The sequence below is a fragment of the Podarcis raffonei genome, chromosome 10, assembly GCF_027172205.1.
Source record: "Podarcis raffonei isolate rPodRaf1 chromosome 10, rPodRaf1.pri, whole genome shotgun sequence".
In the NCBI taxonomy this organism is placed as follows: Eukaryota; Metazoa; Chordata; class Lepidosauria; order Squamata; family Lacertidae; genus Podarcis; species Podarcis raffonei.
In genome coordinates this window covers 40,198,845-40,270,933 of record NC_070611.1, presented here as the reverse complement: position 1 = coordinate 40,270,933, position 72,089 = coordinate 40,198,845, and the positions used below count along the sequence as shown (strand labels likewise).

At 42.1% G+C, this 72,089-nt stretch overlaps 4 long non-coding RNA genes across 4 annotated transcripts in view; 1 reads left to right on the top strand and 3 right to left on the bottom strand.

Annotated features, from left to right (window-relative positions):
- Positions 1–2,642, bottom strand: part of LOC128422634 (uncharacterized) — an 8,792-nt gene extending 6,150 nt beyond the window's left edge. Inside the window, exons 1-2 of the long non-coding RNA XR_008332544.1 lie at positions 1,985–2,642; positions 388–530 (exon numbers count right to left, since the gene is read on the bottom strand). This is a non-coding gene — a long non-coding RNA (uncharacterized LOC128422634). The remainder of the gene's footprint in view (positions 1–387; positions 531–1,984) is intronic.
- A 21,552-nt stretch (positions 2,643–24,194) lies between these two features.
- Positions 24,195–25,522, bottom strand: LOC128422635 (uncharacterized). The gene is made up of 2 exons (XR_008332545.1): positions 24,755–25,522; positions 24,195–24,341 (listed from the first exon to the last, which is right to left on the bottom strand). It is a non-coding gene; the product is annotated as an uncharacterized LOC128422635 (long non-coding RNA).
- Positions 25,523–29,213: 3,691 nt separating this feature from the next.
- Positions 29,214–68,585, bottom strand: LOC128422637 (uncharacterized). Its single transcript, XR_008332547.1, has 3 exons — positions 68,361–68,585; positions 68,204–68,262; positions 29,214–29,351 (listed from the first exon to the last, which is right to left on the bottom strand). It is a non-coding gene; the product is annotated as an uncharacterized LOC128422637 (long non-coding RNA).
- LOC128422638 (uncharacterized) lies at positions 34,070–35,291 on the top strand. Its single transcript, XR_008332548.1, has 3 exons — positions 34,070–34,545; positions 34,903–35,024; positions 35,124–35,291. It is a non-coding gene; the product is annotated as an uncharacterized LOC128422638 (long non-coding RNA).
- Positions 68,586–72,089: the final 3,504 nt, after the last annotated feature.

Below are 72,089 nucleotides of genomic sequence, written 5' to 3'. Positions count from 1 at the left end.
GTTGGGATTGAGTGTTCATTTTCGTTTAGTAACTGGTTGGTTGCCATAATTTTTGTGTTAGCATTCCATATTAAATCCTGCCTTTTTTCAGTTTGGGGGGTTGGGTAGAGTTGTTAGCCATTTATTGTAATATTGGGTTGTTGCTGTTTCACTCTAAATATAAATGTTGCATTGATCTGATAAGAAAGATTATCAGCTTTGGGGAAGCAGTTTCCACTTTTAAGTTTTCCAAGTGAAGCAATACCTTGTCTGTTCCAAGTAGGAAACAGTATATCAGACCAAAAGCTTAATTAACTTTTTTTAAAAAGTGAGTTACTCAGCAACAGAGCCCTGTTATCCTTTAAAGACTTTAAGATGCTTCTTTAGTCAATCAGGGAAAGCACTTACTTGCAAACATAACACACACAAATTCCCATTGAGCTGTAAGCGTGCCCTTTTTATAATTTAAGCAGTTAAGCATAATAAATATGTCTTGCTTTTAGTACTTCTCACAGACGAGGTTGACTTTGCCGCTCCCTGTACTGGCAGTCCTAGAATGATTAATTAGGCATAAATGGAGGATGCAAAAACACGTGCTCGTATAGTTTATTATAATAGATATAATTGAGAAATATATTTTAATTGAAATTCCAATCAGCAGCAGCACACAAGACAGGAGAGGACACTAGCTAAGAGAGATGCATTTGAAGTTTCTTTTAATAAAACCCATTACAGAAGAATGAATAGAGCATGGAGCGTATGGGCTAGAGAAAAGTGCGACCCTAGGTTTTCAGCAGGACTTTAGACAGCCTATTCCACTAGTATTGTCAAGGTGACTTGTGATGGAACACCACTCCAACAGTCTACCTTTTATCAGCCTGAGGTTACAGCCAGATGGATGTGCATTCAAGTGCCACTTGGACCATTTCAACCCTTTGGACTCCTTCAGGCCAGTTACACATTCTCACATAACATCCCATATGAATTTAAAGTTCAAGAACGGGGCATCCGTAAGCTATTAGGTCTAGACAAATGGTTTTCTGCACTTGCTATGGGGCTTTCCCAGACAGTAATTGCCCACATGGACTGCAACTCCATTGGCCATGCTGGCTGGCACTGATGAGAGGTGGGATCCTCATAACAGAGGGTCCTGGTTGCGCACGGGACCCAAGAGATCACCTGATAGGGTTAAAAGGGGGGGGGGAGCAAGAAGTCCTGGCCATTCCCCTGAGATCACACCAGGCAATTTTAGCCAATAGCCAGTGGTGGCGTGATCCCAGGGGCTTTAAAAACAGCAGTGTGATGCAAGGAGGGGCACTTGCTTCACACTGTTGAACACCCACCCACCCTCCATAGTTTAGTTAGAGTCGCTTGGCCTTGCTTTGGTTTGGGTCGCCTGTTTTGGAACAGGGGCTGGGTAGGAATTTTTCCATTTGGCAGATTGGCTTTAGCCATTTGGTTTTTGCCTACCCTTTAGCAAATCGTCACAACTTGTAAGGTGGCGGTTAGGCATTGGCTCAGTTGGATTGTGGGGAGGGGAGGTGCGGCCATCACCTGCCTCTCCAGGAACTGGGTATTCCGTTAAAGGAATCTGGGGGTCCTGGATCTCGTCCGAAGTCCACCTGAGGGGCTAGGGCCATGCCAGGCCCACAGGAACCCCGGGGTGAGCTTCGGTTGGTCCTCATTGACCTAGCTCCCTCGTCTGGTTTACCCCATTTGACCCTGAGAGTGGAGCCAGTTATAGTGGGGAGTCAATGCCTAAGCCAATACCGCTCACGTGATTGTATTTCAATAAAGTTTTGCCCCAAAACTTAATCTAATATAAGTGTCCGTGTGTATTTATTTTGGGGGTGGGTCTTGGGGCCTCGAGATGCAATTGTGGTCCACAGCATCTAGAGACCACCACGTTGGCTACCCTTGTCCTCGGAATTATGTGCATTCATCCTTCCTTTGGGGCACATCTTATATGGATGCATGGAAGGCTGTTACCTTTCCAATTACCTACCTCAGCAATTTGTCCCTAGAGGCCAGCCACATCTCCTAGAACAGGCTTTCCTAAACTGTGCTTGCTTGGGCTGATGGGAGCTGCAGTCCAAAACATCTGGAGGGCATCAGGTTGGCAAAGACTTCCCCAGGAAGTTTGCCAGCAGGCTTGTCTTCCCCTATGGAATCAACACCCTCCAGTTTATTATAAATGAAAACGAAGATTGCATTTCTAACGATTATGACTAGAAGGCAGTGATGAAAATGGATTATATCTTTTGCCAGTTTTATCATAAAGCTATAGCATAACTCTGACCTTAGAGACAAAAAGAGATAAAAAACTACATTGGCACCAGTACTTGTGTGTTCTTCTCCCAGTTGATCTATCCTTCATTAACACAACTAATCCTTTAAAAAAGCTATTACCATGTTTATTTGTGGCCATCATGACATCCTCGCTCATTGAGTTCCATATGTTCTTTTCCAAAACAGTCTCTCAGTTCTCACTTGATGACCTTGAGTTCTTGTATTTGTGCATGTGTGGGAGAGAGAAGAAAGCATATTTCTGCAGTCACACTTCCCATACCATCTTACATTACATTCTCCCTTCACTAACCTTATTTGCAAAGCAACCATTCTCAACAGTTTGACGCAGGAGTGGGGAATCTGTGGCCCTCCAGATGCTGGAGCACACATCCTAATTCTTTCTTAGGCTGCAGAGCTCTGCATAAGGGGACTTACTTTTGGGTAGACAAGAATAGAATGGCATTGTTAGTTAAGAACTGATAGATTCCCTTGGATCATTTATGTTACCTTCTTTATTTCCAATATATCCTTTTGGAAACGGGCTATCAGAAATGTACAGACTGTTCCAAATTCAGATACACCCTCTCTTTGTGCAATTATCATGATACTTTTTAATCCTTTTTCTAAGAATTCTTAACAAGCCTTTCCCATTTTTTACTGTCACGGCATATTGAGCACATATTATTTACTGTGATTGTTCTCTTCCACTGCAAGACTGATTTCTGTGTCAGTAAAGCCACATCAGAACCTATCAAAGCACATATGGAGGTAGGATTATTTGACATATGGTGCTTTGCATGTATTAAGCTCTCTCTCACACACACACTCAATTCTTTGTCAAGTTTGAGATTTCTCAGACTTTTTGTGGGTTTTACTATACTACTTTTCCCTCACCTGCATAGTATGCCAGCTCACCTTTCATTATTGTTTTAAATAAAATTTATTACATTTTTTTCTGGCATAAGATTTTGCTAGTGTCTAACCCTGCTGTTGAAAGAATTGCACTGGCTGGTCATTAGGTGCAGGGCTAAGTTCAAGCTGGTTTTGGTATATGAATTCCTGTACAGCTTAGGACCAGATACCTGAAAGATCATCTCACTCCTTATATGCCCATTTCATCATTGTGCTCTGCAGGTGAGAGCCTTCTGCAGATAACATCAGAAGATCTGCTCTGTACAATGTTGGAGTCTGGCCTTTAGTGACCTGCCCCTTGGAATCAGCTCCCCTTGAATATTAGACAGATACTATTGCTATTGTCTTTGCAGCACCTACAGAACACCTTCCTATCTCAACAAGCCTTTTAAGCCAGGGGTGTCAAAACGTTATTCAAAGAGGGCCAGATTTGATGAAGTGAACAGGTGTGAGGGCTGACCAAAGTTGTTGAGATTTTTTTAAGGATTTAACCCTGAAGTTGTGGAGCTTTTTTTAGGATTGAAGTTGTTGTGCTTTTGGGGGGATTTCCCCCCAAAGTTTGTATTTGATATCCCGCTTTATCACTACCCTAAGGAGTCTCAAAGTGGCAAACAATCTCCTTTCCCTTCCTCCCCCACAACAAACACTCTGTGAGGTGAGTGGGGCTGAGAGATTTCAGAGAAATGTGACTGGCCCAAGGTCACCCAGCAGCTGCGTGTGGAGGAGCGGGGAAACGAACCCAGTTCACCAGATTATGAGTCTACAGCTCTTAACCACTACACCACACTGTTCAGCTTTTTTTTGGGACTGAAGTTGTTCAGCTTTTTTCAAAATTTTACATCAGGAAATAAACTGCCACAGGGGACGGATTAAATTGACCAGCGGGCTGGATTAGGCCCCTGTGCCGGACTTTGAACATGCCTGCTTTTAAGATGAGATCTTTCCCAGACTAGAAATTGTTTTTAATTTTTTATTATTATTGCTTTATCACTTGTTGCTTTCTGCCCTGGGCTCCTCATGGAGGATATAAATTGAATAGCTAACTAAATAATACATAAAAAAGAAAGAGGCAGATGAGTGTGATAAAAAAAGATCAAAGTACTAAACAAACTGCATTTTTATGGGTTGCTCCACCCCTTTGTTTTAACCTACCACTATTTAAAGTCATGTAATTAAATATTTACTAAGTTGCCTTAGACAGGTAAAACAATATTTCAAGTTTCACTTTTTCTCAGCCTCCTCCTAAAAAAACCCCCACAACTGACTTTATTTACAAAGCAGAAATAAAGAATTATAATCACTCTAACGTCCAAAGCCGTTCTCATTAACTTCAAAAAAGCATTTCAGACTCAGGCAGGCAGGACGTTTTAATTCTATGCATGCATTTTCCTCAGCTCTTTCATAAACATTCTGCTTATCTGCATAATAACCATAACAGGGTGCTAAGGCTGAACTAAATGCTGTGGTGCTGATTCCTGTCTTAGAACACACGCTGTTGCCAAGCAGGTGCAAAGTGGAGGTTGCTGGGAAGCCAGACTCAAATAAGCTGAAGGAATCCACCCGCTTTGTAATCTTGGAAGAGCCAAAGATCACAGGCACACCACACATCTAAAGCATATTTGTACCACTTTAACAGCCATGGCTCCTTCCACTCAAAATAATACTGGAAACTGTAGTTTTTACCCTCAAAGAGCTACAGTTCCCAGCACCCTTAACAAACTCCCAGGATTCTTGGGATAGGGGAGTCATGTGCTTCAAATGCATGCTGTAGATCTGCTCCAAGTTAATTTCCCAACCATGATGGTCAGATAAATTCCTTTAATAGGAACAGGCCGGTCCTACTGTTAGGCCGAGTGAGACAGCTGCCTCAGGTGGCGAATGCTGGGTGAGCAGCACGGTAGCAGTGTGGTGTTGGAAGGCAGAACTGTGTGTGGCAAAGCTGCATCCCCTAAGCTAGCCTGCTAGCCTGCCCACTTCTGAATTGCCACTGGTCAATTGGCCAGTACGCTGCAAAAAGTCTGGCATCCTGATCCAGAGCACTTTGCGCTGTCAACATTTTATTGCAAGTCCCATTTGTTTACTAGTGTATGCTCAAGACAAGTAAGTTGAACTGAACCCTTCTAATAAGCACACCCAACATGTAATAATAGATATTAGACACATAATGGTCACATATAAAGGCTTAAAATGTGAAGGGGGATCGGGGTGTGTCTTCAGTACCTTCTGGACAATATTTTAATCTAAATGATACATAAACCGAGTAATTTGAGCATTTGTGAAACTGAAGCCTGGCCGTAATTATTCTAAGCCATCTGAAGCTCATCTTGAATGTTGCTTTCTGGCTAAGAAGGATGAACTGTTAAGCTTCCCCCCTTCCCTTATATATTTTTTTCATTTAGGAAATTGAGATTTAAAATCCTCCCACATGACTGAATAGGGTGATCTGGCTGATTAATTGAGGAAAGAAGCAATATATGCTAGACCTCGAGAGGAAGGGAGGAAGAGAAAGAACATGACTGGCTAGAAAAGACCAGATTTCTGAACAGAAATAAGTAAAGGGCTGCATTTGCACGTCAGTTTATTTCATTTCTCTAACTGTTAATTTCCACATTATAGTTGAACTTTAACATGACCCCAAGAGCCACTTCCAGAAATCTAGCAGCATATAGTGGAGGTTTAGCACTTATTGGTGTGTTAATTACTTCCAGGAAGAAGAAAAAAAATCTGTTTGCAACCCTGTTAACCCAGAAAATTGTGGGAGTAAAGTGATGAAATTTGGGGCAGAGTGCCAGAATATTGTTCTTTCCTGCCATTTTTCATGTGTGAATACTGGGGGAATAGAAGCATGTATGTGTGGAAAGGCTGAGGAGTAGCGATGTTGTCTGGTGGCATTCATTTCTGTGTCACACCACACTACTGGTGTGGTTTATATTTAGCATGAGAGATCGGTATATCAGTGGAAAAGCCATCGTTCCACAGTGCAAACAGCACTGCAGTGTGAAAGGAACATTAGGAAATAGAACAGAAGCACTAGCATAATAACTGGGAAAACTAACACAATATTCCTCATGTCTGAATGATCCAAGGTACACTGAAAACTGCCCCTTTATTCTGAGGGTCCTTTGTTCCCCCCACAAAGATGGGAACCCCTTTTCATCTCCTTCTGAGTGAAATGGGTGAATGTAAAGAAAAATGGCAAGGTTTGGAGATGAAGGTTTGGTGTATACCTTACTCAATAGCTGTATAAGACTACAAGTGTTTTTCATTGTTTCTGTTGCTTGAGGAACAGTCATGACTCAGTGCTCTGCGTGTTGAAGTTTCGCAGGTTCAATCCTTGGCATACCCAGGTAAGGACTGGGAATGTCTCCTGCTATAAACCCTGGAGAGATAACATCTGTCAGCACAGGCAATACTGAGCTATATGGATCAATGGTCTGACTCGCCATACGGCAGTATCCTACACTGCTGTTTTCCTTCCTTTGAGCTTCTCAGACTGCTTGCCAGCAGCTCAAGGGACTGCAGCTGCCCAGCCTGGCAGCAGCACTTTCAGAAATGTCCCTGAGAAGATGTTACATCACAAAGCCTTCCCATGAGAACAGCCAGAGGGATAGGCTCCAGGCTTAACAACAACAAAAAAGTTTCAAGGCAGGAGTGTCTTTTTCCATTTACAAAACCTTGTCCCAGACCTTGTCATGGTCTTTCGTCTTGTAATTACTTCCAGATTAATCTCCTGTAATGTGTGTTCTACATAGGGCTGCCCTTGAAAAGGGTCCAGAAACGTCCACTGACACAAATGCTGTGTGTTGACCACAGTGAAGCATTTTGACCATATTATTATTGTTTGATCTATAGACAGCTTGTTTTCTGATTCCATTCAAGGTGCTAATCTTCACCTTTGAAGCTTTAAATAGGTAGGGTCCTGGGTATCTTAATGACCACTTTCCTCCACAAGTCCTCCGCTGTCATTGTCTAAGGTACGGCAGTGGTACCTTGGTTCTCAAACAAAATCCGTTCCGGAATTCTGTTCCAAAACCAAAGCATTCCCAAACCAAGGTGCACTTTCCCATAGAAATACCAGGGATTAATCCGTTCCAGACTTTTAAAAATAACCCCTAAAACAGAAATTTAACATCAATTTTACTATCTAACGAGAACATTGATCCATAGAATGAAAGCAATAATCACTGTACTGTACTATAAGATAAATAAGACAGTATTGTAGATGAGAAAAATAAAAATTATTATTTTTTCTTACCTGTACTGATGATAGTCATTGTTTGGATGGGGGGCTTTTATCCATTTCTTTAGCCACACAAATCAATCAATCAATCAGTAGCCAAACTGAGTTCCACACATTCACAAAAACAAATTAACTGGAAAAGCCTCAAAAACACAAAATAAATAGCAAAAACAAAAGCGCCAAACTTAATCAGTTCCGGAAGTCCGTTTGACTTTCGAAATGTTCAAAAACTAAGGCGCAGCTTCTGATTGGTGCAGGCACCCTGGAAACAATAGCTGACAGCCACATTGGACGTTCGGCTTCCGAAAAACGTTCAAAAACCAGAACACTTCCGTGTTTTTTGAGTTTGGGAACCAAGGCGTTTGAGAACCAAGGTACCACTGTGCTCCAGATTCTTTAACCACTTGAAGCTAGGCAGCTAAAGGCTAGGGGGCTTTTTCTGTTCTGGCTCCACCCATTCCAGTCCAAGGTCTTTCCTGCTGAGATCACACACACCATTGTTTTAGGTGGCAAACAAAAACTTGCCCTTTGAAAAAAAGGCTTTTCTGTTTCGACTACTATTCCCAGAGAGTGGGTTGTAGCCGACTAAGTTTTGCTCAAAGTAGAGCTGTTGAAATTAATAGTCCTAAATTAATTGTGTTCATTAATTTCAGTGGGTCTACTGAGTATGAGTAATGCTGGATACAACTCACAGTCATTGTTTTTGGTTTTTAATAGCAAAATTAGGATTTTATGTTGGCACATAAATGTGGATGATGTTTATTTGTTTTGTCTGCTGCCTTGAGAAATAAGCAGGAGATACCTTTAAAATATTTTTTTTTTAAATGAAAAACTTTGCAATTAAGGGGAAATAAGCTAAATAGCACCTAGGATTGATAGATCTATATGAATCTCATATTTTTATATGTGGTGCTTTTCCTAAGCATTTCCTAAACAATGTCTTAACAAAAGCCCCAGTACAAAAATACAAACCGCAAAAGCGTTATTAGTCTCTTATTGCAAAAGGGAGTGGCAGTGGCAGATGAGTTTCAATGCCTGCTGAATTTTAATTAATTATTATTATTTGCTGTAAGAACAGAAGAAGTCATACATTCCCCTGGACTTCTCAACATTACTTTTACCTTTATTCACGTTGCCCAACATTTATTCTTCATTGGAGATCATTTATGAAAAGCTAACAAAGGATGGAAATGGGAAGAAATGTTAGATCCAGCTGCGTAGTTGTAGTTCTAGCTGATCATAAATACAGCACACACATACAGACATGATTTACAGGAATGTAACATGTCAGTTCTTGAATGCTTGCAATTATTCAAACCAGGCCAAACCATTGAATTTGCAGAGATGAAACCATCGTTTGATTTCACTTTCCCAATATTTCATGGATTTCCACAATCCTGTGATGTCTAAAGTTCTTCAACCTTGAAATTAAGTAAGGTATTGATTTTGCTTATTTGTTTTGAGCTATAGTGAATCTGCAATTTATCAAATTGAGACTTGTTGTGGGGAGGGCATGGTTTTAATATTCAAGGGATCTGCATGCTTCTAAAGACCAGTATGAGATCCCAGTATTGCATGGCTGGTTTCACATTTATATTGACTTTGAGAAGAATGTTATTAGCTAGTGTTGGGGCAGTCATGCTGCTATTTCCCCCCCCTTTTCCCCCTATTGCCCCCCATGGCAGAAAAAAAGACACATGGAAGAATATGATTAATGTCCGGCACTTCCATCTCTACACACTGTCCTCCAAACTCTGATGTAGTTCTCTAAAGACTTATCAGTCAGGTGTGGTCTAATTCAGAGAGCATACTGTGATACATTTACATGCCTTCCTGATTGGTGCTGCTGGTGGGGAGATCAATGGCTGAGTTGAAATAATTGAATGTGTTTTGTGAAATTGTGTCATGGTCAAAAAGCACCTCCTATTTGGGAGTATTCCCAGCGATTATCTTCTCTCTCAGTTGCTTTTGTTTATTTGCAATGATGTCATACGGCAGAAAAAAATGGCTACATACGGTAGCATTGTGGCTTTGTGCTATTCACTACATAATCCCTGATTGGCTGGGACCATCCATGTAATTGTATCTACAAAGGTTTGTCAGCATCAATACTTCCCACAGAACCTTCAGTGAAGGCTGCTATGAGCCAGAGAGCAGAGAAATCAAATAGCCCTAGCAGTAGGCTACAGCAGTCTCCAAAACTCCAGATCTATGTACTGGGATAATGATGGCTGCATTCTCATGCCCACAAAAGACAGGGACTGTGGAATAAGCTATTTATGCCACATTCCCAATTATAGACTGGGTGGAGCACACCATAGCAAGCTCTTTCAATGCTGGTGGACTACAACTACTGGCCATTAACTAGGCTGGCTGAAGCTGATGGGAGTTGGACTCTTAATAACACCTGGGTGGCAATGCATTGAGTGTCCCTGTCTTAAAAGCTTCAAGGGTGGGGCCAGGTTAGGGAATTTAAGGATGAGTGGGATCTGATAGAAACTGGAAATTGGTATTTTTGTTATCTATCAAAATTTACATGGCACTTGATGGTAGTAAAGCCTGTGAGCAGTTTATAACAAGTATTAAAATGATCAATAAAAACAGTTTAAAACAACTAAAATATTTAAAAATAATTAAAATGAATAGTGAAAGAGATTAAAACACGCCAACTTCTGCATGCCTGGATAGACATGCCTAAACAATCATTTAATTCAAAGCCCCTGACGTTTTTCATTTTTCTTTTTTACACTGATAACAAGGATCTCTGAACCACACAGCAGTGAGGCATATTTACCCTAAGTTTGCTGAGTTCCTGGAGGCCACACACCTATTCCTAGGGGAATCTATGTCGTATTAGGTAATAAAAAAAGCCACTTTGTTATTACTTAGCCTGTGTTTAGAGTTCAGCTGTGTCACCCCCCCTCTCTCTGTGTGTGTTTTAAAAATTGTGTAATGCAGAGCCAAAGCAAAATGACCCCTAAATCATGCCTCTGTTAAAAAAAGAGAGAAAGAATTACATACAACAAATTTTCATTCCTCCCTGTTCTGATGTTTGTAGAGAATTTAGTTTTGTACTCCTGGCGAAATATGGCAGAATAAGGGGCAATTGACCAGGAGAGTAAGAGTGTCCCTGGGGCTGCATTAATTTCTTCCTACTTGACCCACGACATCAAAAGAAGCAGGGAGCCCTGTAATCAGTCCAAGCCCCTCTCACTTCCTAAGTGTGACAAAGCAGTAGTAGCAAATACACGCTCTCTGCACCCTGGGGAGGTGAGGGTGGGAGTGCAGCTGATTGCATATTTATATGGAAGGGAGTCAGGAGGGATGGGGAGAATGCAGAGAGAGGCGAGCTTTCCCAAATGCTTTCTATTGAGACACAGCCCTTATCTGTTTACTGATGCCCACAGCCTTGTTTCCATAGATAGCCCTGTTTTGTGATCGCAAAGCATCAACGATGGCAGGAAAAGATTGGACCTGATGCCATATGTGGAAACTAATTTAGTAAGAAATTGCACAGCGACAAGGCAATGATGCTTTATTTTAAATGGCAGATGCCTCATTAGTGATGATTTATTTAGATGACCTTCTCAGAGTGATGCCAATTCTCTCCCTTCTTCCCAAGCCCCCTCCCCTCTCCCGGCTCACTGCGAAATATTCCTTAGGAAGCAGAAGGAAGCACCTCTCATCTAAAGCTCAAACTGGCTTAACCTTTCTGCTCCAAAACATTTCAGCAACACAGTAATTTGTAAGGTTTTGCATGGGGTTTAGACTCTGCAACTAAAATTTACAATGTGTATGAAACCCTGAACAGGAGCAATGTTTTCCTGCATGTCTCATTTGTGAAACATCCCTTTTCTTGGTGTTGCTTTAATCTTAAGACTGGGACTAGCTGAGTAAAAGGGTTGCTAGAGGCGTGCAACACAGTCAGAAAAGCTTGTGTCATAAGGTGTGTTTTGGACATAACCCAATGACCACACAAAATGTCATCATTTGATTTTGGAGTAGAAGTTGAACATTAGCAAAAGGCATTTGGTACGGCAGAGAAATTTTGCAGTAAAAGTCAGCATGTCCTACTGGTTTCCTGAAATGTTGGAATTATCAGGAAATGCCAACATTCACAGAGTTTCTGACATTTACCAAAATGTATTTTGATGGTGTTTTTTGTTCTGTTTTGTTCTAGAATGTGGCAGGCCTTGGAGGGGAAGGGACATACGCAACCAGTTTGGGCTCAGAGACAGAAGGTCCATGTGTCCTTTTGTGGGCTGGAGTCCCTAAAGGACAGCACTGCAGTCAACCACTAGCAGGTAGGATACTCCTGACATTTGTTTATAAGGGTGTCTAATTGCCATATTTATATTAAACATGACTGAAGGAAAGTAGTAAGGGAGCAAAGGTTGCCCATCGCAGGATTTCAAAGCTATCCAATATTTTTCTCTTAATTAAAAATTTCCCCTGAAGGGAGTCATGTCTTTTGACATGTTACTCATAAGTTTTGATAGGTATTATCTTCCTTAGTAATGGTAACAGAACATGCTGTCAATATTACTGGGTAATGTTGCTATCCCTACGGGGGACCCGATCCCTGGTGTCATTATCATATCTTGTTTTATTCAGAAACACCTTCAACAGAAGCACAACAAACTGTTATATAAAGGCAATAATTAGCACTGGATCAACTGTTTGCATTTTCACATCAGTGATTTCTCTCTCCCTCTGGAGCAAATGTTTGTTGCTATGTTCTTATTTTTTAATTTACACTGCAATACCCAACTTGAAGTTAGACTCCATGTGGCATTTCAACTTGGCAGATAAATATATGAATATACACAAACACATCAGGTGTATTAATTTAAGAAACAACATCATGCTTGATTGGCTATATTGGGCATGAGGAACTGGATCCAACCAGTGAATTGGAGTCTGATCTTCCTTAAACCCTGTGGGCCAAGTTTGATGGGTGGATGGAGTTGCCCGCCAGTCACCTGACTTCACAATGATGTTGGGGCTAGCAAAGCACTGTGCAGTGTGCTATGCAAGCTTGTAAAATGTGGTCCATTGAGCTTTGACCGGTTTGGATGCGGAGCTTCTGGGATCCTGCAGCAGGTGCTGCACTTATGAAGTCCAACGGAAGGAGAGAGGCAAAGGGGACACCAGATTTTGGCATCGTAGTGTGCTACTGAAATTTGAGGTACCAAAGTCTACCACTGATGGTTGGGGCTTCTGTACACAGTGCTAAGCAAAAATGGGCCACCTAAGATCATTCTGGCATCAGGTTATTGCTCTAGAAAGTCATGGCTCTGTGTAGCTCTGTGTGGCCAAGCTGTAGGGATCCTGCGACCCATGTGCGCCATTTGGCGAGCAAGACTGTTTTTGCCAAGAAAAACTTCCCATATTTTCTCTGCCACTACATAATACTACATAATGTACTACCTTACTGCATTATTGGAACAATTTCTTGTGCTGCACATTGGGATAGCTGTCTTTGTGCTAATTCTACCTACTTTTCTGTGTTATTTGGATGTATGGTTTCAGCATCTCAGTATGAATTAGCCTAGTCTGGCACTGAAGTCAATCTGTTTGCATTCCAGCATCTCATATTGTGCAATAACCCAATGATCTGTATAGACAAACAGAGCAACGTACCCTATCAGCATATTGTTCATATTATTGACACTCTTGGAAAATAACTTACAAAGGTTGACTAAGTCTGTTGTTTTGAGATGCTCGCCTGGGTTGTGCATCACTCAGTGTTTTGATATTAGGTGGCCACATTCTGCCTCGAGATGGGGAACCTTTTAAGTTGCATAACCTTCTCGTGAGGCTACAACTGCTAATTTGGTGTTTAATTATCTATATTTCACACTGTTTATTTGACAACGCTTAGATTAATTTCTCTTTCCAAGCAAATCACATTTAGGGATGTATTTGCATATCTTGATTGCGGTTTAATGCCCTGGCTATCACAGTGGGTTTTTTTCTTTTCCGAGAAGAGTACTATTTTTTTTTTAAAAAAAAGGAAACAGGGAATGGTTTCACATTACTGCATCGCAGATTGCTGGATGGACATACTTTTATTTGAACGAAGAATGAACTTGACCATAATAAGGATAATATTTTGACAACCTGCAACCTTCTTGGCTTTATTTGATTAAATATTCCAGTAAATGTTGCTGCCCTTGGCTTCATTGGGAGGAAGAGAAAGATATAAATTTAATAAAATATTCAATAAATAAGTGAAAATAAGGCTATATATGCATGTGTGTGTGCATGCAGATGCATATACCACAATCATGCATTTCAAAATGGAAGGCAGAGCAATATTACTAGATCAGAGGGAACTATACCCAAGCACTGCCATTCTGTCATTAGCAGGGTAGAAGATGAAAGGAGAGTGGATTTTCATCTTTTCTTTCCCTGCTTTTGGCCTCTCCCTGCATTCGCTTTTAAGGAGGTTTTCTCCAGGACAATACCAATACTAATACCAATAATAATTTTATTATTATCCCACCCATCTAACTGGGTTTCCCCAGTCACTCTAGGAGGCACTTTCTGTTCTACACCAGGGGATTGGTCCAGAGTTTGGGGAGCACCAGGACCAGTAATTTCAATGCTGGCTAAAAGGGTATGCTTCTAAGGATGGATCTCCTCCTCTGAGAGTAGCCTTCCTACTCTGCTCAGGGCACCTCCACACTCCTGCTTGCCCCATCACCTTCCCCCGGAAAACCTGCTGCTTACTGCTGGATCAGAGCAAACGCCAGTCGGGTTTTCTGAGGATTTTCTCCGGTCCAATGCTAAAGAGTTTTCTGGGGGAAAGCAGTGGGGCAAAGACAAAACTGCTCAGACTTATGCCTAGAAAGCATGGGGCAAGTGGAAAATTGCTCAGACATGGAAGCAGCAGAAGTGTGGAGAAGCCCTCAGAGGGAGAAATATTCTGAATACCACAGGATGCCTTTGCAGGGACCTTTGGGGGATTGTGCCCTGAACCTTTGGAATGGAATTGTTCCCTTTGATAGCATTTGGGTCCAAAAGCCAGACCATCAATATAAGAAACCCAGATCCACGCATGTTATATAATTATATGCATTTGCAAACATTCAACACAAATTAATCCGTTGAATCTGAACTCTTACAGTTAATGATTGCTATAGAGCACCCATGAATCTGTTTTTCAGTTTCACGCAGCCACAGTTCAGAGCTCAAGACAGTTCAGAGCTAAAGAAGATGGAGTTTTTCCAGTATCCTGTGTCCATTTTGCATACTACTTTTATGCCCACATGGGCTGATTGTCCTTTTTCTGCCTCAGTAAAAAACAACAACAAACCATGTTGCTCTTCAGCGCCACCCACTCTTTAGGGCTCTTCTGATTTATGCACATTTCCAGAAGATACACATGCTCTTGAATGTGGGAGAGTCAAACTCCTGGGAACACTCTGCAGTAGTCTTTATGATAACAAGACCCAATATTTCCCATTCAGATGGAGACAGCTCTAAACACTATAAATTGCACAGCACCACAGAATACAACATGCACAACTGAATATATTTGAGGCAGAAATTTTCCCCGCTATGATTTTCTTTCATGATATGAAAACATTCCCCCTGTAAACATTTTTGGTTTGAAGCCAAAATAGGATGGAGATCACATAGTGCAGAGTTAATACAGACACTGCATAGACACATGTACATACCCCATTTAATCAATGCTCTGCAGCTGCTCCCCCATAAGAGGAAAAGGACAACTAAGATCCAACTATAAAATATGATCCTTGAGAATTTCTGTGCACAACCTTTTAAAATAAATATTAATGTTTGAATTATCATCCTAAACTTGCATGAATATACACAACAAGAGAAACATGACAGTTTATGAGAAGCTGCTATGAGAGTATTAGACTGTTTACCAATGTTTTTAATGGGCAATCGCCACAGTTTCACAATACTTCATATAGAGCAAACGCTAAAAGACCTGATGTAGGCACATGTTTTTCAATTCCAAATTATAAAGTGCTTTAAAGTTTGTGGGAATCAAAACTTTAAAATTCAATCAATCAGTTGTCTGGAATATATTGTATACTTCTTTTATACCTGATCATGATTAGCAATATGTATGCATATGTCCTGTTTTGAACTCCTTAAATTAAGCAAAATGAATCACTTTGTTGCTTGAATCATCTTGTTGCATGGAGCAAATAAACTAAGCCGCATGTGTCTGAACATGCAAACAACAAACGCACTGGGGAGGAGGAATCATATCTGCAAGCTTGGTGGCTGCCTGCACGTTTGCTCATCTTATAGATCTCCATTGGGATCATGTCTTCTCCTGGAGCTTTATTAGCTAGTTGGCTTGCGATTAGCCTCTTAATCTGATTGGGCATGACGTCTGGCCATTCTGGCAGTTCTAATAACTGAGTATAGTAAACTTGCAGGGGTGAGTCAGGACAGGGGCCATATATTCCTGTAAAATATGTCACCCAATCCTTTCCTTGGACAGATGCTTCTAATGAGTAGCCCAGCCCATTTGTGTCTTGGGCAACCAGATGCCAAAATTTCCGTGAGTCCTTTTGAAGTGCTGCATTGTTTGCTCATCTGCACTGCCTCTCGGTGTGCATGAACTACATGTGTAGGTTTGAATGTGTGGCTGAGGCCCATGCTTGCGAGGACTCTGGTATCGTGTATGAGCCTTTACATGTCCCCTTTGCAGAAGCAGCACACGACAAGGCTTAACTCCATATTTTTACACCCTTCTGTGTATATTCCAACGTCTGAACCAGGTTCTTGTCACTCACTCTGCTTGCAAGGGATGGCTGTTTCCACCTGTCTGGCTCCCACCCACCAGTTCTGAGAGCTTTCCTAGGGCAGCTGTTTCCAGGAGAACGCTCTAGGCAGAGGCATGAAACCTTGGGGAGAGAGCATCTGATTGTTGAGAAGTCAAAGTGCTGTGCAGAACTCCATTGTTGCACACTGTGGTTTGAAGAGCTGGCAATTAGCTGATCATTGACACTTCCAAGTGACATCCTGAGCTCTTTGCAAGAGGCTCACAAATAAACCTGCACTGTTCTTTGAGGTCCCACAGATCAACCAGCTTCAGCAGTTCAGAAGTCAGGTGTGCAAAACTTCTGAAAGCCGAAGTGTAGAGCCTCTTGAATATCAGACAATTGTCGGTTCTTCAGAAGCCCCTTTGGACTCAGCCCGGCTGCCCTTTTACCTGCCCACGCCTGATGATGTCAGGTGACGAGCAGGTGCATGTGGCTTGGCCAAAGTAGTCAGGTGACCTATTTAGGTCCACAGGCTGGAGGCTCCTCACCCCGATCTATACATCCAGCGGGGGGAGGGAATTGTACTATGCCCTCAATAGCAGCAATCACCTCACATTCATCCCAGTTGGGTGGACACCATGAGCAGAATGAAGGGGCCATTGTTGGGTGAGAATTATAAAGCCCATCTGTCTCTGCCCATGTGTGGTTGGTGTGGCAATGCAGGGTATAGCACAAGATCAGTTCATCCATAGTTGGTGGTGGACACAGTGTCTTCCTCCACTGATGAAGCAAGCACAGGAGAAAGGGAGGAGAGCCTTTGTTTTTGTTGTTTGTGAGAAGAAACAGAAGGAATCCAGTGAGATTGCCCCTAGTATCTTAATTGTTTTCCAGTGTTATATGACCATGTGATATAATGATAATGATAAATTATTTATACCCCACCCATCTGGCTGGGTTTCCCCAGTCACTCTGTGGCTTCCATAGTTCATGTACTGCTGAGTTCCATTTCAAAGCATGAATGTTCATTCCTAAAACTGTTGCTCTTCTGCGTAATGCGTCTACCCACCTCCATCTTTCCTGTCTTCAGCATTCTCTTTCAAAAGCAAGGGAATTAAAAGGATGATGAGCAAAATGGGTTTTGTTGTTGTGCTCGCCCAATTTTGGCTGCTTTAGTTTTCAGTTTAATGCTTGCAGAGGAAGGCTGAATGGATTTAATTAATGTGTCTAAAATTATGTATTTCAATAGCTATAAACAAATGTACTTGCATTTATTAATATAAAAAGCTATGCAAATGGCTGCTCTTTTGATTGTAGCAGTATCAGAAAATTAAAGTAATGATACACTGTGATTAATTGATTCAGGATGGGTTTTGTTGAGTAATTTTGTGCTTAATGAGGTTCCATCTATTCAATTTCGTTTTCCATTTCCATTTGTTTCACTCCTGGTCTTCCAAAAACCATGAATTTTTAGAAAAAAGCAATGAATAACGTTATAAAAGATATATTGCTGACCACAGAGGCTTGTGTTTTAAAAAAATAACTCACCTTTTGAGTGTGAAGCTGAAGCATGTTAAATGTTTAAGTCAGTGCTTTTTTTCTTATAAACATGTTTAGGAGTACTCTCATTTTCCTACTCATATTGAAATATTGCCCCTTAATGAGGCCAAACTTAGTTTCACAAAATGTTTAGGGGTATGCGTACCCCCTGCGTCCCCCCAGAAAAAAAGCACTGGCTTTAGTTATTCGGAATGAGTTTTCTTAAAACCTTAAGAGCATCAGATAGTCAATTAATAGGGAATGGATACATGCTGAAGGGAGGGGGGGTGGAGCGGAGTATACATTGAAGATATGTTAACACTGCAAAAAAATTGCAAATTTTTGCCATCTTGCATCAAAATGGCATCCACTTCTATCCAAACATAGATGGAAACCTGTGCCTTAATCGAAGGCACCATAATGAAAAAATTGGTTATGATATCTTAAGTAGTGTCTAAATACAAAGCAAACAAAAAACTTTCCAAAGCACACAGTAAATGTTCAACTCTTTATTGTTCAGTCAGAAAGTAGGAACAGGAGCAAGAGTCACATACTCCTGCGACCCTCAGGTTTTTTTAAATGAAAAGCTAATCAAAGTTTCTATTGGGTTCAGTCCGTCTTTTGGAACTTGGCTTCCTCTGTTCCCCCACATTGGATTTTGTGCAACCAAAAAGGAAAGTCACCTTGGCTTTCTGATAGCAGGGAGAAATTTGCTCTCCCTTTTTATCCTGACAGAAAATCACTGCACTCTCCATTGCCCTGGCTATCACATGCACCGTGGCTTCAAAACCATCCAGCAGGAGATTGATTTCTGCAAATGGAATCAGGCTTATGGCAGATGGAAGTCATATCTTCCTGGCCGAATCTCACTCCTCTGTGTAAGCGATCCTTCTCACATGCGAAAACACATTAGCTTGGTGAGGACAGTGGGGAATTGAATCATGACATAATCCAGGGATATCTTCTGGAAGCAGAGGAAGTTACTTGGGCTAATGGATTGATTGATGAAGGCAAAGAAACCACAAATGAATATAAGAGATGTTCAAATTAAAAGAAAATTCAATTCACAGACTGAAGCAGCATTTAGATCACAGTCATGATCTCACGGAAAACAGGCAAAAGTCAGGAAGTCCTTCAGGCAAGAAAATGACCTGTTTCGACTCTAGGATTTCTCTGACTTGGCTTGGTCTATGCCAGAAGTATTAATGCTGCTGAAATGCAATTAGATATGCTCAGTATTAAATTGTTCACTATTCCAGAACATTTAGGCAAAGAGCTCAAGCACAATAACTTGAAAGAGAGTTTATGATGAAATCAAACAAGCTGAGCTACATGCCTAGAATTGTTGGAATGGCACAGCTATTCTGATTTTAAGCAAACAGTGCCTAAAGCAAGATTGTATTTTACATATATGGAATACTGTTCATACTGTATATAGCAAATCACAGAGAAGCCTGTGCTATATTTTTCTCTCTGCTATGGTTTCCACAGACTTGCTTTTAACATACAACATTCTACTAGTCAGTTCCCCACTTGCTTTCTGAAATGGTGGTGTTCAGCGTAGTGGTTTTTGCATTGGACTGGAACCTGAAAGAACAAGGTTCAATCCTTTGTTCGGCCATCACTGGGTGACCTTGGACCAGTCACCATCTCTTATCCTAACATACCTCACAGGGTTGTTGTGAGGATACACTGGGGAAGAAGAGAACCATATATGCCACCATGAGCTCCCTGGAGGATAGATGGGATATAAATGTGGTAGGTAGGTAGGTGGACCACATGGTGTTTCTGAACACAGAATTTGGCTCCAATACTGTGAGCTGAACAGGATTTCAAGTTGTGAGAAATTAACTTTCCAAAAGTAATAGGTAGGGGTGTGTGTGTGTGTGTGTGTGTGTGTGCTTCTTGCTGTCTCAAATCTGGCAGTGACCCTGGAGCCACCATGCTGTCTCAAATATGGGTGACCCTGGAGCCACCATGGATTATTATGATGCCCCCCCCATTCTCACACCCCCTCAAACATCAAGACAGGTGCAGGAAGCAAGGGAGGGCCTATGATGCCATGGCTGTCAATAAGAGACTGCATACTCTCTCTTTGTTTAGGAATACAAAATGGTCATGTGATCCAAACAAGGATTCCATTCTCCATCTTCAAATTCTCATTGATCATGGCAAAGCACTAACATCAGAAGCATAAAAAGGGCTTTCGTTATCTCATGCTCCAGTGCTTCTAACATCCCACGCAGTTGTTTATGTGTCAGATTCAGCCGTGAAACTATCTGAAGGTCTTATCTAAACTGAAGAGCCAGCATGACCAAGGATGGCAGGAACAACTTGCAGATTGTCCTGGGGAGATAAAGGCAATCAAGGCTGCAGGGAACGAGGAAGGACTGGGTATTAATAAATCTAAAGCCTGACACCCAAGGAGAAGAAAGAAGTGCTGTTGGTGAGAAATGGGCATGTGTCACCAAGTAACCAAGCAACCATAAGTGCAGGCAAACTCACTCACATCAGTTCCTCAAATACCCTTCTTAATGTTTTCTGTTATGAAGCTTCTACTTTAGCTTGCACGAGGAAGCTAACATTTTGGGGTGAAAACCATTTCCCTTTCCTCAGCAGTGAGCAGGTTCTGAACCATGTGCCTAATTGGGTCTAGCCAGCCCAAGCCGTGCCCACTCATCCCACACCTGATACCATATATGCCATCAGGTGTCAGACAGGTGAAGATGGAACAGGTAGGAGCCTTAGGGTGCATTCCTGATCGTTCTTTGGCAAACTGTGGTTTTATCCAGTGCCTTTAAATTTGGCACCAAATGCAAGCCTGGCAAAGATTGGTTCCACTCAGGAACTAATCCCTGCCAAAAGTGTGGGGCATGTGTATGACAATTGCTCTGATCAGTTGGTCCCTGCTGGGATCAGCTATACACCGAAGTATCAGGAATGCAGTGTGACTTGAATTCAGATCACACTGCAAATGGGAAATGGCTCGCCTGACCCCATGTCACCACCAGGTGATTGACAGGGGGTGTGCACCAATAAAAGTCAACCCTATCTAGTAGGATCAGTGGTCAGGGATGATGGGAGTTGTAGTCCAACGACAGCTGGAGACCCAAGTTTGGGAAACTGCTTTAACTGTACTTTGATGCCTCCTGGGGACATTGGCTCTTCCTTTTTATCCTTACAGGAGAGCACATGCCTTTCTCAAGACGCAGACGACAGGCTTTCATTAAGGAGAAGAGCACATCAGGGGCAGCTTATTTGCTTCATGCAGAGTGATCTATGCCCTTCAATTACAGAACTTTCTCATCTGCCCTTGCTGCCCGCAGTCCTAAATAACTACCTTGTAATAGCAGGCTGTTATTTATGAGTGGCAAAAGGCACTAGTAAGTTTTGAAATGCTGTGTTCCACTGACATTTGCTCACTAAAAAAATATTAAGACAGAGAATGACTCAGAGGTTTTGAAAGCACACATGCACGCACACACACGCGCGCACACACACACACACACACACACACACGCACAAACACTCCTGATCAGTCTCCTGCCCTGAAGTCTGCTTCTTCTCTAGCACCCTCAGATACTTTTAATTATCACTTCACCATTTCAATCTTTCCACATTGTTCCAATGCTCATTCATTAGCTGCGAATGACCATGTCCCTTTATAAAACATCACAAAGCCTTAACCAAAAGCCCACTTGATGGCTCTGAATATTAGCAACGAAGAAGAAAATGACTGGCATGGATCATTCATCATTATTTCAGTGACTAAAGCCATTCTGCAGTAGACAGCTATTTAATGAATTCAATTTGATGGATGGATGAAAAAATATGTTAAGTGGGGAGCGACGAAGGTTCCGATCCTATGCACAATTACTGGGTGCTAAACACTATTAGACACAGTGAGGTGTAATTATGAGCAAAATTGCATAGGATTGGAGACAGAATTTGGAGACTAGATTCTTGAATTTTCTGCTTAATCAACCATTCTTTGTTCTGTGATTGTACATCAGTTGGTCACTGTGTGGTTAAGCAAAGCAAAAGAGATTAACATAGCACACAGCACATTCATGTGCAACAAAGAACATGTGTGATTTCTAATTATAGCCTGAACCGGTCATCAATTTGAATGGATGAGACAGTTTCATGTTATGAAATACCCTGCACAATTACTATTTTGACAGTGGCTCATTATTTCTTTAGCTTTGTATGGTTTAGAGTTGAATCAATTATTTTCATCTCTATATTCCTTTGCTTATACCATTTCCCCTGCAAAAAACAGTTGATTGATTGCACACTGAATATTGTCTTACCTGTTTCTGGTAAGTAGGCATTGTTCCTGTAAGAAACAATGCTAGATCAACACTCCCCTTTGGGGAGTGTTGATCTAGCATAAAAAAACAGTGGTGTGTCCGTTCTCCAAATTACAACCCTGATCACCTTCCAAAGGCTTGGAAGTGGATTACTTTTCTGTCCGGTCCAGTCCTAGGATTCTGTGCTGCTTCATGGAGAGGGAAAGTGTATAAACACTGAGGCATTAACCCAATAGTTTTGGTATCCTTGGTTCTCTTGTGACTTTCATAGTATAAAATGTGTACAATTAACAATTCTGGACAGTAGAATGTTGCAGCGTATGAGTACAGACAAGGGCTTGTTAGCCAGTTCTTGTTCTTTTGTGGGATTAGCAAATTGAGAGATTTCCCTTTGAAAGCATATTGAATGTTTTCAGGCCTAGTAGTTAATTGATTTCAAAAGCCATTTCCTGCACTATATTTTCCTCGGGACCATATGATGGCCAGATTTCAGAAAAGTACAGAAAAGCAGATGAGAACCAGAACTTAGTTTTGAAAGGAAGAAGGATCTGTTTGAATCAACTTTTGTGTGGGCGTGTATATTCCCTGGCAAAGCCTTCCTGGTATTTCCTTATGGATAATGGCTTCTGCATCATGCAGGGACACAAACGTGGCTTCTTTGGCTCAGGCCTCAGCAACTATTGCTACCTCCGTGGATTGCAAGTGTGAAGTCTAGTGAGAACACCAGTCATGAGCTAAGAGGTAGAATCCCAAGGCACTTAAGGGAATGAGTGGGAAATAGCTGTGTAATCTGACCCGGCCCTATTATTCAGCAGGGATGAAGCGTCCTCCTCAGGTGTTGGGGTACAAAGCTTTGTGGGCCACATGGCCTGTTCTGCACGGCTAATCTGCTTCCCTCTGGTGTGGTGGGGGATACAGGCCTGTGGCACCAGAACATTATTATTACTACTACTGCTGCTGCTGCAAAATTTTCCAAGGGGTTCAAAGTGATGTATATGGTTCTTCCACACTCCCCATTTTATCCTCACTACCTACCCTGTGAGGTAGGTTCAGCCGAGAGGCAGCAACTAGCCCAAGATCACTCAGTGAGCTTTATGGTTGACTGGGGATTTGAACCCTGAACTCCTAGTTCAGGGTTTCCCAAACTTGGGTCTCCAGCTGTTGTTGGACTACAACTCCCATCATCCTTAGCTAACAGGACCAGTGGTCATGGATGATGGAAATTGTAGTCCAAAAACAGCCGGAGACCCAAGTTTGGGATACCCTGTCTTAGTCTAACACTCTGACCATGCTGGGTATGATGCAACTGGCAGGCTAGTGGGCTTCTGTATGGAATGAGAGCCATCTTATCATTTGCTCAGGCAGAAAAATGCAATAGGCTGACCCTGAAAGGCATAACAGGAGTTTCACAAGGATCCCAAAGTGCTACAGCTGACTGGGAATCACATCCCAAGCCCAAAATGTGAATTGACACACAGAAGCTTCAGAGCAATGGAGGAGAGGCTGACAGGAAGGAGATCTTCAATGATTGTTTTGAATTTGGGTGGTGGGAGCTATTTTATTTTTATTTTGAAATAAAATAAATTCAAGGCAAACATTTGCCATCTTCTGGGAAGTTTTATTTTTTTGCTGCCTGAAGAGGAACTGAAATATGTATTTTATCTAGGATCCCCACCCCACCCCCATCTTCTGCCAAACATATGCTGAAATCTTATTCATTATGGGGCTAGCAAGGTCTTTCATCCCTACCAACAACATTCATAAGATAAAAAGGGAGCTATTGCTCCTTGCTCTTTAAAAAAAGATATTGGCAGAATTCTCTCTGTCTTCCTTCCCTGTCTCATCAGAATGATTCTCCTTCGCCCCCCCCCCCCAGACCTCCCATCTCGCCACACAGGGTTCATAAAGCACAATTTGGAGATAATGAAAGAAATACAGGACACAACATGTTTCTGGCTGATAGTATTGATTCCAGGTTTTCTCACAGAGAATTAATTCACCCATATGCTCCTGCTGCAATGCTACTTAACTGCTTCTATGACTGCCTGTTGAAACTGTTTCGCATATGCAACAGACCTCAAATCACAGATCAAAACTAATTACCAAAAAGTCACCCTAATTGCTCAGCAGAGGACATATCTGAGATAAATGCAGGTTCACATTGGCACCTGATTTTCATTATCCATTTAATGGAGAGGCTAATAAAGAGGATACAATACAAATAACGAGTGACACATTTGGTGCAAATGATGGACTAGCCTTGGTACAAGAAAGCTGCATTGGTTTGTTTTTCCTCTTTTCAATTTTCCATGTTCCCTCCTGTCAGGGAACTGCCATCTGAGGCGCAGGAGGTGAAAGGGCTCACGGAGGGTGAGAGAGACCATTCAGCTGAGGAGGGAACCAGCAGGGGGAGAAGTGGAGTTCCAAGGGAAAGTGAGTCGGAGGGAGGGCTCAGAGATACTTCAAGCGAGAACAGTGGGGAGGCTTCAGGACCTCCTATAGGGACACCCACTCCTCGCCGGAAACTGTCACGCCGAGAGTCCAGAAGACGCGTTTCCGTTAAGGAGCTTTTATGCTGGAAGAAGTTCCGTAAACGCCCACTGTCCGATTCAACGAGCGACTGATGGAGCCATGCTTAAGGAGCTCCGTCACAGACAGAGGTTTGTGGACTTAGCCAAACTCTGAGGGACTAGGATTTTACGCACAAGCAGCTCACCATCCCATCACACCTCCCTTAATTCATTTGTATGGCATTATCTTTGTCATAATGGAAACATCCTACAACTTACAAAGCTACTCTGTGGGTTGGTCCAGATAGAACGTTAAACCATTATGTGCAATGTTATGTGAACTAGGCTACCCACTGCCCCTGGCTCATGTCCCCCTCATAAGCTGGCACACTTCCATTAAAAACAACAAAACAAAACAAAAACTGGAACTTGCCATGTTGTCTGAAACCAGAGAAACTACTATAGTTAGTGAAAACCAGCCAACTTCAAACCATAGTTTATAAACTGGCTTGTTTTCATTAGCCACACTTAACCACGGTTTATGATATGCACAACACACTAAGCTTCTGAACTCCTCACAGTCACCCTGGAGAAGGGACAGGATGCATGTACATGTATGTGGAAGCTAGGCTTGTTCTCAAAATACTAGGCCATGGCTTAGTGCTATGTCTGAAGGGAGCTTTTGACAGCTGGTATAATTGCCAATTGCCACTGTCTTACAAGGATTTTTCTCGCTGTATCGGTCATAGAATTTTTGTAGTGGGCAGAAGGGGAAATGGGGAGGTTATTTTGAGAGGATTCTCTTTTTTTGGAGTTTATTTCTCCTCCAAAGCTGAGTCAGAAAACTGCAGCAGCTCTAGACAAGTTGTATCCAGTAATTTTTATCATACTGATAGCATCACCTTTCTCAAAACACACACTGCTGGAATAAAAACAATTTATTCCTTGTGAGCACCAGCTGCGGTAAAAAGAGCATGGCCAGAGATTTAGGATAATAATAATAATAATAATAATAATAATAATAATAATAATAATTATTATTATTATTTATTTATACCCCGCCCATCTGGCTGGGCCTCTCCAGCCACTCTGGGCGGCTTCCATAGAAACCAAAAATACAGTAAAATATCACACGTTAAAAACTTCCCTGAACAGGGCTGCCTTAAGATGTCTTCTGAATGTCAGGTAGTTGTTTATCGCTTTGACATCTGCTGGAAGGGCGTTCCACAGGGCGGGCGCCACGACCGAGAAGGCCCTCTGCCTGGTTCCCTGTAGCTTTGCTTCTCGCAATGAGGGAACCGCCAGAAAGCCCTCGGCGCTGGACCTCAGCGTCCAGGCAGAATGATGGGGGTGGAGACGCTCCTTCAGGTATACTGGACTGAGGCCGTTTAGGGCTTTAAAGGTCAGCACCAACACTTTGAATTGTGCTCAGAAACGTACTGGGAGCCAATGTAGGTCTTTCAAGACCGGTGTTATATGGTCTCGGCGGCCGCCCCCAGTCACCAGTCTAGCTGCTGCATTTTGGATTAGTTGTAGTTTCCGAGTCACCTTCAAAGGTAGCCCCACGTAGAGTGCATTGCAGTAGTCCAAGCAGGAGATAACCAGAGCATGCCCCACTCTGGCGAGACAGTCCGCAGGCAGATAGGGTCTCAGGATTGATTTGTTAGTGCATTTCTCTGATGGTACAATCTTCTTATCACATAGCTCTGCCTCACTGTTTTAAGTATTAAGAAGTCCCTGAATGATTTATGTGCATTTGTAAATGCCTTTTTCTTCTTCTCTTGCTGTGGCCACTCTTTCTGGGCTGCTAGCCATGAAGACTAAAGCACCTTCCTGTGGGGCAGAAGGGATGGGGGCTTCCTAAATGCAGGAGAGTCCCACTGAACTGCCTCCTCATCAGCAACTGATGCACGGATTATCATTTCCATTAGAGAGCTTGACAACCACTGTGATCTCTGGCAGAAAATGAAGTCCTCAAAGCTGTGCATTAATTGCAGCCAAAGTGTGGTCCTTTGAGGTCTCCCTTGTGCTGTGGAGATCCCTGCATTGCATGGGGGTTACACTAGAGGATCCTTGGGATTCTTTCCAACTCTATGATGCTGTGGTTCTAACACACGCTATGCCCTATCCCCCGCGCTATGTTTTTGGCGTTGGGAAGGGAAAATATTAAGGAGTGGCAAGGAGCACAGAGGTGAGCCTTCAGAGAGGGTGGCTGTTTTCACTTCTAAGTGGACCCTCTAAGCAAACTTTTTCAGCAGGGGGCTGGTCCACTGTCCCTCAGACCTTGTGGGGGGCTGGACTATTTTTTTTGGGGGGGCGAATGAAGGAATTCCTATGCCCCACAAATAACCCAGAAATGCATTTTAAATAAAAGCACACATTCTACTCATGTAAAAACACCAGGCAGGCCCCACAAATAACCCAGAGATGCATTTTAAATAAACAGACACATTCTAGAAGGTGATTGGGCCGGATCTGGCCCCCAGGCTTTAGTTTGCCTACCCATGCTCTAATGCAAGCAGTGCTTTACTTTGAATAATCACCCCATTCTAAATAATCTTCAAAGGCACCTCCTTGGGAGTAGAGGGCATGAATGATTCATAGATCCCTTGGGATTCTTACTTCTCCTTACCTGGCTATGATGTTGAGATGCTGGCAAATCAGTTCATATATTTGCTTTCATATATTTAGAGATTTCCAAACAATGCTTTGCTGTTATTATTTCTAGTTAAATTTATCCCACTGGCATTGATGTTGCAAGTAAAGTCTGGAAATTATCTCTCCTGCTCTTTCTCTCTCCTTGCTTTCCGAAGTGTTTATTCACCAGAGTCCTTTAATTTTGAGCCCTGTAGACAAGAGCTGCTCCTTTGGCTTCATAACTCAGGTAGCTACAAGGCTGCAGAAATAAAAATGAGAAACAGTTATGTAATTGAGAGACAATGAAAATCTCTATCAGCCCTGACAAACAATTGTTTTCCTCACTGCCTCCAAAATGTAATTATACGGGCCTCTCTTGCTTTCATGTATCTAATTACTGAATTACTATAGATCATATTGTCTGTGCCGTATCCAAACTGCAGCTTCTATTGCCTTCCAAAGGGTTTATTGTTACGTATCAATTTAGGATTCTCTTTTCCCACACTTCTCTTTCATGCTTCCCTTTATGTAACCCTTACAAAATATCAATAACATGCCCTGAAGAGGTTTAGACCTTGTTTCAATTTTCCATGACTGTCATGGTGTCCTTTCATCTCTGGCTATGAGCTATTATTTTCATAGATCTTGTGTACATATTACCCCCACATTTGCTTACAAATGCTGAATGGCATCCTTAGGCAGTGGCACTTAATAAATGTATAGGTTAATGATAGCTTTAGTTAGGAGGACTACATGCAAACAAATGTCTTTCTGCACAAATTATACCCATGCCATCTTTCTTTTTAGTTTTTAGTTTTTTTAAATTCCTCATTGTACAGCTTTTACTAGCACTTTGGATGATGAGAGCTCATTGAACATTATTCTCAACTCACTTTCCAAATTAAAATGCCTGAGCCAAAACCTCATGATGCTGCACATCTTTTCCGCTCCTGCCATTTGTTGCAAATTAGTGTTTTGAAAATGAAAATAATGGTCCTGGGAGGAGAAAATGCTTGTTTCACACTTAGGTGCCATGTGACGTGCCCTAGATAATTTAAAGACGCGCTGAAGCATGTGAGCTGAGTGCGAAAACAGAGTCATGACAGGCCTTGTAAAAGATGCGTGATTCTCAGTGATGTCTGCATAAATGCAGTCCCGTTTCATCTAACATATTCATAACCATGTTAATTATGTGAGTTTTCATGAGGAAAATACATTGTGTTCTTCATATAAAGGATATATTCTAAATTCTCCGTAGCTTAGCTGATTTCAGTTTATGAAACAGCAATGTCTTCAGCCTGGGAGAAAAGGCATTCGTTCCCTGTGTTGTGTTATTTGGTAAAACTTGGACATTACTGGCAACCTGCAAGAATTTCTAACTGTAAAAGGAGATGCTACAGTCTAGTGGCCCCTTAGAAGGTGTCACAGGGACCATATGACCTACCCTCCAACATTTTTCTGATGGAAATTGGGTCGTCTTGAGGAAAAGTTCTTAAGGAACTTCTTTCCCAGAGAAATTGGCCTGGTGCCTTCATTATACACCTTTAGGCACCAGACAAAAAAGTTCCTTTTTAACCAGGCCTTTGGTTGACCAGATTGACATCCTACATCCAACATATTATACCCTTTTAAAATGTTGCTCTTTTTGGGGGGGGGTGTTATTGGGTCATTGTTCTTATTTTGACCTTATAAATTGTAATATTTTCTGTGAACTGCCCTGAGACCTCCGGGTATAGGGCAGTATATAAATTCAATAAATAAAATAAAATATAAATAAAAATGGGATATCCTGGGATCAAATCAGAAACCAAGATGGCTTCTGTAAATCTGTGACTGTCCCTAGAGGATAAGAACTAGGGACACTTGGGAGGGGGTATCTGATAGGGTGGATCAGAGGTTCTTCTCTGACATCAGAGAAGGACATCCAATGTTGGATCCCCTGTTCCTGCCATTGCAGCAACTTACATATCCCTGGCCAAACTGACTCCAGAGTTTTGGCATCACTAGGACTCCAAAGGGGGTATGCCTGGGGTGGCTCAAAGTATTCCAGCTTTGATGCCTCTACCAACATCTTTGTTCTAGATTAATAAGACGTCTTGCAGCCACTGACAAATGAGAAAGCATTCTGGGGAAAAGAATGTATCATCATGTTGAGACTTTAGCTGAGGTCTCAAGCCACCTGGAAAGGAAGAAATTACCAAATCCATCATTAGAATCAGCTTTGTGGTGACAGCAAAGGCTGGGGAAGAGAAGGGATCCAATGATATCACGTGCCATTCTAGAGAAAGTCAAGGAAGTTAATGGATCTGTTAGTTTGATTATTGCTGCAACTATGGCCCTATCACACCGCTTTACACAATCATGCCTTCACCCAAAGAGTTTGGGGAGCTGTCATTTGTTATAGGTGCTGAGCTACAATTCTCAGGGCATGCAAACACAGTAGTTTAAACCTCAAATGAGTGTGCCTATAATAGGCTTCCAAACATTCTTGAAATTACTACAACAACCAAAAGCCACAATCTGCAAGAGAACTTCAGTGAGTTCAAATGTAATAGATTTTCAGCATTTTCATGCTGGGTGAGGAAGGCAGACCAGCCACACTTAATTTATTGAAGTATAATTGTCGTGTTCAAATGCAAGAATAACACCATATGGAACATTATGCTAATGTGTTATCACACTAATTACTTCTTATATTACTCACCCTTGGAGCTAACAAAAACCTGCATGTCTGCCTAGAAAAAGTACTTGAAAAGTTTTCATGCTGTTGTTCTGCTTGGACATCTATATCTATCCATCCTTTCTCTCTTCTAAAAAAAATAATTGGACCAAAATGTACACAGAAAAAAGAGCCTTTGAAATCATATAGGTGTTTATTTGCTAATGCTAGAAGCCTGAAAACCCAGATAGGTGGATTGTTGTCAGAGTGCCTCAGCCTAAATGTTCCATTGAACACCTATGGGATACAGTTATCTATGGATATTAGAACTGGGTGCCTTCTAGTTGGGGACGCGGGTGGCGCTGTGGGTTAAACCGCAGAGCCTAGGACTTGCCGATCAGAAGGTCAGTGGTTCAAATCTCCGTGCCGGGGTGAGCTCCCATTGCTTGGTCCCTGCTCCTGCCAACCTAGCAGTTCAAAAGCACGTCAAAGTGCAAGTAGATAAATAGGTACCACTCTGGCAGGAAGGTGATCAGTGTTTCCGTGCGTTGCTCTGGTTCGCCTGAAGTGGCTTAGTCATGCTGGCCACATGACCCGGAAGCTGTACGCCGGCTCCCTCGGCCAGTAAAGCGAGATGATCGCCGCAACCCCAGAGTTGGCCACGACTGGACCTAATGGTCAGGGGTCCCTTTACCTTTACCTTACCTTCCAGTTGAATATTTCAGTGCAAATTTGTGTGTTTAGTGGTAGAGAAAGGGCAGCAGCAGCTAAAAAATGGATGCAGCACATGGTCGCAGGAGCATCAGACTAGTCCCACTGCCATGCACTGCTCAACCCTGAGCTTCCTGCACCTCACCCCTTCTCTTCTTGGTAAGTGGCAGCGACCTACAATGTTGGGAAGCTAGGAGATCTAGGACACCCTACTCACACCACCACACTGGCCACAATTCCTCTTAGCAGACTATGTGGAAAATAACTGGTACTATGGCACTGGTCCTGCCTCTGACACAGAATACTTGTGATGCACATACATCACAAAGAAATCTGAGCTTGGCTGGGATTTATTTAGTTTAACCCCATAGCTGCCCCCATGGCAGAGAACTTCTCTGAGTGGCTCAGACAACAAATACAACAATTAAAATACAATGCTGAAAACAATAAAAACTATTAACAACTAAAAAACAACAACACAATAGATCCATAGACATAGAGGTATTAAAAAAGCCTGGGGGAGCTAAAAGGTTTTCAGCTGGTGCTGAAATGACCCAGTGGGTCTCTGGGGGGTGGGGTGGGGGCTGCTGGGTAAAGCAGTGGCTCTCAGCTGGACTCCAGCTGCCTGCATTGCTGCTGCATACTGGGTCTGAAGGAGGAAGCAGAAGGTGGTGGTGAGGAGTGCACGAGCATTGCACCGGCTCTGCTGGTGTGTTTGCACCGCCTTGACGTTGCCGCAGCAGCTGCCCGCTTTTACATGCATCCTCCAGTCTCCTGCCAGCCCCAGAGCTTTCATTCTAGTTGTCTACATTTTTGGATACAATATTTTTCGTCCAGATTGGAGAGAAAGTGTTTAAAATGTGTTTAGAGGGTGCTCCCCATTTATGCGATTTTTGCTTATGCTCGTGGGGGCCTGGAATGTAACCCCCACGTAAGAGGGGGGGGTGCCCATACTGCACATCTATGTCAAACTGAGTTTTTATTATTATCATTCAGGCCATGCCTTTTCTCCCCTGTTTAAATGACAGTGAAGTTAAAGACAGGAGATCTCTTCTACCTGGTTACATTTCTCGATGCATATTGTTTTACCCTAACTTTCTGACACTTGATTATGTTTTTGTCATTTTTCTACATGTACATGAAATTGTATTAACAAATGAATTCGATTGACATTCCATTTTAACTGGGCTGCCCTCATAAATCATGTATTTCACCAAGTTTCACAAAGGCCTATACCACTCATCACTGTCATGCTAACTCAGAAGGGTTTAATGGCACAATATGGGTGCAGGCTCCTTTTTGTTTTGGATGGCCACTGATATGTTTGGTTTTATAAGCACACCTTGAATACTCAGTCGCTGTACTCGGGGCCAGTGAGGAATTTTTCCTGCAGACAATTTGGGCCTGCTGGAAGGTTTTCACCTGCCTCTTAGCAATCACCACAACTTATTGGCAGATAAGGCATTGGGTTGGAACCTTAGACTATGAGGTACTCTACTAAAGGGGTCCAGGAAGTTGTTTCTGTCTGGAAGCCGACATGGGGGCTGATGGGCCATAGCACCCATCCAAACAGCAGTCATGATAGGATCACCCTGATTTGATGTTGGTCGACCCAGCCTCCTGGTGGATTCCAGATACATATCCAATGCCTTTGCCATAGCTTACTTACATCTGTGATGAATAAATTTTGTGGACTATTTTAACCGAATACCAATTTCTTCCTTGGCCCTGTCCTGTGCTGCTTCCTCCACCTGGCCCTGGAATATAAGAGCAGGCAAGGCACTGGCCAGGGGGAGTCACTCTCTCTCCACCCTGCCTCTGCCATGCATCTGGAAAGACACTCCATCATGAAATACGTTCATTCAAAATGTGGGGTGATGGAAGGATATGGTGACTGCAGACTTGCTATTTCTGCTGCATGAAACAGCTGAGACTATTACAGTTAAATAAGGGAAGAGAGAGAGAAAGATGCTGCTGGTGCCTCTACTTTGATGGTGAAACCTCCTTCCTCTTTTCTTTTTTAAGGTTCATTGGCCCCTGAATGTCATAAAAAAAATAGGTACTGCTCGACTGTAAAAACAAACAAAACAAAACCTCAGAGCAGATTACAAAAAGAATAAATATCTGTATCTAGCCAACCTCAGCTTGAAAAGTCTGTGTTGGGGGCTCCTTGCTGATATGTGTTTTCAAGATGCGTAGAGGGAATGCTGTCATGTCCTGTCACTCCTGGGGGACTTCTGCCACGCACACTGAAACTGTGCACTGGAGCACCATGTGTCATGCTAGCAGCTCAGGATACACAGTTTTAAAGCAACCCATTTGGGGCAGGGGAACAGAGATGGCACAGAACCCCTTAGAGCACCACGTAAGTTGACCACTTAGAGCAAATGTTTATTCTAAATGTGTTTCTGGGCAGATTTCTAAGGATTTCCCTGTAAATATCCACCTGGAAATGGAACAGGATGGATTTAGTTCCAATCTTCCTGAAAATGGGGGTGGGCTGGACTTTAATGGGCCCATCCATCTCTAATTTGAACTCTGGAAAGTACTCAACAGTGTATGCAAAATGACCCACATTAGCCAAACCCATTCCACATCGTGCCTGGGGAACCTAATCCATCACTATTTTGGAATCTCTGAAATATCTTTAATAAAGAATTCTTGGGTCTGTCCATTTTAAATGTCCTCCTTGGTAATTCCCATTAAATGTGTTCTGGTTTACTTCTGAGTAAACATTTGCTGGAGCATGCTGTTGAGATCCTCCTGGGAGCCAAGTGAAAGCAAACCAGGTAGCTTTCATGCACTTCAGTGAAATTAAGGTCAGATCCCCACCATACATTTAAGCACATCCAATTCACATTTCAAAGCACATGGCTACCCTCAAAGAATCTGGATGTAGGGACTTGGACCTCTGTGTAGGGAAAATAGGGTTCCTATTATTCTTTAGGAGACGTCGTGTGCTTCAAATGCACATTGGATGTGCTTTCAATGTATGCACAGAGAATACGACGATGGAGCTAGAAAGAGGACAACTCTGCCCACATCCTGTGGTTTGCAAAAACTGTTTTGCAAGAGGCGAGAGTTCTTGTTTACTTTACCCACAGAGACTTCCTCAACCCCTGAATAAAAGTCTGCTGTTGTTTTGGGGGTGGGTGGTGTTTTTTTTTTTGTACAAACAGCTTAATACACAGAACCCACACCCAGGTTCATTGAAGTAAATGGCAAGACTGCTATTGACGTCACTTGTCTTTTGATCGAGTCCAGAAGCAAGGCTTCGCTAAACCCTTAATTCTTCAAGGCCAGGTGACTCATACTTTTGAAAGAAGACAAATTACCTTGCTGAATCATGGCTTAAATCTCTCAGATTGGCCATAAGAGCCTATCTTGTTCTAGAAAAAAATAAAGACGGGGCTGGTTTGCATGGTTGGAAATATTAAAATGCTGCATGTACAAAGTGGAATGGATTTATGGACACCCTTCCACTGTGCCTCTGATGGCACATAGCTGAACCTTGCCTTAGCTTTAGCAGCTCCAAACTACCGTATTTTTCGCACGATTGGACGCACCGGACCATAGGACGCACCTAGTTTTTTGGGGGGGAAATAAAGAGAAAAAATTTCCCCTTTATTTCCCCCCCAAAAGCAGGTCAGGGAAACCGAACCAGGTCGAGGAACAGCGGGATAGTGGCGCTGCGCCTCCCTGCTGTCCCCCGAGCTTGTGGGGCTGGCTGATGTCTGCCTGGCGCATGGGGCGCTCTGCTTCAGCGGGCCCCACCCGCCAGGCAGCAGGCTGCTATCCGCAGTGTCAGGAGCCCTGTGGGGAACTCCTGCAGGGCTCCCCGCGCTGCGGATGTCTGCCTGGCACGAGGGGCGCTCTGCTTCAGGGCGTCCCTCGTGCCGGGCGGCAGGCTGCTATCCGCAGCGTGGGGAGCCCTGCGGGGAACTCCTGCAGGGCTCCCCACGCTGCGGATGTCTGCCTGGCGCAAGGGGCGCTCTGCTTCAGGGTGCCCCTCGTGCCGGGCGGCAGGCTGCTATCCGCAGCGTGGGGAGCCCTGCGGGGAACTCCTGCAAGGCTCCCCATGCTGCGGATGTGTTCCCGAAGCGCCGGGCGCTCTGCTTTCAGGGCGCCCGACGCTCCGGGAAGCAGGCTGCTATCCGCAGCGTGGGGAGCCCTGCGGGGAACTCCTGCAGGGCTCCGCACGCTACGGATGTCTGCCCGGCGTGAGGGGCGCTCTGCTTCAGGGCACCCCACCCGCCGGGCGGCAGGCTGCTATCCGCAGCCTAGACATCCCTGCGGGACCTCCCGCAGGACTGCCTAGGCTGCGGATGTGTTCCCGAAGCACCGGGCACTCTGCTTTCAGGGCGCCCGACACTCCGGGAAGCAGGCTGCTATCCGCAGCCTAGACACGGCTAGCGGAGCACTAATCCCGAAGCTTGGGGCGTGCAGAGCTCAGCGCGCCCCAAGCTTCTGGGTGCCGGCAAGGTCTAGACGGCTAGCGGAGACCTTGCCGGCACCCAGAAGCTTGGGGCGCGCTGAGCTCCGCACGCCCCAAGCTTCGGGATTAATGCAGCGCTCCGCTAGCCGTGGGAGAGCTGGGTCTCCCACGGCTAGCGGATAGCTTCCTGAAGCCTGGAGAGCGAGAGGGGTCGGTGCGCACCGACCCCTCTCACTCTCCAGGCTTCAGCGAAAGCCTGCATTCGCTCCATAGGACGCACACACATTTTCCCTTGTTTTTTAGGAGGGAAAAAGTGCGTCCTATGGTGCGAAAAATACGGTACCTTGTTCTGGCCACAGATCATCATTACTGGACTTTCTTTACTGCCATTCTTAACCTAAGAGCATAAGAAGGGAGCCTGTTGGATTAGGCTGGTGGCCCATCTAGTCCCAGAAACCTCTTCTGAGTCACCAACCAGATGTCCATAGGAAACCCAAAAGCAGGAACTGAGTGCTGAGGTTGTCGCGGAAGAATTCAGAGTGGACCTGGCCTCTCCAAACTGCCCAAGCTTTTTTGCAAGGATTCTCTGAACTAGCTTGGAACTAATAAGAGATGGGGGACTTTGCCAACCTTACATTACAAACAGTTTCAACATGGATTTAACAATGTTCTTCTTTTGAAAGTGCATGCTTTCGCTTAGCACTCAGAAGAGACCATGTTTTGCTAAGCACCCAAACTGAATATCTGTGATTGACAATACGATTTTATGTTGTGTAGGACTCTAAATTATCTGCTGGAATTGACTACATAATTAAGGCCTAGCAGGCAGCAGTAAGAAGGCATGTAGCTCTGTATTATACTCGTAAACAATGTCAAGCGTCTTCACTGATATGCATACAAATGGGACTTGTCCATTTATTAATATTTACTGATGTCATCCCCCCTCCTCACCACTGCAAACAGTTTAAGATGCCTCTGAGATGAACTGTCCTGCTGTGAAGTTTGCCAACATTCCCCCCCGCCCCCGAATATAATGACGAGGTGATGGAAATGGAATCTTCCCACTGAGTTTTAAAAATCTAGAAATGAGTTGAAATTAGTGAACCTGAGCAGAGGGAAGGGGGAAACCCCAATTTGCAGGATTAAGTACACAAAAGCATTGTGCAAGTATAGGAGAGATCACACTTAATATACACTGACTGTAGCCCAGGGTGTGTCCTGCTGATGGCTTTCTGCAGATGAAAGCTACCACAAGGTTCATGTTGCGGGCTTTGTCCCTGAGAAAAATGGAAAACCAATTCACATGACCCATATTTGCCCTGGGCACATAATTACTTCAATGTGCATCTATGAAAGAGCACTTGGCACACAAGTGCTCTTTATGAGGTGGTGAGTGAAAAAGATGGATCATGGCAAATGTTCCATTTTAAACTCAGTTACAAAGTTTCTTTTGGGTTTTGGGTGGGGTGTTGCAAAAAGGCCAGAATTCGTGGCAGTTTGTATCATTACAACATTTAATGATGCAACTATTACCTACTTCTTTTACAGCTTTGACTGATTGATTGATTGTATAATAGAGACGGCGGTGCTCATACTAACTTCGAAAGCTTTCATTTACTGATTCTATAATGGGTCCCAGACTGGCACAATAGGTTTTTTTTTTAATTTTTTAAAAAAACTTCGGTTGCTCTGGATTATGTGACTTGGAGCCCAGGAAAGGGAGGGGTGTTCGGGTTAAGTGTTGTTACTACTGCTTCTGCTTTTTAAAAACAACATTTGTTTTGTTTTGTTTTGTTTTGGTAAATTACTTACTTACAAACTCTCCAAAGGTCAGATTCATGTGCTTTTTCATACAGCATTCAGAAAAAGTCACACAGGCAGTAAAATTTAGTTTAGCTACAGAGAGGTAAAATTACTGGTATATGAACTCAAGAGTGGCTTGTTGTGCAGTATAAGCTTAGAGCAAGTTGCTCAAACCTCTTTACAGGCTAAGCTTAACAGGTAGACTGGGGTACAACAATAGGCATGACTGCCCAATTCATCCCACGGTAAAGAATGTGACATTGCTAAGCCTGGCAGAACAGCTTACTCTATGGTATTAACCCCTTTGTGCATTAATTGGACTAAGCATGTTGGTTATATGAGGCTGGTTATCCCACATTCTCAATACTCCTTAACTGGACTTTAACCTGTCACCACCTTCCCTGGAAAGGACTTTAATGCTACATACTGCTCCTTATTTGTTCAAACTTCCCCTGCATGCACTATATTTCCACAGGAAGGATGTACACTCTGCTTCTCTGCAAATACTTTGATTTGTAACCAAAAAATTCTCTAATTAAAAAGATTCATTTGTTTTGTGACAGAGCGAGGGGTGGGGTTGGACAAGTGACAGTGAGTCTCTTTGTATAATAAGTATCTATTTTGTAATAAATCATTTTGCTTTTTTAATTTGGGTATTCAGAGGACAAATATTGGATGGCTTACATATGTGTTGCAATAAACTGTTTTAATCATTTCCTTACATGCACACATTAAAAGCTACAGCAGCTGCTAGGTGGGGCAAGACAGGCAAGGTAGCTCTGAGCCACATGGAATTCCAGATAATTTGCAAAAAAAGGTGTGTGGATCTGCTTCCAACTAACCCCTTTTCTACCAAGGGATATACAGTGATACCTCGGGTTAAGTACTTAATTTGTTCCGGAGGTCCGTTCTTAACCTGAAACTGTTCTTAACCTGAAGCACCACTTTAGCTAATGGGGCCTCCCGCTGCCTCCATGCCGCCGGAGCACAATTTCTGTTCTTATCCTGAAGCAAAGTTCTTAACCCAAGGTACCATTTCTGGGTTAGCGGACTCTGTAACCTGAAGCGTATGTAACCTGAAGCATATGTAACCTGAGGTACCACTGTATAGTAAATGCATAGGAATGCAGGAAAATGCTGCCACTATTATTTCTACCTTGTTCTTTTGTGAACTCATCAGTGAATTTCTAAAATGAAAAGTTTGGGCTCTGTGCCCGTCTAGATATGAGTCTGCATCCTTCCCCAAACTCAGATTATATTTTTCCAAATCGCAGACATTTTTAGGCTGAAAAATTGTGTGCGTCCATCAGAATCATAATGGCAGCATCAGAGAAGAATTGGTTTCACTCTCTTGAGTGGAGATGGTGTGCAAGTTGCCTTCCTGCCTGACCCTCCATGTGCCATCATTGTTTCATGTTGCAGAAAGCGCAGTCTTCAGAGTTTGTGCAGATGGAAACCACAGATGAGATTTCCCAGTATTGATTAGATTTTTCTTTTCTCTTTCCAACATCTGAATTGTAACGGGCTGAATTATTAGCTGAAGCACACACTTTTCATTCCCAGAGATTCTATTAGGGCCATACAGTATCCAGCATGGTGGTATCGATTAGGAGCAGGCTCATGCCTGCTCTGCCAACCACCTGTTTTTCCCCTGCCGCAAAAGATGTTTCCATTCACATATGGCTGCAATTGCTGTTGGGCAAAAAAGAACATGCTCTGGGGGTAGGGATGATGCATTTTGCCGAGTTGTTCAAATGATCATTAAGACACACCATTTTTTTGAACGGGTGTGTGTGTGTGTGGCATCCTTCCTTTTTATTACTTGTACCTCACAAAGAAATAAGAGCGCTCAGGGGGGAAAGACAGCCATAATTGTGAAAGAAGCACCACTTGCAGTTGTATAGGTGAGAAATGAATTTGTTCCAGGTCTCATGGCCTCCTTGGCTGTTTTTCTTAGCTTGACACACTGAGGAAGCAGAGAATGAAACCACATGAGAAGGAAACGCTTGGTAGAGAAAGGCCTTTTGGCCTGCCTTCCTGCAATTGCATTTTAAACATGTTACTTCCACCTTTTTTATAGCACTGCAGAATTTATGCCATCCAATTTTTTTCAGGTCAAAAACCAGGACGCACATCTTCTGCAATGCGCTTCTGGGCATATCATGTGAGCAGTGCTGCAATCTTGCCCGCCCGCCCCCAGGTGCCTCCCAAAATGGCCACCACAATCTCGCATTAATAAACAGGATGTTCCATTTTTTCCAGGACACTTGGCAGGCATGAAAATTACAGCTACTGCCCTCTGCAGCAGGGGAAGGGGAACTTCTCTCAGCCCCAGCCAGCATGGCCAGTGGTCTGGAAGGCATAGGTTCCCCACCCCTCCTACTCTAGGTACAGTGGTACCTCGGGTACAGACGCTTCAGGTTACAGACTCCACTATCCCAGAAATAGTACCTCGGCTTAAGAACTTTACTTCAGGATGAGAACAGAAATCATGCAATGGTGGTGCGGCGGCAGCAGCAGGCCCCATTAGCTAAAGTGGTACCTCAGGTTAAGAACAATTTCAGGTTAAGAACGGACCTCCAGAACAAATTAAGTTCTTAACCTGAGTTACCACTATACTGCACTGTGTGCTTTAGGGGAGACTGGGGAACCTTAGGCCCAGGGATGGGGCCCTCCTGGCTTCTCTGCCTGGTATCTAGGATTCTCCACAGGCCACACTCTCACTTGCCCTCCTCCCTCCGAAGGTGGTAGACTCTCCTTCCTTAGGGGTTTTTAAGCAGAGGTTGGATGCCCATCTGTCCTAGATGCTTTAGTTGAGATGCCTGCATTGCAGGGGGCTGGACCAGGTGGCCCTCGGGCTCCTTCCCGAGTCTACAATTCTATGGTCTCCTAAACAATAAGGTGCCAGACAAAAGCACCCCTCTTCTCCAAAGGCCTTTGACTAATTAAACAATCTATGGCTTTTTAAACTGGGGGTGTTGACCCCAAAAGGTAAGCTGGTCTGGAAGCCCTCCTTGCAGCATATTGATGGTCAAGATGATTGGTAGCAGCTGTAGCACTGAGCTCATATGTGTTTCACATGCTTAGACGTATCCACAGGCCCCAGGCATAGCTAGAGGGGGAAGTAATGAACAGCCACCTGTGTTCCCATGTGACATGGCCTCCCCGGGCTTATAAAGGTTGTGAGTATGTTTTCTTGATGTAGACAAGACCTCGCTGTGGAGTCTGTCTCATGGAATGCTGTGAGCAAGGCCAAGCAGGGAGCCTTTGGACCTTTGCTGTAAGTTTGTCCCCTTCTGTAATAGACCTGACCATTCTGACAGTTTGGGCATCTTTCTTTGGAGTTCCTGCATATCTGAACCTCTGTGAGCTCTCCTTTGGCTCTTCAGGGTGCTTCATGTGATTGTTTGTTTGTTACTATTTTATGCAATTGTGTGTTTTTGTGTTATAAACTGCCCTGTGATGCTTGGATGAAGGGCATTATAGAAAGTCAATGAATAAGTAAAGGAAATGAAGTACCTAAACTCTGTCAACAACACTGTGGGAGGCAGTAGGCCTCTGAATGCCAGGTTGCTGGGAGTCATAGGTGGGGAGAATGCTGTTGTATTCAGGTCCTGCCATGGGCATCTGTTTGGCCACTATGAGAAGAATAGTGGTGGAGCTTTGGCCTGATCCTGCAGGGCTCATCTTATGTCCCTATCTTTGGTTTCAAGGGAACACCCTCCCCCTACTCTGTTCACAGTAAATAAAATACTCTTACACAGCCAAATTAATGATGATATTTCATCAAGGTTTTTTTTTAGCTTTGTTTGTTATCTATCTCCTTTCAAACTTTGTGAAGGGCGAGCTGAATAATGTGATTAAGAGGCTGAGCTCAGTTAAGTTTCCAAGAACTGGGTCATTATTGAGATTAAGTGCTAGATTAAAAGGATTTAGGAAAGTGGTAGGATTTGATTTGCATATTGCTCCGAAGACCTTTGACTTATGCAAAGCTTCCTCTTAAAGATTATCACGCCAAAGTATTACATCAAGCAATTTAGTAGTTGCAAATTACTCTTGTCTTCTTTGACCTTGTGTATGGTATAGCACCAATATTTCTAAACTACATTTATTTTCTGTCGTTGGCAAAATGTATGACTGCCCCATAGAACAGCGTTGGAATGGAGAATATGAATAGGCACCTTGTGAAGGAATGAACTTTCCCAATAGATGTCTGCAGGGTCCTAACTGAGAAATTCTTTATTTAAATATTTGTTAAAGAAAAGGCAGGGCAGGACTTTTAAATCTAAAATGTCAGTAAAATTCCAGCACTTTGAAAGACGCCTTTAATTTTCGGCAGCTGCAACACAGTGAAGTTATTTTACCTTGCATTTTGTAGCATTTTGTAGCAATAGATAATACAGGGGGTAGAAAGATAAGGGAAGGCAGCTTCCATTCTGCTTTCTACTAGGGATGGGCAAATTTCTACCAGTCCTTTGTCTTATTGTTCATTCACACTGCCATACTTTTTCCATTCCTCCCAAATTTCACCAAAACTAGGAGAATTTCCAATGTTAATCTTGAAATTGGAGTTATTCAGGAATAGTAGTTGCTGAGATCCCAGGACAAGGGATAGCTTAGCCTGGTCCATGAGGATACTAAATGGTAGGTTTGGGGTTTCTGACACGTGTCAAAAAGAAGAAGGTAACAGAGAAGACAAAATAGAGGCTTATTTCTGCCTTTTGGTAGAAATGAATTACTTTTGAAACTGGAGAGTTTAAACTCCTCGTTTTGGGGAAGAGTTGTAAACAAATAAGCTGCAGTATGGAAACCTGTATCTAGTCAACAGGACCTGCAAAATTTGCACACCTTTAATAGGTATTCTGAGCTGATATTAAAAATAATTTTGACTCAGAAGCCAGCTCAGTGTTTGGAGCTGAAGAGTGGTGGCAAGGTGGTTTAAGAAAAACCTCTGTCAGAAGTCCTTCAGTTTAAGATGGGGTGGGTGGAACATATTTATTAGTAAAGAAAAGGGGTGCCTAAGAGAACTCCTCACTTTACCACTAAGTGAAATGTCTCATCCCCAGATAATTTTGGGGCCAGTTGCTGTCAACCTGATAACATTGGCAGTGGAGACACTCCTCTTTATTCCTCCAAATCACGTACTTATTCGCACTGGCCAATCACTCATACCTCAATTGCAGTCTATTTCCTGCCATCACCATTAACCTGACTTCGACTCTTGTCGCTCTGGTGCATACCCTCTATTACTTTAAAATACCAGGCTCAGCTGGCTAGCCATTTTACCTCGGTGCTTTATATTACATTCCTACTTTATAATACAGAAGCTAGATTAAGTCATTTCGAATTATTCTCCTGTCACCCTCAGGTTCAAACACACATGCCTCACTCGGGCTGCTGAACCGCCATTGCTGCTGACATATAGTTTTGAACACGGAATTCAGAAGAGCTGCTCATGAAAGTAAATGAGCTTGTACATAAGCACTTTCCAGGAGCAGGGAAGGAAAGGCCCAATCCATCTCGTGCCTCTGTCAATGTGAAAGGTCCATTCACGGTCCCCCGAATAGCCTAGAGGAGGGGAAGCTGGCATGGTGCCCTCTGCATATTGTGGGCCCTCAACTCCCATCAGCCTCAGTCAGCAGGGCTGATGGAAGCTGCAGTCCACCTTGGGTACCCCTGCCCTGCAGAGAGCCAATATGATGTTCTGGGAGCCTGAGGCTTTTTCATTCATTCATTCGTTTAATTTATACCCAGGGAGATAACTCAGTAGAGTGTGAGATTCTAAATCAAGCCCCATGTTGGGCAAAAGATTCCTGCATTGCAGAGGGTTGGACTAGATGACCCTTGTGGTCCCTTCCAACTCTACAATTTGTTGATTCTAAGAAGCACAAGGCAGCATACATGGTTCTCTTCCCCTACCTGCTTTTTATTTTCACAACCCGGGGAGATAGGATAGGCTACACGGTAGCGACTGTTCCAAGGTCACCTGGGGAGCTTCTGCTCCGTAATTGCAGTCATGGGATTTTTGTCTATCACATGGCAGTGTATGTTTTGACTCCACAGAGTGGGAAGTGACGGAGACAGGATGTTTGTGTCACTGTGTTCTGTGAAGTGGGACTATTGTCCTTTGTTCTTTTTCTCTTTGCTGTCTGATGCTAGAGTGAGGGGGAGCCATGTTGCAGTGCTCCATGTGTGTGTATATGTAAATAAAGCAGATTAGCCAAAATGCTGAGTTCTGTCACGCAAACTGCACAGACTCTGCAGATCCCTAAGTGTGCTGGTGTCTGTTGGCATCAGTCGCTGTGATGTTTGGGCAGAAGGAAGCTTTTGAAGCTCCCGAACGAATGACCAGGAGGAAGATAACATGCCACTTGGGCATGTGTCTCTGCCAGGGTCCTACCTGCCAGAGTAGGTTGAGCTCCTGAAAGCTTCATGGCTCAGTGGAGTTTTCAACTTGGGTCACCACACTCTAAGTGTTTGGCACCCTAACCACTTCATCACACTGGCTGAAGGATTCCAAAGCAACACAAGGCCGGCTTTTCTCCAACATTTTAAAGCTGCCCTGCATCCGGACACCCCTGTCCAGAAAATCACCCACAAGTCATGTTAAAGGATTTGTCTGAGCAAATTAATGCTCTAGTTGCAGGTGGTGGCAGTGGAGTGCATGCAAACTATTGGTACTCAGCAGCTCTTTCTGATAGGACTTTATTGAATGGTATTAATCATTCTGAGGAATGATTTTTTTTATATTTTCTGATGTTTTGAATTACCATGACTTTACTGAATTTTCTTAATCATGTAGATGAATTTGCTGTTTGCTTTATTTATATGCGTTTGTGTTTGATAGTACAATATTGTAATGGTGTGTTTTTCAATGCTTTTGTGATTTTTATGTGCCGCTTTGAGCTCACCATTTGTTGTTGAAAGAGCAGAATAGAAATATTAACTCCTCACACACATTACGTTCCTCCTCAGACTCCCAACATTCCCTGTTTCACATGGGAAAGATCTGTAGGGAACATTAACTTGCATTCAGTGGGGATGAGGCTTGTGCCTCTCTCCCTGTCCACATTTTGTGTTCTTGTGTGTTTAGACAAATGCACATACAGATACATTTTACACATGTGAGCATAATCTACTCTCCATCCCCATTCATTTACAGGCCTTTTGTAACAGTATTTCAACCATTATGAAGATGAAAGCAAAAGGGGGAAATCTAGTAGTAGCCAGGTTCCACCTTGGTATAACTTCCTGGCCATTATCAGTGGAAGTTGCTGTATAACAAAGGACATGAGCAGCTAAATCACTCTGTGTGATCAAAGGAAGGTATGTAGCATCAGGGCAGAATGGAAGAGGCAAGGAAGAAAGGATGCAGAATACATGTGAACAAAGGAACATATTACCTCTTCATGCACTGTAGCCACTATGTAGAGCAAATTGGGAGCAGGACCATACTGAACAGCCCCGCCATCAGTGTTTGTTCCATGTGCTAAACCATTTGCGGCTCCCCCACCCTGTGTTATTTATCAATGTACACGTGTTTGTTGATGAAATAACCTTCTCCTAAAATCTGCCTTGTTACATATACTTAGCTCAATTTTTTTTGTCAGTGTTTAGCTAAGTGCGCGCTCGTAAAACATTGCAGTAAAATAATTGTGATTATGCCCGAAGGCACAATCTCATCAAGATTGCTTCTCAGAGTAGGGAGGGTTCAGTGCTTGTTTCTGTTATTTCAAGCAGTGTTCTGATCAACATTCAGGTGCATATTACGTATAGTATTTTATTATTTCTCATTTTTTATTAATCCAGACACCACATTATGCCAAAAGTGGCTAATCTATCAGGATAACATCTTTAAATCAACCCTTCAAAACTCAAATGCATTCACCTCCCCACAACCTAAAAGCAAAATCAGCTCCTCCAAAATGTCAAAAGAAAGTAGGAATCACCAGAGCCCCACTATCTCCTTGACAGTGACCCAAAGATAGCCACCTTTCTAGCTGCAGCTGCTTATAAAGTTCCCAGGCTGGGTGAAGGAGCCTAGGTATAAAAGCTTGCCTAGCCCAATCTATCCCAATGTCCTCAGAACCAGGCTTGCCTTTTCCTGTAGTCTTAGCAAATCTGCAAGTGAACACCCTGCAGTCGTCTGCCAACCCTGATCACTCTGAGATAGCAACATCTGGGAAGTTGTAATGAGGAGCAGAGGTGCCAGATAGGATGCTGCTGAGCATCCGTTTCTAGAACAGCACAGGGGACAGTGGTTCCAATTATCTAATGAAAGGTGAGCCCTGAATTCAAAGCAAGGAATGACTGCAAGGTGAATGGCATCAGATGCATAAAACAGACACGTGGCAAGTGAGAAAGGCAGGGGGATAAGTGCAAGTCAGGAATATATCTTAATCAACCAAGAAGATGTAAATCAGAATTTTCTTACCTCTAGAAAATGTAATTGCAAAAACATTAGCAGAAGGAAACTAGTCTATATCATTCACAATATTAGTCAGTGTTTGTCACAAACCTCCTGACACCACAAATAATTGATTTTTTTTACTTTATTTTTGGACAGGATTCAGTGCTTCTGTTGGAGTAACTTGTCATTTATTCTCAGTTTAAAGTATGGCAAATGTCCAGATCACATGCTTTTGAAACGCACACAAAAATTCACATGGTGTACCAGATGCAAGCTATATGAGTTTCCAGAGGAATTTGCATAATATTAATTTGACGTTTATCAGAGAATTGTAGAGTTGGAAGGGACCCCGAGGGCCATCTATGCATTATGGTCATGTGCATGTAAAGCCGTCTATCTGGTGTGCTGGGAGGAGAATATGCTGGGAAGACAGGAGCATTTTCATATGCCAGCTACTGCAGTATATTAGCAAATATATTAAACACATTGTCACACACAGGAACTGTAACATGTAACTCTGTTTCATCCATGTGATTAATGCTCTCAGTTGTGACACAGACATACAAAGCATGGACGACCAATGCATAAGAAGAAATGCAGAAGTGGCTGGTGCCTTTAAAACAGGGGTGGGGCATGACAAGTCCCACTAGGCCACTCCCACCAGTGGAACCAGGTGCAGGAGGGGATGGAGTACAGTGGTACCTCGGGTTAGACGCTTCAGGTTACAGACGCTTCAGGTTACAGGCTCTGCTAACCCAGAAATAGGACCTTGGGTTAAGAACTTTGCTTCAGAAATCGTGTGGCGATGGCGCAACGTTAGTGGGAGGCCCCAATAGCTAAAGTGGTACCTCAGGTTAAGAACAGTTTCAGGTTAAGAATGGACCTCCAGAACGAATTAAGTTCTTAACCCGAGGTACCACTGCATGGGCAGTTGTGGGTCAGGACTTGGTGGTTTCTGTTTGGTTAGGTAGAAGGTACCTTAGAAAATGCACACTGAATAAGGTATGCAGTGCTTACTAGTGCCCCAAAGAATTATGAACCTACAAGGAGAATGTTATTACCATTCCTTCCTTCAATCTAAGGGCATCCATCTTTAAATTTAATTGTGCAATTAAATTCTGCCTTTCCTCCAAAGAATTCAAGGTTGCGTTCATGGTTCCCTCCTCCCCATGTTATATTCCCAGAAACTCTGTGGGGTCAGGGTGGGCTTCTTGGCTATTGGGGGATCCCAGTCAAACTCTCCAAGCACAACACTGACTCTTCCACATGCTGAGATGTGCATGTGAGGCAAGGTCTAGCATATTGCAGGGGAATGCACTAGGCACCTGCTTCATTTGCCCAAGGCAAATGAGACACAGCTTCCCTTTCATGCCTAGCGGCTTCCCTTTATTCCTAGAGCTCTCCGAGAGCCTGCCCCAAAGCAGTAGGTCCTGGTCTCGTTCTGGAAATCCAGTGAGGCTGGTATCCCCCCACCCCATTCCTAAGTTCCACTGCAGTACTAAACCATGAGGGAAAAGGTCAACCATTGTGGTGTGTTTGCACTACAACATCTACTTTGGACTGTGCCTCCAGTACTGCAAATGGTGGTTCCAATTCTTCGCAATGAACAGGAAATTCCTGTGTGGCTAAGAGGTGCCAAGTATGTTGAATTAGCACGAATTAGTGTTCCTTCAGCAGGATCAGACAGAAGGAACCTAGAATGCAACAAATATATATAACCTTCTCATGTGGTCCATAGGTTCCAGCTTTTTGTGTGTAGCAGCAGTTTGCATGTTTGTCAGCAGTTCAACAAATGCAGTCTGAGATCACTGTTGTTCCTGATTGACAGGATTTCCATACTGGAGGCATTCAGGCTTCCTAATATCTGAAGAAGATCCTATCACATCCCATAAATCAGAATGTTAGTTAGATTGGTTTTATGTCCATGCTTTCTGGTTACAGGTTTCAATTATTTTAGATTCTGCTCTCTGCAATGCAACGCTTCTGTTTGCTAAAAGGAATATAAGGGGCAGACACAAATCTTACTTTGCTGATGAATCTAACCTGCTAGTTAATGCAAATAAATTAACACTGAAATATGATGAGGAAGCAGCAAACAAAGCTGCCTTGGAGATAAACTTTTAATGTGCCAACAACTATAATAAGCAATTTTAAAGTAAAGGTAAAGGGACCCCTGACCATTCAGTCCAGTCGTGACCGACTCTGGGGTTGCTGCGTACATTTTGGAGCCGGTCATGTGGCCAGCATGACTAAGCCACTTCTGGCGAACCAGAGCAGTGCACAGAAACGCCTTTTACCTTCCCGCCAGAGTGGTACCTATTTATCTACTTGCACTTTTACGTGCTTTTGAACTGCTAGGTTGGCAGGAGCAGGGACCGAGCAACGGAAGCTCACCCCGTGGTGGGGATTCGAACCACCGACCTTCTGATTGGCAAGTCCTAGGCTCTGTGGTTTAACCCACAGCGCCACCTGCGTCCCTAATTTTAAAGTAGCAGTACCATTTCAGTTCTGTACTGTGAACTTCCATGAGTATTTGGAGTACACACAGCATCTGTTCTTTTGAAATCTTCCTTACCCAAATTCTTAGTTTTGCAGTTCCAAATCACCTGATTTTGTTTCCAATGTGGAATTCTTCCCCTGGGTACATGAATCTTGTATGATACACTGCACACAGTTTTGTCGCAGCTTCTCCATTTTCCTGTTTCTTCCTCCCGCCACACAAACCTGAGCCTCTGTAGGGGTTTCTAGAAGCCTTCTACACAAGCTCTGCTTGGAGTGAAATATTATGATGCCTCCTGTATATTCATCCACTTTAGTACTTTAGCCACTGAACTCAGTATAACCTGCTTCAGAGTAAACATATTTAAGTTTCTGTTGTCAGGCTATAGGGGCATTCAATCAAGAAAGCAGCAAAATTACAATTCCAAGCTGAATATCCTTTAAGAAAGATGTGTAGCATCTGATTTCTTGGACAGACACTTGTGATGGCCTTAGGCATTTACTTTAATTTTAATTGGGCCATTAAATCTTTGCCTTTTAAACAACTTTCTGTGGGGCAATGGTACAGCCATTGTAACAAGTGCCTTTCAAATTACCCCTTTCCACTGAGTTAATTAAAAACACAGATATAGTGCCACAGGGTCATTTAACGATGTCTTTATATTTTTGCCTGAAAATTCAGTCGCCACATCATGTTCAACCTAATCATGTTTTTAGGGAACTTTATATGCCATTTTGTTAAGTCCAGTAAGTTCAGGTTTAATTCTCACATTAAAAGCGTACCCTCTGGTAGCAATTTTGATCATTCAGCAAATGCATATTTTACGACAGGAGGGCCTGGATAGACTTGAATTTCAAAACCACAATGTAAGAGCTCCAGGACTATGCAAAATGCTAGTAAGGTTCTCATTAATATGACAGGCAGAGTGTGCATGTGGAAGGAAGGCTTTCTTATTGCATTTCTTTGTGCTCTGCATACAGGTAAATATTGAACTCCTTTGGGGATATTTTGTTATCGAGGGCCTGAAAAATCACTGTGATGGGTAGAGCTGATCTGGAGTGGGCATAATGTTCACACTTTCTGTTTGGGGCCAGATAATTTATGTGATTTCATGCACTGTTTTTACAAGGTAAAATTTCTTCCGAATGTGCCTGATGAGGGTGAAATTTACTACAGTTTGGTGACTCATCTGTCAAGATTTGCTCTGGCAAATCTCGTATCTCACAACAGTGGAAAATATTCAGAAACACAAATAGTTACCACCAAAAAAACACACAAGTTAGAGTACCATTATGGTTCTGTTTGCCATATCAAAAATAAATGTATGGATTGGACCCAGTGTGTCAATTTTTCTGGAAGCAGAAGTGATTTAGGGGGATCCTCTGGTACAAGTGAGTATAACATAGTTTTCTGGATTGCCAAAGCCTGGGTCGAGGTCTGAGCGTTTCATGGAAGCAGCAGATGCTTTGTTCACTCTTTTTACTGGGCAACCACACATGAGGCTGTCATCTAATCATTGTACATGAAGAAAGTCGGATTTTGTTTTCATTTATTTATTTTGCAGCTGAACAGAAGTGTAGCATCACATTTACAGGGGCAGATGCAATTAGTGCTACCTATCCATCCTTTTAAACAGATGTGGTTTTGATGTGGTCTAACAGTGATCTAACAGGTCATTTTGCCTATCTCAGCTCAGCACAGAGTTGTCATAGTGTTGCAGCTCTCATATAATGTTAATTTAAAAGAAAAACCAATCTTTCTGGTCACTGCCATTAAACATTGTGAAAAATGGTGGCAGACAGCATTACAGTGTTCTAGAGCTATAGCTCTTTCTAATTCATTAATATTTTAATTTTTAATATATTTCTCAGAAAAAGCATTTTGGCTCTAATTAAAAGATAGATTAAAAATAAATAGATGGGTTGATAAAATGGCATCCATGGCAAATGTTACAATGGCTCTGTGCTGAGCTTCAAAGGGCCGCTCACTTTTGGGGGGCTAAGTGCTTCCTTTTAATTCCATGCAGCTTCCAGAGAAGCTGCAGCAGCAGCTGAAAATTAGATACAGACTAGAATGCTAAAAATGATTCCTTGGTTATGTCCTGCATCTGTAAGTTAAGTTTGCACACAAGGCAGAATAGGCTGGTGGAGTTCTGAGGTTGCACAACAGATTCTACTACTTGTTTTGGGGTACAGTGCCTGAAAAAGCGTGTTTTTTTTTGCGGGGGGACCTGATCTACTAGAATCATGCTGCCAGCTTCACATGCTAAATGTCTTTTGTAACAAGGGTCACAACTACATCATAAATTTAATGCACATGACTTTTAGTTGTGATTCCTGCACTTGCAGAGAGGAACTACATGACCCTTGGGGTCCCTTCCAACTCTGCTATTCTATGACTCTATTGCTTCCCGCAAAGAATCCTGGGAACTGTAGTTTGGTAAGGTGGCTGGGAACTGTAGCTCTGTGAGGGGTGAGCTGCAGTGCTAGATTCTTGTGTGCTTTGATTTTTGTGTTCTTTAAATGTATGGTGAGGATGTGAGCTGAGTGAATCTGAAAAATAGCTTTTTGTATATAGCATAGGAGTTTGCATTTCCAAGGGAGGAAAGTCAGAAATCCCACTAGGCCATGCACAAATCCTTCAACATGCCTAAAATAGGTCTTTGTATCCTGGTCTTGGAACTGTTCATTAATCTTCACCTCATTTAAATGTCCTGGGGAAAAGCTGGGCTGCAACAATAAGACTCCAAGGATGGGAATGGTAAAAACCTTTTTAATCCTAAAGGTTTAAGATAACTCAAATCTCATGTTGACTAAACATTCCTGATTTTTACATCACTCTAACTGTGACATATTTAACTAGCTCAGGCCACAAAGTCATGTGGTAGAAACTGTATTTAACTTAAAAATCTAAGAAATCTCTTAATATGCCCTTCAGTAGAAAGGGTGACCTAGATTTTACATCTAATATTTGTTTAAAGCTGTGCTCTGCTTTAAAAATAATTTTATGCATTGGTTAGTAAGAAATCAGCAAGAGCCTAAGGCTATCAATATGGTAAGCAAGCTGCTTTCCTGGATGGGTTCCGATGTATATTCAAGTATCGCCAGAAGTTTCTTGTCAAATCAGAAAAATGAACAGAAGCAAGAGAGAACAAGGTCCTCCCCCCTAAACAAGCCACAAACAGTTAATGTATCTATTTTTATATTCTTATGGATCTATACAAAAATAAATAAATTCCAGCAACCCAAAAACTTGAAATATTGGGAGGTAGTGGTAACTCTTTCCATTTGGAGGATATATTCTCTGTATCATGCTAATGCCCTTTCATCCTCTCGTTTTTCTAATCCGCTTTCTACGTCTGCTCAGTTTCGGGAGTGCTGCAGGCAAAATAAAAGGCTTGCTTGGAGCTTCTTTTTTGGCTCAACATAAAAAAGACGTTAGCCCACATGATTTTCCTATATTTTATCTCTGAATCAATTGGAGGATAGGATTTTGCACTCCGAATTTTGCACTCACTGGCCAGTGATCATAAGGGTGATTACTGTGGCCCATGCTCTGTAGCACAGAAGTATCATTACCAACAGAAAGCATATGTATCTATGCCTCCCTCAAATAGGCATAGCTGGCACAGCTGTTTGCATCAGCTGTAAAATAAAGCATCATTTCTGTTCCTTTTATTCTGAGTTGTTTTTTATTTGCTGGCATGGTGTGGGGCCGCTGCTAAAATATGTAGCAAAATCTGTTGTTGCTTTCTTGTAGCTAGAAGGCTCTCCTGTGCCTCCTTTTATGTGCCAACATGTGCTTTTTTCCCAAAGCTGGGCTCCTCTGAAACATTGCTTCCTGTTGGAATTGGTATACAGCTGGACATTTTTCACTTTGTTGTTCCAGAAGATGCTTCACAGTTCTTCAGATTGACAGAAATGATCAGTCCCATCGAGCACCCAAAATTATTTTAGCGTTATCGTTGTCACTTAAGCACATCGGAAATGGGCAGCTTCAGCTGATGTGCAAAGCCCAGCTAACTGATCAGCTGGCCATATTTGCACTGCACTCCTGGTTAGTGGTTTTCTTCTTTGGAACCAAGTAAGATTGTTTTCCATGAACATGGTTTTAACAGTGAGTCCATAAGGCCAATTCTTGATCCACACATCCTTCCACAGTGGGGACATAGGTTTCTGGATGGGAGTTGATCATGGTGAGGGTTTGCCAAGCGTGCCTTCCTCTTAGCATGTTTTTCCCTTGCATCCTGAGTTTGCCTTGAGAGAGTCTTTAAACCTCTTTAAAGAGATGGCCAGTGGTAACACAGCTAGGGGAATGATCTTTTGTCAAATGCCCAGTGTGGATCTGCTCTTGATGCTTTGGCAGCCTGTTGACTGCGGTGTGGCCTCTTGGTTTCGTAGAGATAAAGTGCACATTGTTTTTGAAGATCATTGCCAATGGTAAAAACACACACACACACACACCCCGGGAATGCAAACAGCCAGTGTGCAATAACTTTTCCTTCGCTTGATCCATTGCATGCAAAACCAGTAACTGAAGACTGAACAGTGGAAAGGTGGAAGTATATGTATCTCTTAGGCTGTCTGCCAGTCTTCTACTTGAAGGGGAGTGTGGTTCAAGGCCAGTTTAAAGGTAAAGTTCCATAAAATGGGAGAGCAGGGGATTTAAAGTTGCTCATCAACACTTGGTTGAGCAGGCAGATACGTCACCTCCCCATAGTCTCCTTCACTATGGTGAGATGTACTATATTTCTAATTTGCATAAACTAGCACATGCAAATGTTAACACAAATCTGTATTCTCTTTTTTTGATGATGCATTTCCTGGTTACTGTTTTTTTGTAATGCATATTTGACCACCTAGACTAGAGTGGACGTAGAATCAGAGTTGGAAGGGACCCCTAGTCCAACCCCTGCAATGCAGGAATCTCAACAGTGATGGATCTCAAATTTAAGCGGTGCTCTGCGAGACCCCAAAATTTTATGCCCCCCAACCCGACGCCTTCCATTCTGTATAATAGATGCATCACCCCCTAGGATTCACACCCATTGTGACCAAACTGGTTGTGCTCCCCTAAATCCACTACTGATCTAAACAAAGATATGAGAGACCTGGTTCAGCCAAAGACTCATTTGTTGCCCTATCACTGCGCAGTGCAGTCTAGAGAAGCACAGCAACATTGCTGTCGGGAGACCAGCTCTGCAGCTCCAGCCCACCAGCTGCCGCTGGGATCCATGTGTAGTTGCGAGGCCTTGTAAAAATACCAGCTTAGTGTTGATCTTTATTTCTGGTACGAGCATTTCTAAAGTCAAAGAAGATGGCTTTGCTTTGAACCATTTCTCATCTCTGTCACAATATGAAAGGGTTAAAATTATGCTATCTTCTGGTTTCTGTTGCAATCTGAGGCATTGGAATAGGAATGGCTTTACTTTGTGTCGATGTCAGTTCTCGTTTCTGTCTCTGTCAAGGGAATGAATTATAGCAGCACTGTAATGCCAATTCCTCTTGTTATAGACTTTCATTTGTGGGATGGAGATGGTAATCAGAACAGAACATTGTGTAAAAAATGGGGGCCATTCATAGAGCAATGCTAAAGGTATGAGGAAAATGAAAGTATCTGCAGCGAGGCACGGGGGAAGGATTAATCAGCTACTCTTGCACAAATTATTCTGACAATTAACCCATCTTATCAGAAATATTCATTTTAGTAGCATCGCAGCCGTATGCCTGCTGGGTGCCTCTCAGTAACAAATGCATCAATATAGCCAGAGATTATATTCATAACAACAACAATGCCAGCAACACAACAACAGCCATATTTTTATAGCCATTCCATAACAAGTTCTTTAGGTGACTGACAAAAATGGGTGGGGTGGGGAGACTGTAAAATTAAAATGCAGTATAAATCAATAAAACTATAAGAAAATAATTTTTAAAAACACAATTTAAAGCTCAGCTTAAAAAATTGAAGACAGTTTAAAAAAAATGTTAACTCTTATAAGATATCGCCTACACTCGAATGATTTCAATTTGAGAGCCAGTGTGGTAGTTTTGGTTAGAGGGCTGGACCTGGGAGACTAGGGTTCATATACCTCCCACTCAGCCCCTACTGATGATGTCGTAGCCCCCAGTTTATAAAAGGAAGCTGAGTTTTCACACAGGCAAAATTCTGATTCTTAAACCCATCTCTCCATAGACCCGAGTTGACATTATTAAAAGTAGTGTTATTATCAGTAGAGATGAGGGGAGAAGTTCAATTTGGTGAGCATTTCAGTGCGAACCTGCTTAATTCATGCCTTCCCAAAAATAACTGAATCAATCTTTCCTTTGAAATACAAGCTTTTCTGAATTTTGTGATGCAGTTTAACAAAAAAGGGGCGTGTATATCAAGGGGAAAATTGGAAGAAAAATTGGAAAATTGGAAGAAAAAACAAATTTGTGAAAATGCTTTACACTTTGGGGAAACTGCTTGCAAAAAGTGCATATTAGGTAAAATTACACATTATAGTTGTAACCGGTTTTGGGACCTTGTTGTGAAGGATGAGTCAGTAACCTATAATATTCACAAGGTGATATGAAGATGTGGCAAACTTATTTTAAGATTAGAAAATGAGAAGCTAAGATTTGACACATACGTCCATCCCCGGTTATCACGACAGTTAACAGGACCATTGTAAACTGTGAGGTTCATACATTTAATTTGCAATTGTGTGGGGGACCATGACCTTAGTTACACATGATGCATGTTGATGCACAGTACTCGTCTGAAAATAGAAATTGTCTTACTGTCAATAGGCTGTTGAAATCTGAGTAACGTAATGCACAGTGCAGTTTGATAAATCCATTTGGGCACACTTGTGCCTTGCTGAGATTAGACTGAAATCCAGCCTGTGAAATTGAAAAGATGCTTAGAGAGGATGTTCATTCAGCTCTCTGCTACTGCTTAGAAAAAAATAAACAAAACTTAAAATGGGAGCAACTTCAATGTAGAAATATTTGGTTCTGAGCAATTTCAGAATGGTCCATTTTAAACAGTTAATATGCATAATATGTTTTGCTTTAAGGGAGAAAGCAAAAGAGCTCCAAACCTTGCATAGTAACTTAATCAGTCCAGCTTTTTAGTCACACTTCAAGTATAATAGCATTATGTAAGTGTCTCATTTGCATCTATGCACTGCCTTGATTGCGGAGGAAAAAGTTTGCAGTTTAATAAGCTTCAGACACAATGTTGCCTTTCTTCTAATTTTCTTGCAGCCGTGGTGCTAGCTGACATTATGCATGCTTTCCCCTTTCTTCCACTAATGAGCACTAAGGTTACTGTGAATATGACTTTTGTCCTCACATGACTGAAAAGCCTGTTAAGAGGTGTGTGTTTTTTGTTTTTTTTTAAGTACTGGCGGTATTTTGAATTCAGCATGCATATGAAAAAGGCCATAAAATTGGGGTCACTAAGTCAAAAAAGAAAGCATATGATCCCTGACCCGTTAGCAGAAATGAATGGGTTGGTTTTCAAGCACATATTTTCTTCTAAATTGCAAACCTGTTATGACTCTTCCCTGATATTCAGCCAGCAGATCATAATAAATGCTTTTAGAAAGACCCCGTTTATACCAGGTGTAGGCAACCTGTAGGTTTCAGAAGTCCAGTTCAGACTAGCAGTTGGTCCCTCCAGTGGCATCTTGCTGGATAGGGATGAGGGGTAGAGAGAATGAGAAGGAAGGGGGGGAGAGACTGAGTGTGGCAGCAAGATAAAGAAATGGAAAAGGGCGGTGCTATACACTTTTGACTCTGGTCCTGCCCTCCGCAGGATTTGGCCCTGCTTACTGTAGCCCCTGATAAATTACTCTCAATTAAATGCAGCCCTCAGTAGATCAAATGTTTGCCCACCTAGATCAAAGTCCATCGATCCAGCATTTTGTATCCATGGCTCTGGAACTTCACAGATGGGAAATGCAAGTGAGAGCCATCCCATCATTTGTTCCTAGGATCTACTACTGAAAGGTATACTGCCACTCTGCATGGAACCATCCATGAGCTTTCATGATGATCAAGTGGATTTCTCTAACTCATTTGAGAGCCACCTGAGCTACTGCCTCTCAGAATATATTGTTAATGAATTTTGTACTGTGGAATGGGAAGGTCAGATGAGACTATAGTAATTTCAACCATTGTTACTCTTTCAAATCTTAGTATCCCAAAAACATAAAGGACACATAATACTTTTTTTGTACAGCCTTTGAAAGGAGTTCCAAATGAGTTGGCCTTGGACAAGTTGCTGATCCAATCTACAGATTTTTACATTTTAATGCAGTCTGATTCTGTCAGTTTTATGATGACTTAATATTATAGTATGCTTTATCACAGTGCTTCTGTTTCAGTTGTTTAAATTTCATCAATTGTATTGTATTGCTTAATGTTGCAGTTGGATTTTTAGGACCACTTTGGGAACATTTTCTTGAGGAAAAGCGGCATAAAATTGTATGAATAACTAAGTTACTGAATGTTTTCCCAGTTTTTCATTTATAAGCCTGGGATTCCTGTGTTCCATCTTGCCTGGTTGCTGTGAGCATGAACCAAATAAAGACTATAAAACTTTCTGCAGATTGTCATTTGCAGGAGGCTTTTAAAAACAAGAAACTGAGTTTCTGTTCCATGAATATTTGCACAATGGTAAAACAAATTAAGACTTTGGACCACGTGCAAATAAAGCTTTCTAAGCATTTTCAGCCTGGAAGAGTTCATGCAATTATTTCTTTTAGCGATTGTATTGTATTGCAGTTAAGCTGATTAGAGAACTGCCTTTGATATGCTTCTTTTCTCTTTATCTTGGATGTGTGGACTTCCAAATTTTGTTGGACTCCAACTCCCATTAGCCCCAGCCTGCATGGCCAAGAGGCAGGGATGGTTATTGTAGAGCTGTAGTCCAACAACAAATGAGGACCCTATTTGTCTGCTGAAGCCAAAAAGGCAGCCTCTGCCCATCAGAAATCTGAAAAGACCAACAACAAGTGATGTGCTCTAGACACGGAAACTTGAAGAGTGGACATTTATCCTCTCAGCCTGCAGTGACAGAAACTCTTTGGAAGGCAGCAAAAAGTTATTGCTAATGGCAATGTGACTAAGTATCAGTAGCAAAACTCTCTTCCCCAAACAGTTATTTGCAGCAGGAACATATGTATACCTTTAGGCTGAAATCCACCTCGTAACTATGTCTTCACCAAAGCAGCAGCAGCAGCAGCAGCCACTGCATCACAGCTCACAGCAGGCTCCAAAACAACTCCTAGTAATAACTGAAAAATGTCAGTAGGGCCTGCATGTATAAGAACTGCCTAAGAAATAAGCACAATATGGTGATTAACCAGGCATGATGTACAGATGTAGGGGATATGAAAAGGGCACATTAAGAGTGTCCTGGCTTAACACAACGTGTCCTGAGTTGGCTTTTCTTTCTTTCTTTCTTTCTTAAATGTTGATTGTATTGTAGAGCAGGGATAAGAAACCTGTGGCCTTCTGGTGACTTACAAAGAATTAATCTAGCAATTCCCTTTATTATGGGCTGATTCTTTTGCAATGTCTATTCACAAGTATGTTCAAGCAAAGGTCCATAGCAACTTACTTACTTGCACATTTGGCTCATTTTACTGCTTCCTTGACTCGCAGCAATTGTCCTGGGTTTCAGAAACTCTCTGTACTGAGAAATGCCAGGAACGCAACCTGGGGGTTTTTTTTTTGCATGCGAAGCTAACTCAAATATCACATTGCCTTGGTTTTTGAGCTTACCTCAAACAATATTTGCTGATAATGATTCTCATTTGGTTGTTATACAGAAAACACACATTAGTTTGACTGGCTAAAGATGGTAAAGGGACCCCTGACCAGTTTGACTGGCTAGATAGGCCTTAAAAGTCCATTTCTGTTTTTCAAAACACGGGAAATGTGTCACTTAATAGGTTGCCTTTAAAAAATAATCACTGCCCAAAGTAAGTTTGAGAGCAATATGCCAGACTTCTTTCAAATTACATGTGTCAACTAGTTTTTGGCACAAATTATACTACATTCAGGGACTCTGTAATTAAGATTAGAAAATTGTTGCCATAAAGCTGTATGTTGGCTAAGACAATCACTGCTTAAATGTCACTTTTGTTGTGCTAAGAGCAGGCCACATTTCAGCACTGAGACACACTATACTGCAGCCCATTTCACACTAAGATGCTGTACACTATGGATCTCATACACCAACTTCTCCTAATTTTGGGCTACAGCTCCCATCATTCCTATCCGCTGGCTGGTGCTGTTGGGAGTTGTGGTCCACAACATCTGGAGAACACCAGGCTGAGCAATGCTGTCCTCTGCAATGGTGAAAGGAGGAGATGCATTAACTGCAAAACTGAAGGAACAAGATTTCATTCTCTACAGCTTCAAGTGACTACTCTATATTAGACAACTTTAGATATAGAGTTAAACAGGCAAGAATATAACAGCTTACTATCCCCCCAACACCTGTGTTCTGTTCTGTAAATGCCTTTTCCTCCTTTCAGTATAAACCACCCTGTCCCTTCCTCTCCTCTCCTGATATATATGATCTTCATGTGAGATCTGCTTTGAAGTGAGACATAATAAGCATTATATATAAAGTAATTTAGCTTGAGGTTTTTGTTTTGTTTTTTGATGTTTTATAGTGGCTTAATGATAAGATTTGGAGTAGTCTTTGAGAAAAACCCTGCAAGTACCTTAACCACATTATAAAATAACACTTGGCTAAAGAGCTCCAAACGATGCACACACTTTAAGACAATACATTGTATGGGCATGTGCATATGAAGTGGAATCAGACACTCAACTTTTTAATATCTTGTGTGTTGGCTACATGACAACTGAGCAATTAATTTAATTATCAGGTTGCCTCTGGGTTTTACATGCCCTTAGTTTATATTAGTGCTGTGCCAAAACCTGTTCCTCAATTTTGTAAAAGATCTCTTCCCCTGTGAAAGAGGCCTCTATTTTATTTATTTATTTTTTTGCTCCTTCATTCTCAAGGAGCTTTTGAATTCCTTCAGGATTCTGGTGCACATTTGGTTGAGCTTACTTTCTTGTTGCTAGGTGGCCCTGGCTGGTATGCGAATGCTTCTTTCCAATAAACATTTTTTCAGCACTCTATGTCTTCCCTAATTGCTTGCATTTCCTGATATACAACAAACAAACAAACAAACAAAACCATAGCTACCTCAAAATTGGTGCTTCCATGTGACCTATTTATTGAGCATTCATCCTGATTTGTTTGCAGGGAAATTAGACAGCAATGGCTACTTCATGATTATGTGTTCTTATGTGTTTATGGAAAGTAACACAATGGTGCATCAAAGCAAGTGTTATCCCACACTTTCCAGGGCATCTTCCCATCACCTTGCTTATTGCAAAAAGTTCAATCTTTGGAAGAAGCTAGTTTGTTGTGCAAAACCCCCCAGTCAGTTATAACTGTGCTACCTGAATTTGTTGGTATGTGATTGTCACTCTTTTAGGGTTGGGATTCAGTCTGGAAATGTCCAGTGTCGTCTTCAGAGTTTCATTTGAAGCACCAGAAGTTGGCTAGTGAATTCCTTGAGATTGGTGTAATCATTTGTTTTGTTTTTAATGGAAGTTACCTTGAAGAAAAAACTTCACTTATTTCTTTAAAGATCAAAGCAAAACATGAAGATTCAATTGTAAAACGGCTGCCAGGTACTCTGTATGCAGCTTCCTCACCTTCCTGTGTTTACAGGAAATCCCAGTTAAGGATGCCATGGCGTATTTAGAAAACACAAGCACCCAGGGGGATGCAAAGTGCCTGAGAGCTGATTTGTAGAATGGGTAGGACACTCACAAACAACGCTTGGCCACTTTGAAAGTAAGGCAAGTGCAATAAAAATACTGTGGCGTACCCATAAGAATTTCTCTGACATTTTCTGTCCCATTTTATATTTCTTAAATGCTATTGGTTTTCTCATAAATTGCATGGCTGGAAAAAATGCAGAAGAAATATTAAGCGCAACACTAGTTATGATGTAGAAGTAAATGCTCAAGAAGTCTTGTAAATTGTAGAATAGTATATTGCCAAGTAAGAAATTATACCTTGAACTTTGACTTCCACAGTGCATGATGTTTGTTTGAAAGGGAAGAATGATATTTAGACAAATTAAGCGAGTCTCCATAACTATTCTGCTTGTATACATTTGATCTACAATATGTTCATGCCATGGTTAATGATATCCAAGTTTTGTTTTTTATTATATATGGGATTTTTTAAAAAGAAGAGTAGAAGGGGTGGTTTAGGAGTCAGTTAACACTTGAGAATTCAACTGCGAAATTCACACAGGTAGGGATTGTATGATAAGACGTGGTCTAAGGAGATGAGGAAGAATTTGAGTCTGAAGTCATGTGCTAAAAAGAGGCGACCATGTTACCAAACCATGGAAGCAAAACAGAGAACAGATTAATAATCAGGCAAAGAGATCTATCATCTATCTATCTATCTATCTATCTATCTATCTATCTATCTATCTACACATAAATAGTGTAGAATGCAGTATTGGGGAACATTCAGCAGCCAGAATATCAGGACACTCAAAGCAAATCTTACTTAGTAGCAATAGCTGAAATATAGGAGCAAAGAAATTAAGATGGCGTCTCTATAATATACTCATGATTCAACAATAAGAGGAAAAGGAATTTCTGTCTGAGGTGTGTTGTTTGATCTTCAACACAGCTATGAATGGCTTCATGTTGGATTAGGAAATCTCTCACTTAGTCCCTGGAGCACTGATTTCTAACCACTCTATGGCTAAGTAAGGACACACTGAACGCTGCTCAGAGAATTAATTACTTTCCATGTTCCAGATAAGTGGGCAGAAAGGAAGCATCAGAGGCATAGCAAGAGATGGTAAGATCTCAAGCCTTCTTAGTAGTGGTGCTCCAGTTATGGAAATTTCATGTCCAGGGAGGCTTACTTACAGGGAAGTTTATAGATATATTATTTCCATAGTTTTAGGGAAATTGCCAACTCCTATTTTGGAGGATATTTCAGATGCTGATTACTGCTGAGAATGCTATTAGAGGAGGCAGTGGAATATCTGTAATTGCATCTGAATTTATTTGGTTTTGTTGAAATGGTTTTAGGTTTAAATTTGATTTAGGTTTTTTAAACCCCTTCTCTTTAATCATTTTCTGATTTGAATCTACACATTCATGCTTTGATGTTTTAAATAGTTGATGTCATGAAAGGCATTTTTTAAAAAAAATCTTAATTACTTTATTGCTTTATTTGAGGCAAACAAGCTTGTTCTTTGTCTCCTCATGCATTTTGGGTGTTATGTGAAACTGGAAGAGGCAAAGTCTTTTCCTTCATTTTGGTAGAGGTGCACCTCCCACTGTAAGACGTGGCCACCCACTAAGTAATTAGGAGGATTAAGTGCAAACGACATATTCTTCCTTTCTTGTGGTTTCTCTAGAACGTCTGCAGTGGCTCTGTGTCCATCGCAAAGGTGTGTGACCTGTCCTGTGACAGGTTCTCTAGAGGAGTCAGAGATTTCCAAAAACTTCATTTAACAAATTGATCCCACTATTGGATGCTTATAGGCTGTGCATTATTTCAGCCAAAAGCAGGAAGCTATGTGGATTAAAGACAGGCAGTTGCCAAAGCCCATTACCTAAAGATGGAACATATAATAGGAGCTCTTGGTGTGGCAGGCAACACTGAGGTCAGATTTAATCACTTAGAAATATCAATAGCTGGAGTAAGGCCAAGTGTCGTCCTCCTCAAAGGGACATGTCTTCTGACTGCCATGAAAATGATAGCCTTCTTTTGAGGAGGCAGAATCTTGATCGATAATGAATCTCAAATTGTCTTTTGGAGAGGCTTTTAATTATTTGTGACATGCTCGTGGAGTTCTGACAAAGATGACAGTTTAATGGAGACCAAAACTTTAAAAAGCTGCATGGTTAAAAATACAAATATATCATTCAGTGTATGATTTATGAAGGTAGAAAGAAAAAATAGAATTGGCATCAGTTATTTGATTTCTGAAAATATATCCAATCATGTTAATGGTTGGACTAGATGAGCCTCAGGGTTCCTTCGAATTCCACAATTCTCTGAATAGATTCTTAGTACAATGCACACAACACTGTTATCTCTAACTTTCCCCATATCTGGCATGTTTAAGTTTGGCTCTTCAATCAGTCAAGTAGGGAGGTTTCAGACTACCACAAACTTTTCGGAGAACGAAGTCTTTAACTCTGCTTATTTAAACTAGTATCTTTACATTAGTACTACGTTTGCATGTAAAGTAAATGTGGACTTTGTCTATCTTTAATATACTTGAGTATGTATTAAATGGTTGGTGTATTGAAATGCAATATATTAGAATAAAAATAGTTATCCGTTTTATTAATTCTATGCACCTGGATATATCAATATCACAGACTCAGCTTTAGCTTCACAAAGTTAAAATGGACATATGTAGGACATGTGACGAGGTGACTTAGGCTGATGGGTTAAAGCAGTGTTAGCATGGAGACCCTACAATTTTAAAGACCAAGGGGACAACCACTGATGCAATGGGTGGACAATCTAAAACTAACAGCAGGGCTTATGCGGATGCAGAAAGCAAAAAACAGTGAACAATGTTTTTTTAAAAAATATCACTCAGGAGGCATTAATAAATCTTACAAAGAGCACCACGAAATCTCAGCACACAAATACATTACAATTTTAAATTTGTACATTTTCCAGTCTTCTCCTTTGTGGCAGAATTGTATTATTATTGTTGTTGTTGTTGTTGTTGTTGTTATTATTATTTGTAGAGCTTGAAATCATATTACTGAGTTCATAGTTAGCTGGTCTGGTTTTCAAATGTGCTGATTGTTCTGAATCACCAGGGGATTTAAATAGATTTGTATTTTAGCATCAGACTTGTTGATCTAACCCCTGTTATGGCTAGTGGATGCTCATTTGAGTAAGTCTGGAGTGTGGTTTTGTTTTGCAAGATGAGCTGAATTCAGCTGGTGCAATAACATCCTCCCAACTCCATTTTTTGAATTAAAAATGTATTTTATTACACTTTCTTTTACAGAAGAACCATAAACACAAACTAAACAAAACTTGGAGTATAGTTTGTCAATTTGTCAATCACATTTGTCATAATTAAGGGACACACAATGGTAATTCATTGCTGAATTAAGACTTTCCATAGCAAAACATGTGTCATGGGAGGCTGTAAGCCAGCCTTTCTCAACCTGTGGGTCCCCAGATGTTGTTGGACTACAACTCCCATCACCCCTAGCTAGCAAGGCCAGAGCTCAGGGATGATGCGAGTTGTAGTCCAACAACATCTGGGGACCCACAGGTTGAGAACTGCTGCAAGCAATGAGGCTGATTTGTTTATATACTCAATAAACAAATACTATGTACTTAGAAATTTGTATTTCTTGCTCTGCCCATCTATTGCCCTGCTTTGCTGAGTCAAGTGTTTGAATGCTATTTCCCATATATGGATGAACCAAGATGGCAAAGTTACAGATAGGTAGCCGTGTTGGTCTGCCATAGTCAAAACAAAACAAAATTTTTCCTTCCAGTAGCACCTTAAAGACCAACTAAGTTAGTTCTTGGTATGAGCTCATACCAAGAACTAACTTAGTTGGTCTTTAAGGTGCTACTGGAAGGAAAATTTTTTTTTTTGTTTTCAAGATGGCAAAGTAAGACCCGCCTGACTGCTGTTACCATTCTGGCAGTGGCTATCAGAAAAGAAACCAAGGCCCGAGATGGAATCTTGGGGTAGAGATACCTCTCAAGTGCTAAAAGTGCTTGCAGCAGATCCATGTTTAGTTTATGATCAATTATGATGGAGATTTCAAGGTGGTTTTTTTTGTTGTTTTGCCAAAATGATCATATCAGGTTGGTGATGGATCTGTTGGATCCAAAGCTGAACCCATTTCCTAGAGAAGGGCCCAGTTTGGACCAGTCCATTACACAAGCCTGGACCCAGCCTAGCACAGAAAAAAGAAGTAGTTTGAAATAGCCAGCTCCCCACCCTGTCAGCTTGATGCAGCAGTAATCTGGCACTCCATTCTGCCCCACTGCTCCCAGCTAGGGCTTCAGATTGCTCTCCAACTCAGTAAATATTACTGAGTAAAGCCTCATTCCCAGAATCTCTTACAGATATACAGAATGCAGTAATAAAATTCATTGGGCTTCATCCACTGTAAGCTCTTCAGCTATATGTCACAAGGAAATAATAAGTGTTCCATAACGGACTACGAGACCTCAGTTGAGCAAAGTATAAGCTTCTACTTAAATATTTTACTCAACTGAGACGGAATGATTTCTCCATCCAACGTTATGTCTAAATGTCAGTCTTCTCATTTTGCACATGAGCTCAGTTATTCACTATCAAAGACCCAATTTAATTGTGCACATCCATGATGTATTAACCGCTTAGTGTTTTCAGCTGAACAAAGGTAGAAAGGTTAATCCAGTATGTCTGATCCCATCATAGGTATTTACATACTATACCATTTGAATCTTTAATAACTCAAACGAAGCTGAATGTTGGAAGATTCAGGGTGGACAAAAGTTAAGTACTTCTTCGCATAGTGCACAGTTAAACTATGGAATTCGCTCCCATTAAATGTAGCAATGGATGGCTGCAAAAGAGGATTAGACAAATGCCTGGAGGTTAAGTCTATCACTGACTACTAGCCATGATGGATATGTTCTACCTCCACTGCAGGAAGGAGTATGCTTCTGAATCATAGCTGCTGAGTATCAGAGGTGGGGAGAGTTACATTCAGGTTCTGATTGCAGCTGCAGGCATTTGGACAGCCACTGTGAGAACAGCATGCTGGGCTAGAAGGGTATTCGGCCTTATTTTTTTACTTTAGCATCGTGCTATTGCATGCACAGTGACAAAACACATTTATTCTGCTTTGGCTTGCTGTTTATTAAAAAGCAGATTATAGCTTAATGAGACACCTTTATGTTTAGCTGTTAAATGTTTATAATCCACATCCATTTAGTACTAAGCATTTTTACTATTAGCATAAATGAATGCCCACAAATTAATACAGTAGAAGGGTGCCAGTATTTGGTCCTAGTGTGGCTATATCCTTTAAAGTTTCCTGGGGCTCTACCACTGTGTCCAAAATGCAAATGTTGGAATAAGTAAACTGTCCCTTTAAAAAGAAATTCCAGTTGGTGGTTCTCTAATATACAGGTATCTCTCTCCCCCCCCCCTTGTACATGTGTTCTACATGTGCATGTCTGCATATATATGTGGTGTTGGGAAATAATTAAATAAATAGAATTATACCAGGAAATGGTGGGAAAGAACTGGAGAGTCCTTGTGGCTTGCAAGGAGACCCTCCCTGGAGCCCAAAGAGGACAGAGGAGGAGCAAAACAATGTGTAAGAAAGAAAATGCCCATAAAAACACGTGTTTAAAAAATACTGCTGTGCTGCCTTCCTCTGTGCTTCTAATATTGGATAGCTTTAGCTTACTCAGGAATCAAAAGTTCTATATCTCTTTTGTAGGAAATGCATACCTTTCTGTGCATTCTGCCACCCACCCCTAACTCGGACAGCCGCTCCAGAAGGATACCATGGCTGATGGTGTTGAAAGCTGCTGAGAGGTCAATGAGAATTAACAGGGACACATTTCTCTTGTCTCTTCCCCTGACAGGGAGAGCAAAGCAGCTTCTGTGCCAAAACCTAGAAAGAATTGCGGAGAGGAACTGCAACAACAAGAAGCTCATGGAATGCATGTCATGTTACCACCCCAGGCTTTTGATCCCCAGCATCTCCAGGTGGAGCTAAGAGAGACTCCCACCTGAAACCCTGGAGGAGCTGCTGCCAGCCAGTGTAAACAGTACTGAGCTAGATGGATCAATGGTCTGAGGTGGTATAGGGCAGCTTCCAATCATCATATGTTCCTAAGGCTTGTGCCTCTCAATTCTTCAGCTAATTCTCCCTCTCTGTAATATTTTGCCCCTACTGCATTTCAGACCTTTGTTGTTTTGACTATCCCACTGCAACCTGGAGAAAGCAGTTCAGCTTTAGATTATCCGGCAGTGTGACCGGTCTGATGGCTGGGGTGGTTGGCTAAGATTGTGGCTCTCCCTTGCCGATAGGATCTTCATTTGCATATATAAGAGAGGAGAAATTCCAGCTCATAGTCGTCTTCCTTGCTCTTGTTTCCACATCTGATAAATCCGCTGGCAAGAATTCTGTGGGAATTTTTTTGAACCTAAGCAGCGATACACCTTAGCGTTCAGTCTTGCTTTTTTGAGATAATGTGTATCTAAGAACATGCACAAGCCATTGGAACAATAGCAACTGTAGAGTTTCTTCACTTGAGCTTCAGGAGTGACAGTATTAGAGGTTTTTTGGGCCAACAGTGGCCTCTAGTGGAACCATTTCAGCCGTGTTGTTGATGCTTATCCCATCTGAAAAGCAAACTGAATGTCCTGCAGGATTTTCATATTGCCATAGTTACTAATGGCAATTTTGTTGGTTACAGAACACAAGTCGCAGCATGGCACCAAGCTGCTCTCGTGTGTGTGTGTTTAAAAAAAAAAAACTTGGGTAAATGAGTTCAGAAAGCTGCAAAGAAATATTCGGTGATTTTGAAAAAGCTATGAGGGGTCAAAAAAAGGGGGGTGGAAGCAACAAAATCTCTTGAGTCTTTTGTTTGTGCATGCATTTTGTAAAATCCATTGGGTTTTTTTTTTGCCTTTCCTTCCTGGAACTTCGAAGGATTCGTAGCTCTGTATTGCCAAACATTTGTGCTTTGTAGATGCTAATACGCCTTTGTTTTGTCCTCAACCTTCTCGGGCGGGCTGAGCTGATTATTACCTTGCTAAACTGCAACCAAAATAATTTCTACAGCCGGGAGCTCTTTGACGTGGATAAAGCGCTTCACACAAACACAGGCTGAATTGCTTTTGTTCTCAGCGGCTCCCATAGGCCAGGCAGATTTTGTCGCTAGCCAATCAGAAGCCAGTTGTTAGGCTGCACTTTCTATTTTTAGCATCTTCCATCCACACATGCCCACAGGCTCAGCCGGTTTCACAATGAAAGATAGGAAAATGAACGTCAGCAGAATAAAAGCAAACAGTTCCTTGTGTTTAGTAAAAGCATCTTAGCCCTTGAGTATAATCTGAAGTATTAGAGACCTTTGTTGCTAGCTTTTAGCGGAGGAAAATTGTCAGAAAGATGTTTCTGGCTGTTGCTTTTTTCAAAGGGAAGTGCAGGCACAGAAAAGAATAAAATTAGCAAGATCACTAAACATCAGCATTAATATTTATGGAGATCTGCAAAGGTATGGTTTTATGGTTTTGCATTTCGATTGTCACTATTATCCACACTCCCACACTTTAGGATTTGGAATAGTGAGTTGGCAACACACACACACACACACACACACACACACACACGTCTCCTTAATTTATACAGCTCAAACTGTTCAGTGCCAGCCAATGAGATAGTTTAAAAAAAACACGCTGGAAAACAAACAAACAAAAGAAAACAACAACTTCCCAATCCCACACTTACGAAAATGCAACTGAAGCATTTGAAGTAAAACAAGGGCTTCTTTTCTGGTATCAGGGCTGCATAAAACATGTACATTTATTTTTAAGTCATAAAATTTTATATTTTAAGTTCTGTGTATTTATAACATTGTGGCAAAGATAAATGACGGGATAAACACCAGTCATCTAAAAGCCTATTGTTATTGTTTATCAAATGCCAGAATTAGGGAAATGATAGCTGTGTAGCTTAAAACACAGCTAGGTCTTTTGTCCCAATTCAAATTGAACCTGGTTTGGGGAAAACGCATCAAAACACACCATTTCATTAGGAACAGCAGGATAGATACAGGATCAATATGGATTGTGGCTAATGCTCTATGTACATAAACCATTCCCCAGACTAGTGGTGGGAGCACATTGGGTGCAGAGTAAATGGGAGCATGTACACAGCCTGGGTTCACAGGTGTGCCCACAAGAAGGGTCAGGACAGAGGAAGTGAGTTTGTATAATTATAAAGAAATGTCAACAAAAGGATTTCAGTGCTACTAGTTTAACACACCAGTCAGAGGGCCCAATGCAAAAGTGTGCAGGACTTCTGCGTCTCTTAGCACTTTTGTAGTAGGGGGAATCTGGGCAGATGTAGCTTGCTGTACAGCTGTCTGCCCTAGTCAGGAGGCTTTAGAAGGTGTTCCTATCACCACACAATATCATATGGGGACAAGCATCCTGTTTCGTGTTCCCTCCATTGCCCTCCACAAGTTAGAGGGTGACTCTCTGCAGTAGGGAACCATTTGTGCAAGCTCCCCACGTGTCTAAGAATTCTGGAAAACCAGGTTCCTAAAATACACAGTTAGCATAAATGAGAAGAGCAGGCTCCCCACTGCAATTTCATAATACAATAAAAACACATATAAAAACATTGCATATATTTAAAAAAAACAGTTGGAAGAATTACCTGTATCTAGTAGCCATTGGTAGCCTCATTTGTCTATTTGTCTAATCCCCTTTTTAGAGCTGTGGGAAATAAACATGAGGTTAATGTATGGTCACTGCCACCACCTCACAAATAGGCTTGCACCCTTAGCTACTGGCCATTCCCATTACTGACTCACCTCTCTACTCAAGGGCATCAATTTGAAAGGATGACCACCTTCATCTTTGCATACAATGACATCATATAGTATGCATCTGGACTACAAGTAGGGTGTAGTCTCTATGGAGAATTATATTTATTAGGGCAATCGTATTGGAGAGCAAATCTCGGTTCTCCCAAACCAACAATGCATTGAAAACATTCATTCAAATCTGCTTTTACTTTACTGTTATCAGGATAACAACATCTGATTCTTTTCACAGGTATATAAGAATGCAAGAAGGAACCTAGTCCAGCATCTCCTTCTCACAGTGACCAACCAGATGCCTCTGTGAAGCTCAGAGCCACTGTGATGTAGTGGTTAAGAGCAGTGCACTCGTAATCTGGTGAACCGAGTTCACGTCTCCGCTCCTCCACATGCAGCTGCTAGGTGACCTTGGGCTAGTCACACTTCTCTGAAGTCTCTCAGCCTCACTCACCTCACACAGTGTGTATTGTGGGGGAGGAAGGTAAAAGGAGATTGTTAGCTGCTTTGAGACTCCTTAGGGTAGTGATAAAGCAGGATATCAAATCCAAACTCTTCTTCCTCTTCACAAGCAGGACATGAGCACAGTCCCACTCATGAGCAACTTTCCCTGATACTGGATGCAATAGTAACTATAAATAGTAACATAGGTAAGAATGCCATTACCAGGGTTGTCTGGTTATGTGATTTTCACCTAATGCATAGTGCTTGTGACATCACTAATGACCAGTGATACAACTTTCTCCCCTAACCATGCCATGCTATTAAAATAACAATCCACTTGCAAAGAAAAGGACATCCAGCAGAAAATGAAACAAGGTAACATATGTAGAATCCTCTTCGGAGTTTTACCAAATGATTAAGACTTGAGTCTAAACTTGAGACTTATTGCTGAGATGAAACGAAGTATCCATTGTCATTCAGTCTTTGAATAGACAAAGGGAAACAGTAGTATATCTATTCTTCCTCCTCTGAAAACAAATACTCTAACTCCATAACAAGGCTACCCCCAACTATCCCTTATGGTTGAACTGGGTGGATGCTTGTTTTTCCAACAATATTTATATCCTATATAAGGAACAATAATCTATCTTTTAAAAACAAACCCATTAAATAAGCATAAGCACAGGTAAAAGTCAGTTACATTATTATGCTATTGCCTTTGAATTGTGAATAATCTCATAAAGGATTTAATCAAGAGGAGGGCCAATCTTTGAACTTCACATCTGAATAAACCATAGGAAAATCTGATCCAAATATACATGTATATGCAGAGCTTGAAACTTGCCTGTGTTATTCAGCGACAACTAGAAAGTGGTGCTATCAACAAAGATGTCTCCTTGGGCTCTTTCCTCTAGGGAGGCAGGATATAAATTTAATAAAATAAACATTAGATGTAAGTTCTTATCTTTGTTGGACACATCACCTAAGGCATCAGGAGTTTACAATATGATTTTTCCTCCTTCCTTACTTCCCGTCTCAGTCACTCACAAACCCACACAGCAGCTGCACCATGTTCCATGTCTGAACCTGCTCCTGTGAATGCTACCCCAGCTTAAAGGCATAGGCCAACATGTTTTAACGGCTAATAAAAGTCATTTTGCTTAAAGAAATACTTGAGATTAATAAACGCTCACAAAGCCAGAAAATCATTCCAGCTATTCATTTTTCTTCAGTTTCCTTAGCTTTGAATTATTATGCAAGATTCTTCCCCCTTCCTATTACCTATCGGAATATAGACACATTTCAAAATTAGAATCTTTAATAAATATTTCACATGGTGTTGAAGGCTCTCTCTTGGCTTGTGGGGTGTCCGCCTAATGTACAGATTAAACTAAGTTTTCACAGAGTCAGCTCACCCAGCAGGAATTCTGCTGATCCCATTACGTGCTGTGATGTGAGAGTGAAGATCGTGCTGCATAAATATTCATTTAGCATCTTTTGAGATTTCACTCCTCATTCATTTGCTGCCTGACCCCCTTTGCCATCTCTCTCCTGCATAATCATCACTGCTGAGCAAACCAATTGGAGGGGGGGGGGATGAATTTGCAAGATTAAAACACCAGAGAGAAAACAGATTCATGTGCACGGGAAGGAGAGCAAGGAGAAGTCCATTCAGGATCATTTGCTTAGAGGTTTAAATCTATGGTCTGGTATATCTTGCCTTTATTCTCTCCTGTGTCTGTATATGCGATCAGATTAAAATTCTGCCCCAAAGGATTGGTAGCAAGAAACTATTTCTAATCATGTTGACAGATGGTGAAAACATCTATCATCCTTCCTCATCCGGGTGCAACATCTGCATGCAGAGGACTCTCCATAGCAATCAGTGGAGCCATATCCCCCCTCCCTTAGGGAAAGCACCCATATTTTCAGGTTTAGAAATAAGGACTTCAGGGCGCTGGGGCCATGAGATTTCATTCCCATGCCATTTTGAGTGCTTTCTCTTAACCTTGACTCAAAAAGTCTTCTCTTTCTCTCTTTTTCTGCATGAAAAGGTGATCTGGCACAGGAGCAGTCACAAAGGGTGAATTTGGCTGCAAGTGTACAAATATCCTGTTGGTTCAGAGAAGTCCCCCACCCTCTCTTCAGATACTGTAGACCCTCCAGATCAGGCATCCCCAACCTGTGGCCCTCCAGATGTTTTGGCCTACAACTCCCATGATCCCTAGCTAACAGGACCAGTGGTCAGGGATGATGGGAATTGTAGTCCAAAACATCTGGAGGGCCAAAGGTTTGGGATGCCTGCTCCAGATGATATAAACAACCTTTATCCACACAGTTCCAGGCCGATCAAAGCTTCAATATATACCTATTGATGGGCTTCCTGGAGACCTAAAGGGGAAAGGCAATAACATATTCCACCCAATATAGAAAAGTCAGTCACATGCAACCTCTTCCTCCCTTATTCATCAAGCCATGGACTTTCCCTTTGTTTCTGCATGGAAAGCACTTGTAAAACCATTCCAAGGTCTATAACTGCCTGCATATCCTAGCTCTCCCTTACTCGGTGGTCTGGAGTCCTGCTTCTTCCAGTCCACAGGGAAGAGCTCAGCAGTACAGCACCTGCTTTGTGTGCCCTAGTCTCAGTATTTCCTGAAATCCTGGAGAGCTGCAGCCAGCCTGCTTCGCTCCAGCCCTTTCCCTGGAAAGGTTATAGCCAAGGATCTTACCCAATCTCTCTTGAATTCTAAGCCTAAACTTTCCCACTGGGCTACAGCACCACCTAGGGCCTTTTCAGTATAGGAACAACAGCAACAAAGAGGACAGCACCCCATAGTACATGGTTCTGAATGAGTTTTGAGGAACTTATTTATAAAGAGAAATGTTTAGCTCTTCTAAATAAAAACTAAAACTGCTTGGAACAACTTTTCTTCTCCAAGGCGCCCTTCCTAGCAGTGTGTCTGAGTTTGCAGTGTTGAAGGACTAGGCTCTGTGACATCTGCCTAATGCTCCAGCAGTTGCCACCCATGTATTTATTTGTTTGAGCTACTTATACTGTATACTGCTTAACTACCCAAAATTTCTAGGTGTTCTGGCTGTTGAAGAGTCATGATTGGCAAGCATCACAGTAGTTGGTGAAAGGAGCTGCCAAGGATTTTGTAGAAGCTGGTGGTGTACCAGTTTTTGCTTTTAGAGCTATCCTTGTGATTCAGCTTTGCTGCTGATAGTCACATAGGATTGCCACTGCATTATAGTGTCCCAGTGCTGGGGTAGTGGCCG